The sequence below is a fragment of the Saccostrea cucullata genome, unplaced genomic scaffold (genome assembly GCF_032062105.1).
Source record: "Saccostrea cucullata isolate Sc308-1 unplaced genomic scaffold, CSIRO_AGI_Scuc_v1 ctg880, whole genome shotgun sequence".
Classification (NCBI taxonomy): domain Eukaryota; kingdom Metazoa; phylum Mollusca; class Bivalvia; order Ostreida; family Ostreidae; genus Saccostrea; species Saccostrea cuccullata.
In genome coordinates this window covers 153,058-225,146 of record NW_026927897.1, presented here as the reverse complement: position 1 = coordinate 225,146, position 72,089 = coordinate 153,058, and the positions used below count along the sequence as shown (strand labels likewise).

The window sequence follows — 72,089 nt, the reverse complement described above, 5'->3', positions numbered from 1 at the left end:
TTTCTTGTTTCACTTCTGCATTGTGGAAGCCAGAAGGATATACAGTATTCAAATTGCCCCTCAATCGTATAATTCGAGAACTTAATATGCATCCGATACTTACATGTATTCTGACAAAATATCAAGGTAATTTTTCATATTTGGTCGAACTTCTAACGTTTTATTCTAGAGAATTCATGATACATGTATATATGAAACTAAATCAGCAGCTAAAACAGATGAAGGTTCCCCTCTTAATAAGTGATTTAAGATCCGTGTTATTAATTTGATTTATGTCAACAGCGGGGCTATGCTTGTAGAGTAAGAAGAACATGAATACATATACATTGAAAATTGTGTTTAAGATGATTGATAGTATGTTTTTATTGATTTTGGGGTGTTGAGTGGGGGAGAAATTAATTCAAATACATGTATATAAGCATCTTTGAAGTATCGAAAACCTTATAACAATCAGCATAACTGTTTCATTTCATTATGAGTTCTTAACAGAAATGTTCTTTTTAATTATGAAATAGACCGCAACTTTTGGCTTCTTAACTTATTCACAGAGAAAGTGGGACGTGACCCTTCCGTAAAACAATTTGAAAAAGTTTTTTTTGTACTAAATAACGCCCTTTTTATAACAACTGTCTCCTTGAATTGGAGTCTTAGACTGTCCTTGAGATTTAATGGCCCTATTGACGTTTATGTCCCAGTTTTTAAGGTTATGATTACATAAATTTCATGTAAATGTAGATGAATTTTTTTATTGGGTGGAAATAATGACAGGAATTTAAATTTGATCTTTATCTAAGTTTGTATTAGTTATTTTTTAAGAAAAAAAACGCATTTTATTAAAACACTTTTGATCATCTTCGGTTAAATTAACCTTTGAAAAAAAAAATAACAAAAAGGTTTTAAAATTGGGATATTGACAATCAAGTGTTTAGATTTGTTCCACTGTTGTGAGAAGACATATCATAAACACTTAGCGAGCAAACACACACATACACACACAGAGAGAGAGAGAGAGAGAGAGAGAGAGAGAGAGCATTGCGTATAAACGAATTGCATCAGAAAGAGTTGTTACATTCAATTTTGAAAGGCGCTTTTGAAATTATTCTGATATTGCAAGGAGAAATGTTTTGGATTTATAGCTATTGTAATGCAAATAAATGGAAAAAAAATACAACAATTTATTTTATAATAAAGTTCAATTAACCTGTCAGAAAATAAGATTTGTGGGATACAAAAATGCGTTTTCTGAAAATGCCAAAGAAAAGAAAAAAATTAAAGAAGCGATATTTCAAGAGAACAACAGAACTTAAGGCAAAATTATTCAGAACACTTTTTCACTCATAACTATGTACGATAATGGTAAATAAGTTACAAAAACATATAAACATATGATATAAACAGTTATGGAAATTTTTATTATAATAAGACTAAATGTATTTTACACTGTACAAGGTTAATTAGTTATCATAAAGTTGATTGATATATTCTTAATCATTGTGGTGCAATGATATGCACAATTAAAAGGGATGACTCTCATAAAAACTACAATCAAAACAAATAGTGAACAGGCATTATCACGGACCCATGGAAATTCTATAAATATTTCAGTTCTTAGAGCTAGGAAATAGTCAATATGTATACTCATCATTAAATTAAATATTTATCTCTGAGATAAAATCTTGAATCAGGGCATCGTCAAACGAAGTCACTAGAACGTTCCATATTAGTACTTGTAAAAACATAGATGCAAATCAAAAACTTGAAAATTGTGTTAACGTGTTGAGTATACCTGTTTTTGTATTTATTAGAGGCAGAATATATTCAAAACTTGTACTATAAAAAAGCACTCGACATTCAGGTATATTGATGTCATATTTTCAATTAACAATTGTTTTGTCCAAGTATGTCGACATAATATATACCAGTGAACTTGATAAATAACACAAAGACTATAATATGTTTCTTATCATTTGATATTTTACTAAAAAAAAATGACGTTTATGGTAACCTAACAACAAACCTTTACGATAAACGGGATAACTTCATCTGACATCATTTTTTTCCTTTTGGCAGCCCCACCCCTTACTTTTTAAGCAATATACCCTTATAATATGCGTATTGGGTTTATGTCTTTCAGTTGGTCCGATAAACCATAGCATGATCAACAAGTTGACGAAACAAGGATATCTACAATTTCATTTAAAATAATTATTTCACAAGTTCTATGATAGATACAATAGCCTTGTGAGAAGGGGACGCATGGCGGTTGTGACCAGTCGAAGGGGTGCTTACTCCTCCATGGCTCCTGAACCCAACGCTGATGGTGTACAGCTCCATGTTTGTTCTGCTCCTGATTTTTTGTTTTTATGTGCCCGAATCGAAAGATCCGAGGCATATTGTTTTTTTTCTTGTCTGTCTGTTTGCCTGTTTATCTGTTTGTCTGCAAACTTTAACCTTCGCCATAACCTTTGAACCATGAATGGTTGAGACTTCATATTTGGTATGCATACTCCACTAGTTAAGCTCTTTCAAATGACACCAAGGTCAATGACCTTATGACCTTGACTTTGGCCTATTTGCTAAAAATAGTTTTTTCTGCAAACTTTAACCTTCGCCATATCTTTTGAACCATAAAAGATAGAAACTTCATATTTGGTATGCCTACACCACTGATTAAGCTCTTTTAAATGACACCATGATCAATGACCGTGTGACCTTGACTGTGACCTACACGCTAAATATAGCTTTTTTGTCGGCAAACTTTAACCTTCGAAATAACTTTTGAAGGAAGAAAGATAGAGACTTGATATTTGGCATGTATACTTTTTCACATGACACCAAGGTCAATGACCATGTGACCTTGACAGTGTCCTATATGCTAATAATAGCTTTTTTGAACCTTCACCATAACTTTTGAACCATGAGAGATAGAGACTTCATATTTGGTATCCATACTTCACTAATCAGGTTCTTCCAAATGACACCAAGATTATTGACCTTGTGACCTTGACTGTGACCTATATGCTAAAATGTTTTTTTTAACTTTGTTGCCGTCGGGCGCATAATATTTCACAAAAACATTTTGTTTCAATGAATTTTGAGCTTGTGTTCGTATTTTAATTGACTGATGTACAGAAAAAGGGAGCTGAAATAACATCATATTTAAATGTGCATCTTTTGGCAAGTCCGTTGGATTAACGGTTGTTACCAGTGTTGATGCGACATGTTCTCACAATGCATAAATTATAAATTACCAACTTGAAAAATGGTTGTATGCATTTACAACATAGAGAAAGGGGATCCTTGAATATTTTTGAGCTATCAGGAGTTGTTAATTTAATTTATCCTGAAATATGCATTGCTTTATCGTTTTCGTGTCCTGTTAAATATCGGTCCTTAGATGTCTGCTAAATCAAGTTTATTTAGGTAGCCATTAAATTGACTAGTTCCACATAATTATTTTGTTGTGTGGAAATGTTACAAAACAAAACGATTTTCTAAGTTAGAAGAAAAAGAGCACAGTACTTTAAATTTCAAAGTTTTTGGATTTTAGATTTTTTTTAAAAAGAATCTTTTATTTTGTATTTGAAAACAACCATCTAAATCAGCGTCATTTGTCTGATTTTACATTTTTACAATTAATTCAAAGTGCTTTTAAGTTAGCTTTCACGATTTACGTAAAATGCTTCTCTCACGCAATTAGAGTGATTGGATGTTAAAGGACAATACATCTTCAGACAGACTCAGCATGAAATAAAAAGGCAAAAGAAACAAGACGTTTTTGTGAAACACTATGCGCCCGGCGGCAACAAAGTTAAAAAACATTTTTAGCATATACGGTAAGCCACAGTCAAGGTCACAAGGTCAATAATATTGGTGTCATTTGAAAGAACCTGATTAGTGAAGTATGCATACCAAATATGAAGTCTTTATCTTTCATAGTTCAAAAGTTATGGTGAAGGTTCAAAAAAGCTATTATTAGCATATAGGACACAGTCATGGTCACAAGGTCATTGACCTTGGTGTCATGTGAAAGAGTATACATGCCAAATATCAAGTCTCTATCTTTCTTCCTTCAAAAGTTATGGCGAAGGTTAAAGTTTGCCGACAAAAAAGCTATATTTAGCGTATAGATCACAGTCAAGGTCACACGGTAATTGATCATGGTGTCATTTAAAAGAGCTTAATCAGTGGTGTATGTATACCAAATTCGAAGTCTCTATATTTTATGGTTCAAAAGATATGGCGAAGGTGAAAGCTTGCAGAAAAAAACTATTTTTAGCATATAGGTCACAGTCAAGGTCACAAGGTCATTGACCTTGGTGTCATTTGAAAGAGCTTAATTAGTGGAGTATGCATACCAAATATGAAGTCTCAACCATTCATGGTTCAAAGGTTATGGCGAAGGTTAAAGTTTGCAAACAAACAGACAAACAGATAAACAGACAAACAGACAGACAGACAGGACAAAAACAATATACGCCTCGGATCTTTCGATCCGGGAGCACAAAAAAGGAGACCAAGCAAACCTCTTTGGCATAACAGTTAACATTTAGCTGTTTTGAAATATCAGTTCACCACCATTTTGTATATACTGTTGATAAGCATTCCAAAGGTTTCTGTAGTATATTGGAATGCGTAGTTTATTTAGTAAATAAGCATTTTTATTTTTCTGTGTGTTTATGTAGGATACCGTTTATGTACGAGTCAATAACCGGTATTTTATTATGTGATGATTTCAAATGCTGCGATCGAGCAATTTTTCATCTACTTAAGCGTAGGTTTTTACCTGCAAACATAGCAAAAAATGACATAATTTGACACATAATTTATATTTTTATTTCATAGCTGTTATATTCCTGTCTCTGTATCAAATTAGATATATTTATGAATAATTTCATCGCCCTTCCCTATCTTCCCTCTAAATCGAACCAACAACCAAGAAACAAGAACCAAATAAGGAAACTAATATCAGTAATTCAGAGGTTACACTAGATTCCATGCTATTGTAGGGCATAGCCCTGATTTTAACTGAAAATGCTTTGGAGATCATTTATAAGTAATTATTTTGTTTTATGACATTTACTAATGAACGAAAAATACTTTTGTGAATGCACAATAATTAACTAAATTACCTCGTCAGGTTTATAGAAAAAAGAAAAACATAACTTAAAAAGTGCTGTTAAAAGAGAGTATTTCTTTTTCTTTTTTTTTTTTTACTTTTTTCAGTTGTTAAAATTACGTAAATAATCTCGTATTGGTGTTTATTATTTCAACGAAACCTCTTTCTTTACTCAATAAAATATTAACAGTAGTGGAGAAACTTCAGGAGTACTGTGCAACAATATTAATATAGTTGAAAAATGGTGTAAATCAGGTGTAGATACTTGAAAATTCCAAAGAACTTTGGAAAAAATTGAAAACCCAACAGCATAAAATAAATGACGACTTTTCAAATTTTCATACCATTTACCGCGATAAATTAAAGTCAATCTTTTTCATATCTGACATTGACAGCTGTTTTTTTTTCAATAGAAATGGAACGCCTCAATTTACTTACCTTGCCATTGGTCATTTGCAAAATTACTTTGTTAAAAAAACATATTGATTGTACGCACAAGTACTCTGAAGTTGATATTAAAAAGATGTCTAAGTTTCTGATTGACATTATCTATGTGATTTTTGCAAACCAGGGTCTTCCAATAATCTCTTTGAATTCCCATATGTGCAATTGCATCCGTTATAAGCAGGCCTATTTTTGGATTCATACGAAGTAGTATTTATCCAAAATCTTTTACGTGAAAAGAAGAAAACACTCGCTGTGGCCTTCAACTCGACATTCAGTAAATACAATTTTTCACTGAGTCAAATGCTGACTGACGTTTTTCATACTTATTGTCAGGCCAGTACATACACGCTGAATTGTCGACGGATTTTTCCGTTATTTTCCGGTCGTGACAAAATCGAGCTTACGGCGAATGTGACCAATCGGAAGGGGATGCTCACTCCTCCATGGCATCTGATCCCATCTCTGATGTTTCGAGGTCTGTGTTTGCTCTACTCCAATTTTCTATTGTTTTATGCACTTTTGAATCTGAATACTGTTCCATGTCTCCATATATCATGTACTAGTATTTCATTAAATTGGATCTGTACTCGTCTTTTTGTTAAACATAATATACTCTCTGAAAAAAGTAATTTTTCATGCTGAAGAATTACATATTTCAAATTTTGACTTTAATTAATGTCTTTATAAATGCGTCTAATCGACTTTGATACCGTATTGTCTTTTATAAAATGCATATATTATACTTTTGCAAGGTCTATCATAATGAACAAAATTGGTTTTGGCCAATTTTCTAGGATTATTTTTTGAATGTTTTATGACATCCTAGGATTCAGAAAAAAAACTATTAATTTGAAATTCGCATTGTTTAAACAATAATCTGAATTAATTGAACTCTTATTAGCTTGTGGGGTTCTTGGTAATGCTGACGATCCCCTCGGTATACATTTGCCACGTATGTACACCTTAGCAGTCACTTTCAAATGTCGAGTTTTACTATCGTGCTAGTGCCTATAACATGAAAACAAATAATTGTACATCAAATGTCAGTTGTTTATTTTTTCTTATAGTAAATGATAATTTCTAAACATGGTAATTTCATCGGTAAGGCATTGTTTATATATCACTCTTCGTGGGTTAAGTACGTATAACTTTTTAAAACAAAGTAAGCTTTTTTACACAGGTACTTGGGTCTTGGTTTATATATTATATGTAAAAAAAAAATACATATCAATAAGGTACATGAATATAGTTATAAACCAAGACCCAAGTACCTGTGCTTTTTTACTATGTGTCTCTCATTTGATTTCATGTACATGTATGAAAATACATGTAAGCGCACATCAATGCACAAGGTCATGTAAAACATCATTAAAAGATAAGAATACATTGATTTGCCTTTAAACATCATAAAGATTTGCTTGATGCACACTTCATTTTGACTTAATTAACGCATGTAAAATGTGCAGTTTTGAATTTAATAGGAAATCAATATGTATATCCATTTATTAAATTACTCACTGTGTTGAATAACTCTTGTCTTTCGTCCTAACTTGTAAATATGCTTCATGACAATAAGGGAATGGGATGCTACATGTAAGAAAATCCACCGCAATTAGGTCTTTGAAAAATTGTATAAATATGCTCTAAAAAACTATACCCCATCTATAATTTTTTTGTTCGTTACTGGCATATAATTCAAAATGCATTCTCAACATTTGGCCTAAATACTAGTATATTAATAGAACATTCTAATTGCATGTACTTTTCCCAAGATTTCTTTGTCTTTAAACATTAATCCTGGGGGTAAATACCCTACGCGTCGTAAAAACCTTCGATTTACGCCGCTAATTTTTTGTCGCTCACTTCAGGTATTTTTTCTTGTATTTTATGCTTTTCTCCGCTTTTAGAATGATGTCAAATAAATAATAATATATTTGACTCTTAATATTGATATTTATTTACCTTTAAACGGCCCGAAACAGTCCTTTATGGTGTTGGAATGTAGGTTTTAAAGATTCCCATTTCGACGTCCCTAATACCACGAACGACCTTTTTGGAACCGTTGAAAGGTAAATAATATAATTAATACAGTTTTGTATCATGAATAACAGTTAAATGTATGGTTAATTATTTGATACAATTTTTAAAGCTATAAGGAAAGCCTAAAATACAAGAAAAAATACCTGCAGCATATGAACTGAGCGACTAAAAATCGGCGGCGTAAATCGAATGTTTTTACAACGCTTGGATCTGTACCTCTCTGCTTTATCTGTCCGAATTTTCTCAAGCAGAGAACTACAGTTCTGCAGCTATCTGTGTTCATGTGGAAAAAAGAAGGCGCATATTTCTAGTTCTCTTGCACGATATACATTTCTCCAAGAAATTATATATTTAATGCGATTTTTAAGGAATCGCTGTCTAGTTAGTAGAGTATGTCAGGGCATCAACGGCGTTCAGATTTTAGAACGCAGTTCGCAGTTCGCTATTCGCAATTCAAAAGTGAACTGCGTTCTAGAACGCAGTTCGCAATTCAAAATTTAAACATACATTGTGTGGTCTGAAATTTTGTGGGTGGGGTACTAGGGGCCAGTTACCACTTCTGTAAAAAAAAAATGGTGATGGTACCATCTCTAGTTTCTGAGATATGACCCTCCAGTTTTTAGCCCTACTATATAATACTATACGAAAAAACATCGGGCTGGGGGACATCGAAGTCCCCTACCCCGGGGTCTGAAATTTTGTGGATCGGGTACTAGGGGTCAGTTACCACTTCTGTGAAAAAATGGTGATGGTACCATCTCTAGTTTCTGAGATATGGCCCTCCAGTTTTTAGCCCTACTATATAATGCTATACGAATAAACATCGGGCTGGGGGACATCGAAGTCCCCTACCCCAGAGTCTGAAATTTTGTGGATGGGGTACTAGGTGTCAGTTACCATATCTGTGAAAAAATGGTGATGGTACCATCTCTAGTTTCTGAGATATGGCCCTCCAGTTTTTAGGCCTACTATATAATACTATACGAATAAACATCGGGCTGGGGGACATCGAAGTCCCTTACCCCGGGGTCTGAAATTTTGTGGGTGGTGTACTAGGGGTCAGTTACCACTTCTGTAAAAAAAAAAATGGTGATGGTACCATCTCTAGTTTCTGAGATATGGCCCTCCAGTTTTTAGCCCTACTATATAATACTACAGTGTATACGAATAAACATCGGGCTAGGGTACATCAAAGTCCCCTACCCCGGGGTCTGAAATTTTGTGGGTGGGATACTAGGGGTCAGTTACCACTTCTGTGAAAAAATGGTGATGGTACCATCTCTAGTTTCTGAGATATTGCCCTCCAGTTTTTAGCCCTATTATATAATACTATACGAAAAAACATCGGGCTGGAGGAAATCGAAGTCCCCTACCCCAGGGTCTGAAATTTTGTGGGTGGGGTACTAGGGGTCAGTTACCACTTCTGTAAAAAAAAAATGGTGATGGTACCATCTCTAGTTTCTGAGATATGGCCCTCCAGTTTTTAGCCCTACTATATAATACTATACGAATAAACATCGGGCTGGGTGACATCGAAGTCCCCTACCCCGGGGTCTGATAGTTTGTTGATGGGATACTAGACGTCAGTTACCACTTCTGTGGAAAAAATGGTGATGGTACCATCTCTAGTTTCTGAGATATGGCCCTCCAGTTTTTAGGCCTACTATAAAATACTATACGAATAAACATCGGGCTGGAGGACATCGAAGTCCCCTACCCCGGGGTCTGAATTTTGTGAGTGGGGAACTAGGGGTCAGTTACCACTTCTGTAAAAAAAAATGGTGATGGTACCATCTCTAGTTTCTGAGATATGGCAATCCAGTTTTTAGCCCTACTATATAATACTATACGAATAAACATCGGGCTGGAGGAAATCGAAGTCCCCTACCCCAGAGTTTGATATTTTGTGGGTGGGGTATTAGGGGTCAGTTACCACTTCTGTGAAAAAATGGTGATGGTACCATCTCTAGTTTCTGAGATATGGCCCTCCAGTTTTTAGCCCTACTATATAATACTATACGAATAACAATCGGGCTGGGGGACATTGAAGTCCCCTACCCGGCTTCTGATATTTTGAGGGTTGGGTACAAGTTCCATATGACGCACCAGAGTTATTTTATCCATGCTGTTCCTTACCCCTTCTTAAGTTTGTTGTTACCAAACCCCTACCACCAAGGGAAATGATTTAGACAATCTACCATAAGATGCTTGCATTTAAGTTTTAGTTTATCTGTCCCTGACGTTCTTGAGAAGAATTTAATGGATTTTCACATATATTTCAATGCAAATTTTGATCCCCTATTCTGACCTTCGGTTTGAGTCTCCAGAACCCTTTTCTTGTCTTTTCATATTAACCCCCATATTCAAGGTGACCTGGCCCTTTAATTTAATAATTTAAAGTCCCTTTAAACAAGGAGGCTCTCTACCAAGTTTGGCTAAAATTGGTCCATTGGTTCTTCGGAAGAAGTTGAATATGTGAAAAGTTTGCAGACGGACAGACAGACGACGGACAACTCAGTTAAGTAAAAATGGAAACTCAATTAAAGTAAACAACGTATTATTATACCCCACTTGAAAATCGGGCGGGGGGGATAGTAATCGGGATGTCCGTCTTTCTGTACGTCCGTCTGTTACGCTTTGGGGTACCTATCTCTTATCCGCACCTCTTCTTTTACCACTAAATGATATTTAAGGTTCATAAACCCCCTGCTTACTTGTATGAAATTTTTCTTTAACTTTTATGATTTTCCAAAGGAAATATATATGCTTAATAAAATACAAACAATTATAGCATGGCTTGCGGGGTAAAATTTGGTAAACAAGGTACTTAAACTTGACAAATTTACGAAGGAATAATAGACTTTTGTGTCATTAAGAGTTATCTCTCTTATCAGAGCATCAATGTACCTTAATGAGACTTTCACAGAATGTTTGTTATATATTGCCATTGTGTCCTCCTATTTTACTTTTTGTTTGGACATATATTTTTTCGTTTTCCAAGGCAAAACATTGACAGTGCCATTTTTCTATAGTATTAAAGAATACCCATCTCTTAACCGCAACTCCTCCTATACCACGGAATAAAAGAACTATGCACGCTAACTCTTGATTCCTGCTTACATTTTAAAACCATTTAATTCAATATTGATGACATTTGGTCATAACATATTTGTTTAATACAAAAAACAGATAAATGATAATTGATCATTTATTCAACACCAATGCTAAAAGTAAATCATACTACATGTAGTTCCAGCTCTTGAAATTAAGGGGGTATGCGATATTTTTCACTAAAATTGGATTAAAGAGCATCACCATATTCTGAAATCGTCTTGGATATGAATAAATGTATCTGAAATCTTTTCATATGTTTTACGCATACAAAAGGAAGCATATATATTAGTAAAAATACAATGTTTCAGTTGTAAAGCACTTTGAAATTGCTGAAAAAATAAGCATTGTTATCGTTTTTTGTCTATAAACATATGTCCCTCCCCCCTCGTAAAACAAAAAAAGGCTTTGATGTGAATTTGTGAAATCGCGGCCCGTATTACCGGTCGTAGAAAGGAATTTATGTTTCACGGGGGGGGGGGGGGGGGGTAGATGCTTTAAATTTTCCCTCTTTTCCGTGTGCTATTTTGAAAAACACGAGTTTTACCCAAATGTTATAGTTTTCTCTCGTTGGTTTGCCAAATAAACAATGTTTTATGAAAATCGATATCAATACTAATATAAATATAAAAAATAATTCAAATATCCATACTTTTGAAAACTGACTTGGAGGTAGGCAGGAGAACAATACTAAAGTTCGCAGTTCTTTAATAATACTTACACAGATTCATTACATAATGCCATTGTGCACCTCACATTTTACTTTTTGATCTGACACTTATTTCGGCTTTAGCTCAATTCAAAGCTCAGTTTTAAAGTAACTATCCAAGATATTTTCATCAAACTTCGTATGCTGAAAGATATTGATGAGAGCTATGCAACTGCATCAACATTTTTTTTTACCTTTTCTTTGACATTGACCTCACTTTTCTTATATTAGTGTTTAGCTCAGTTTTAAAAAACATTCAAGATGGTGTTATCAAACTTCACATGTTGATACATACTGATGAGAGCTATGCAACTGCATCAACTTAATTGACCTTAACTTCTTCTTTGACCTTGACCACACTTTTCTTAAATTAGTGTTTAGCTCAGTTTTAAAAAAAACCATCCAAGATATTTTTTTTCAAACATATTCATTCATATTGATGGGAGCTTTTCAATTGCATCAACATGTTAGACCTTGACCTTTCCTTTGACCTTGACCTCACTTTTCTTAAATGAGTGTTTTGTTAGTTTTAAACATACCATTTAAGGTGGTTTTATCAAACTTCACATGTTGGTACATACTGATGAGAGCTATGCAACTGCATCAAACTTTTTGACCTTGACCCTTCCTTGACCTTTACCACACTTTTCTCAAATTGGTGTTTAGCAGTTTGAAAGAAACCATCCAAGAATTTTTATCAAACTTCATATACTGATACATACTAATGAAAGCTATTCAACTGCATCAACATTTTTGACCTTGACTTTTCCTTTAAACTTTCGCCACACTTTTCTTATATTAGTGTTAAACTCAGTTTTAAATAAACCATCCAGGATATTTTATCAAACTTCATATACTGATGAGAACTATTCAACTGCATCAACAATTTTGACCTTGACCTTTCCTTTGACCTCACTTTTCCAAAATTAGTGTCAAACTTAATATGCTGATACATACTGATGTAAGCATTTCAACTACATAAACATTTTGTCTTTGACATTTCATTTGACCTGGACCTCATTCTTATCAAATTGTGTTTATGTCAATTTTAAAGAAACCATTCATAATGGGTTTTTTTTCAACTTTATATGCTGATACATAAGGATGCGAGCTGTTCAACTGTATTACAAGTTTTTGACCCTGACCTTTCATTTGACCTTGACCTCACTTTTCTGAAACTTCATATGCTGATACATCAGGGGCGTAGTATCCGGGGGGGCCAGGGGGGGCCAGGCCCCCCCACTTTTTCTCCCGACATTACCTTTACTATAGGAAATGTTTACTGAAAGGAAGGTTGGCCCCCCCACATTTCAGCAAAGGGTAGTGTTATAAGAAAAATAACCCGAAAAAGTTTGAATTGAAAGATAGTTGGTCTTGAAAAAGTTAGCCACTACCCCCCCCCCCCCCCCCCCCCCCCCCCCCCCACCCCCCCCCCCCCCCACAAAACGGTTATAATTTTCCACTTTTTGGGTTTTAAATTTTTTTTTTTTTTTTTTTTTTTGCTTGTCAACTTTTTCAGGTAAGTAAAAAAAAATTTTCTCAGGTTGGCCCCCCCACTTCCAAAAACGATGCTACGCGCCTGTACATACTGATGTAAGTAATTCAACTCCATCACTTTTCAAGATATTCTGAACAAATTTCATACAAATTTTCATGTTGCATTACTAATACCTCGGTATACATTCGGCGCAGCATTTATGTCCTATGGACATATATCTATTTTCTTCTTGTGACATTGAACGTGCACAAAAAACCTTGAATAAAGATCAAGTCAAACCCTCAAGTCATTAGCAATCTTTGTATAAAAGAAAAACCCACCAAATTTATCCATAAGTAAGATATTGACTAGATCACAAATTAAGCACTTTTTCTTTTAGTCACATTGAACATGCACAAAATAATTTGAATCAAGGTCATGACTCACCGTCAAGTCATTAGCAATCTTTGTGTAAAGTAGTAGATTCAGGTTTTTTGCATAGAAAATATAATTATGAACATTTTCTTAAAGTTGAACTTGAATTTGCACAAAAAATATACTTAAGTCAAGTCATGGCACAACCTCAAGTCATAAGCAATCTTAGAGTAAAATGGGAACTCACTAAGTGTATACATAAAATATGGGCCGGACACGATTTATGAAAAAGTTTCTTCCAGTGACCTTGAACTTTGCCAAAATGACCTTAGGCTAAGGTCATGGCACACCCTAGGTCATGACCAATTTTTGTAGGAAGACGTAAATTCATAAGCTTCATCAAAAGATATATGTGGACCGGACCCGTTTGCAAATGTAACCAGGCAGCTATACCTGCGGAAAGATAGCTGGACGGACAAGTTAATTCGTATATACACCTCAAAACTTCGTTTGGTGGATAAAAAGATGAAAGAGAAAACTTTTGGCTGATACAAATTATTTTTTTTTCAGTTTTTTTTTTTTGGTTAACAAACGTACCTGGTAGTCCTTTCATAGGTCAATCCATTTATATATCGACTCCAAAAAAAGAGTATTTTGCATTTCTGTGAAGTCTATATACACAACTATATCTATGGATAAACATCATGAAAGGGCAATATCGGTATAATATCAAACAAAAGTTGATAATGGAATTTTTACAACTTAAAAAAATGAACTTAGATTTTAAATCTTGCTATTAAAAATTTTCATATTCATGGAGTAAGAAATCTAAAAATAAATTATAAGAACACTTTTATTAGGGCCTATAAATCATATTCAAAGATATCCTCTAAAAACTGGATATCCTCTTCAACTTTAATTATTTTTAAATTCTTCCTCTGTAACCCTCCCCCCTTTTTTCATTGCTGGATTCTTATTAAAATGGTAAACCCCCAATTCCCCAACTACTAAATTGTACACATATACATATAGATCTAATATGTTATATTTTAGCAGACATATTTTTGTTAAAAAATATAATTCCGAAATGACTATATAGTTGAATTGAAATTTCAGAAGTGAATGACATTACAATTATTGAAATAAACTAGAAACGATCTCGTTGCGAGCAACGAGAGGTCTTCCGTCCGATTCTGAAAAAAAAACCCAGTAAAATCGAGCTGAAAATTTAATTTGAAAAATTCGTACAGATGGGTGATTGAACCAGGGTTACCAGCTGATATTTCCAACGCGCTTACCTTTACTATATTGGGACCTCTCTTCTAAATTTATTTGTAAGTATTTCTGCAACAGTATATCTGTCTTGAAATTGTGAAAGGCTGGTCACTATTCATAATTTCGCGCCAAACAGCACGTATAAATCTTCACGCCTTTTCTTTGGAAAGTTCTATTAAAAAGGTGTGATAGCTTCAATCAAATTAAAATAAGAACGTTCTTATAGCTTAAATTGAGTTTTAAAAGTCATTTAATACGTTCAATGTACGAGACATAAAACATATCGTTTATACGCAAGTAATACGAAAGCAGTGGAATATGGCTATGATTCTTTAACATATTTCAATTTCCCAATCAGTTACACATTCATTAAAAAACTGAAACTGAAAAACGTGCCTCACCCAACGACGGTCAAGAATTAAGATACCATCTATGTTTATTAACTTGAATTAGATCTATTAGAAAATAAATGTTTACATAAACTTCTTTAAACGATCTTTTGAAAAAATGGTTCACTTATTTAGTTTGCATGGGAAAACAGTGGCCGCATTTTATACTCACTGAATATATCGTTTCTTGATAAACTTATGCTTACATGTATATTAATCGTGATTTAAAATCTGTTGTTCCATGATGCAAAACAAAAGGTTGTAGATAAAGTATTTCATTTGTAAATGCAGTCTCGTCTTTTTCTACCTTGAGAACCAGATAAAACCACTTTGAGAAGACTTCGCATTAAAACTTTAGTTAAAACAGAATTGCAACGTAACTACGACGTGACAATCAAAGTACTCTTTTACATTTCATTTATCCTTATGTTAGTTTCGTTCAACCAAACGCTCAGCTGACTTCATAACCCCCTACGCGCTAAATGTCGGAGTTGACAGAGACAGACGCCATTTTGGATACGCTTCGAATTTTCAAATGTTAATATCTAGAGTTTGGATTTATCAATTTATAAACAAATTATATATTGAGCCTAATTAGAAGGATTTCTATTAAACATATTAAAATAATTCAAAAATATTGAAAAACAAAAAAGTTAGAAAATTCAACTTTTTAAATTTTCATCTGGACACAACAGGAAGTATTGACGACGAACAAAAGGTCGCGTCCTGGATAGTGTCTATCACGATCTATAATCCCTGAAAGTTTCATCTTGATATCTTTTACCGTTCTTGAGATTAACGACGGACAAAATGTCAATTTAAATTCAGGAAAAGGTCCGTAACTTGGCACCGGAAGCGAATTTCCAAAAAATCTCTCGGATAAAATAACTTCAGATCACAACACATTGTTTCTGAGAATTTCGTGAAAATCCATCCAGTAGTCTTCGAGAAATCGCGTGCACAAAATTAGATGGTCAGAAAAATAATAATAACTAGAAACGATCTCGTTGCGAGCAACGAGAGGTCTTCCGTCCGATTCTGGAAAAAAACTTGTAAAGTCGAGCTGAGAAGTGATTAAAAATTTTGGTCACCAATCCGCTTTTCCCTTTTATCCCCAACGCGCTAACCATTACGCTATTGGGAGTACTGCTGTAAATGTACTTGTGTATACTTTCGCTAGAGTACACCTGTCTAAGAATTATAAAAGACGGGCCATTGTTCATAATTTCACGCCAAACGCCACATTAAATCTTAGCGCCTTTTCTTTGGACTGATCTATTAAATAGGTGTGATAGCTTCAATGAATTAAGAAAAAAGAACGTTCTCATAGCCTACATTTCAAGGTTTAGAAAATATATTTAACACATTGTACACATTCTATACAAAAGTAACACAAAAGCAGTGAAATGACAATAATTTAATTTTTTTTATTTCCGTCTTGCAAAACAAATGATAACAGGTATCTCTCATTTTCACATTTTTCTACTTTGAGAACCAACCAAAACCAGTAACAGAAGACGTTTGAGAAGAACCTGGAATGAATCTTTAGTTTGACACAGAATTGTAACGTAATTACTACGTGATCTATTAACGCACAAACCATTAAGCTATTGAGAGCACTGCTTTAAATATACTTGTGTATTCATTTGCAACGGTACACCTGTCTAAGAATTATAAAAGGCGGGCCACTATTGATAATTTCGCGCCAAACTCCACGAGTAAATATTCACGCCTTTTCTTTGGACTGATCTATTAAATAGGTGTGATAGCTTCAATGAAATTAAATAAATAAAACGTTCTTATCGCCTTTATTTTATTTCGACGTTAAGAAGGAATATTTAACACATTGTACACATTACATATCGTATCTAGCCCAGTTAAACTAAAGCAGTGAAACGAAAATTAAGTTTTAAGATTGACACGTAATTTCAACGTACTACTACGTGAAAGTCCAAGTAGTTTTTAAATTCCATGTATCCTTATGTCAGAATGGTTTAATCAAACGCTCAGCTGCCTCCATAAACCCCTACTCGCGAAATGGCGGAGTCGAGAGAGGCAGACGCCATCTTGGACCCGCTTCAGATTTTCAAATATTAATATCTAGAGTTCAGATAACCCAATATTCAAACAACTTATATAGTAAACATCAATAGAAGGGTCTCTATTAACAATCTTAAAATTAATTGAAAATATTGAAAAACAAAAAAGTTAGAAAATACACTTTTTTCATTTCGCATCTCCTAACGACAGGAAGTATTGACGGCGAACGAAAGGTCGCGTCCTGGTTAGCATCTATCATGATCTATAATCCCTGAAAGTTTCACATTGATATCTTTTACCGTTCTTGAGATTAACCGAAGACAAAATGTCATTTTAAAATCAGGAAATGTCCTCTAACTTGGCACCAGAAAGGAATTTTCAAAAAATCGCTCAGATAGATCAAGTTCATTTTACAACACATCTTTTCTGAAAATTTCATGTAATTCCATCCAGTAGTCTTCGAGAAATCGCGTGCACAAAATTTGGAAAAAAAATAATAAAAAGAATAATAATAATAATAATAATAATAAGAAACAGTAGAATCACTATAAGGTCTTCCGTGAAGACGGAAGACCTTAATAATAAGAAACTAGAAACTCTTGTTGCTACAGCAACAAAGAAGGTCTTCCGTTCTCCTCTATTTATCTGTATGCAGGATGTTTTTTTTCTATTTTAAAAAAGACAGATATATAATAAAGAAATAATAGACAAAATGCAAAAAAAATAATAATAAAAAAAAAAAACTAGTAAACTAATTGTTCAGTGAACAATTATCGGCCTTTCCACCTTTTTAAACATTTCAATATCATTTTGGCTGAAAAAAGTAGGAAAAAAGCAAGAAAATACAAAAAAAAAACCCAGCAAAATTCTCATTTCTCTACTAGGATTTTAGATCGGGCTCGCAGTTGGTATAAATCTACTCTAAACAGACTTCCTGGATTATACGAGTCGACTCGGGGACAACCATGATTTCATTGATCACGCAAAGAGAGCACGATCAAAACATTGTAACACGCTCCTAGGTGTATATATGAGGTTGAATGAGATTGTTTTCGAGTTAAGATGTAAGGGGTAGGGTCTGATTAAAATTACGATATACCTAATAATATGAATAACATGCATTTGATCTGCGCATCAAGACGGAAGCGTAAGTGAAAACGTTGTGAAATGTCCCATGTGTACCTGCATCATATGTGCATTATACATGTATTAAAGAGATGTTTGAAAAATATCCGATTTGAGTTGTTTTATGTTTGAAATGAATGGCGATAAATTATTTAAGAGCATGTGAGAAACATGAGCGAGAGATGCAAGGCAGTTTGTAATTATAGAAAAGGAAAACAGAGAATCGGGTTCGGATTTTAACATTCCTGACCGAAATAGGTATGGAATATGTGTGTGGATTAAATTCATTGTAAGTAGCATAAATAAAATTCCAAACATGTATTTCTAGATGGAGAACACAGGATAAAAACGTGTATTACTTTTTATTATGCTGAAAGTCGCTATTTCTTATAAGATTGTGTTATTCTAGAAAAAAAAATCAAATTCCAAATGAAATCAAGATTCATTCAATTAATATTAAATCTAAATAAAATTGAAATAAATTCCACATACCAAAGAAAGCTAGAATACTTGGTATTAAAATGTCGTATTAGAGCAGGAGAATCGAATGATATTAACAACAAATGAAGAAATAGCCAATACAAGCTTTAATTCATTTTATGCCCATCAGAATTTAAATTTCAGACAGAAAAAAAATGCAGTTAATGCCGATAATCCGTAGAATTTCATTATACTCAAGAGACTCACCGTAAAACTCTTAGGACACTTTCTTTAAGGTGTCTTCTATTCAAATCCTTAATCTTATGTCAATGTGTGGTGTCTTTTCAGAGGTAGAAGTTTTTTTTTTTTATGTTGCTATTGATTTTTTTTAAGGGACAGGAGCGGGGGGGGGGGTTGTATTTTATAAGCATTTGTTAAAATGAAAGTTGTTAATACCTCCACATACTTAAGCTTGATTGTGACCTTTGGGTCAATGGGGTCAAAGGTCAAGGTCATTTATCAAGGTCAAGGTCATCAGAGAGAGAGAGAGAGAGAGGTAAACTTGAGATTAACACTTGAAGATGAATCTAGATAAAGGTAATGAATATTTCTTTATTACTTTTTGAGTAAAGGTCAAAGGTCTCATTTTGAGGACAAGAAATCACGTGACCTGAAGAAAGTAAATTTTAAAAGAAGATATTTGAGGTTACTCTAGACATTTGCAGTCTGAATAAAATGTCCCCAAATCATTTCAAATACTTTTTTTTATAAAAGATATTAATGGGATAGTACGATACTCAATTTAGGCAGTTTTTCTCTCATAATTGAAAGTCATTGTTATTGTTTCCGGTGGGACTACATATCTCGAAACTACAAGTAAGATGCTATAAGGTAATACTAAGAAAAATTCCATAAAGAACAGTTTAAAATTTTGATTTATTTCATAACTTCCTGTGACAACCGGAAGGGACGGCGGACGATCTTAAACTCAAAGGATGTGTCTACTCATCAAAGTCTACCATCCCTATTAATTTGGTGTCTTAATCTCTTACCGTTAACGAGATCTAGCTATGATAACTTCTGATTTTGAGGACAGAAAGTCACGCGACCGGAAGTGAATTTTACTGAGATATTAGACTGTACTATAGACATTTGCAGTCTGAATAACATATCTAAAAATCATTACAAATACTTTATCTATCAAAAGTATTTATGGGAAAGAAAAATACTCAAATTATATAGTTTTTCTCTTATAACCGGAAGTTGTCGTTGTTGTTTCCGGTAAGACTGATATATTTTGAAACTACAAATAAAATGCTATAATGTGATGCAAAAAAGTTTCATTAAAGAAAAGTTGAAATTTTGGATTTCTTAAATCACTTCCTGTGACGACCGGAAGTGACGGCTGACGGTCTTATCCCAACTGAATTTGCCTACTTATCATGATCTACCACTTTTCTAAGTTTGGTGTCTTAATCTCTTTCCGTTTACGAGATCTAGCTATGATAACTTCCCATTTTGAGGACAGGAAATCACGCGACCGGAAGTGAATTTTACAAAGATATTTGACGTTACTGTAGTCATTTGCAGTCTGAATAACATATCCAAAAATCATTACAAATACTTTATCCGTAAAAAATATTTATGGGAACGAAAAATACTGATTATATGCAGTTTTTCTCTCATAACCGGAAGTTGTCGTTTTTGTTTCCGGTGGGACTGATATATTTCGAATCTACAAATTAGATGCTATAATCTGATGCAAAGAAAGTTTCATTAAAGAAAAGTTGAAATTTTGGATTTCTTAGATCACTTCCTGTGACGACCGGAAGTGACGGCTGACGGTCTTATCCCAACTGAATTTGCCTACTTATCATGATCTACCATTTTTCTAAGTTTGGTGTCTTAATCTCTTACCGTTTACGAGATCTAGCTATGATAACTTCCCATTTTGAGGACAGGAAATCACGCGACCGGAAGGGAATTTTACAAAGATATTTGACGTTAATGTAGTCATTTGCAGTCTGAATAACATATCCAAAAATCATTACAAGTACTTTATCCATAAAAAATATTTATGGGAACGAAAAATACTGATTATATGCAGTTTTTCTCTCATAACCGGAAGTTGTCGTTTTTGTTTCCGGTGGGACTGATATATTTCGAATCTACAAATAAGATGCTATAATCTGATGCAAAAAAAGTTTCATTAAAGAAAAGTTGAAATTTTCGATTTATTTTATCACTTCCTGTGACGACCGGAAGTGACGGCGGACAATCTTAACCCAAATGGGCTCGCCTACTTATCAAGATCTATTACTCATATAAGTTTGGTTTCTTAATCTCTTACCGTTTCTGAGATATGACTCGGATAAAATCTTTTTGAAAAAAGCGGAAATCGGACATAACTGACGACCGGAAGTGAATTTTGAAAAAATGAAAAAAACGCCTGATCGTATTTTCATTCTCTATCATCCCTGAAAATTTCAGGAAAATCCGTCCAGCCATCTCTGAGAAATCCGATTTACAAGAAAAGGGGAAAAAAATAATAATAATAATAAAAAGAAACAGTAGAATCACTATAAGGTCTTCCGTCTGAAACGGAAGACCTTAACAATAGAATCGCTATAAGGTCTTCCGTGAAGACGGAAGACCTTAAATATAAAAATCAAAATGATCGGAATATAAACTCGAGTTCTTTTTTTTTCCAATTTCTGATGTAAATACAGAGACAATGCGATAAATTATTTACAAGTATAACATGTGGAAGCTAAACATAGTTTCGTATAAAATAAAGGGGGGTTTTCCTAAGAAAAGAATGACAAGAAGGGTTTGCCTGCTATTTATAAATTATAGGATTGAAGAACACGTATTCAAAATATCGAGCCCGATGTTTATTTGTATAGTATAATATAGTAGGGCTAAAAACTAGAGGACCATATCTCGGAAACTAGAGGTGGTACCATCGCCATTTTTTTCATAGAAGTGGTATCTGGCCCGTAGTACCCCACCCCCAAAATTTCAGACCCCAGAGTAGGGGACTTCGATGTCCCCGAGCCCGATGTTTATTTGTATAGTATTATATAGTAGGGCTAAAAACTAGAGGACCATATCTCGGAAACTAGAGATGGTACCATCGCCATTTTTTCATAGAAGTGGTATCTGGCCCCTAGTGCCCCACCCCCAAAATTTCAGACCCCAGAGTAGGGGACTTCGATGTCTTCGAGCCCGATGTTTATTCGTATAGTATTATGTAGTAGGGCTAAAAACTAGAGGACCATATCTCGGAAACTAGAGATGGTACCACCACCATTTTTTCATAGAAGTGGTATCTGGTCCCTAGTACCCCACCCCCAAAATTTCAGACCCCAGAGTAGAGTAGGGGACTTCGATGTCCCCGAGCCCGATGTTTATTCGTATAGTATTATATAGTAGGGCTAAAAACTAGCTCGGAAACTAGAGATGGTACCATCACCATTTTTTCATAGAAGTTGTATCTGGCCCCTAGTATCCCAACCCAAAAATTTCAGATCCCAAACTTATGTTTAGAATTTGAATTGCGAACTGCGTTCTAGAATGCAGTTCACTTTTGAATTGCGAATTGCGTTCCAAAATCTGATTGCCCCTTCTAACTCCGTTGCAAGGGATACTTATGGTATCTAGAAAGACAAAACCACCTGTCGTGTGTTATTTTTGACTTTTTAATTGTATTCAGTTCAAATACATGTAAATAGTTATAATTCATGTAACAGATGTAATAAATATAATGTAACGGATGTAATAAATATAATGCAAGTCCAACAACTCTGGAAATATCAAGAATTACAGCATGCATGTTAAATGCATTATACAAACATTAAAAAATATCAAAATACGATGCATATACGATCAAATATTGAGCAGTTTTGTCATAAAATAACTTTTTCAAAGTATTAACTAAGAGAGATCATTACAAAGGAGCATATGTAAAAGAACGGATCATCCTAACAATGTAGTTGTCTACATAGATATTAACAAATGTGTTTCTCGAGTATAGATCTCAAGACAGTATCTACTTTAGGTAATTTGCTACTTCTTATGTTACGTAAAATTAAAACATTTCTAAGGGTTTTTTTCCCAACATGTTCAAAAGCATTGTTTTATCTTAGATTATATTATAAACACATGCACCAACATTATCCTCTGATGCACTTCGTTTTTGTCATAAGTGAGATCATTTCATTATAAATAAACAATTAATATAAGTACATGTACATGTATAAAAACATGGAGATATTTGCATTCAAAGTACTGGAAATTAATTTTTGTTCATGAACTTATTCCTCGCTCTTTCTTTCTCACACAACTCTGCTGGGACTGTAGCTCTGTAGCTTCACTGAAATACTTTAGGATTTAGTATCTTGGTGCCTTTTTAATGGGCTTAGTTGAAATTAAATGAAAGCTTAATAAGATTTTTTTTATGCATTTTCAAAATGACTATTTTAAGTAATTGTGGCAATACGATATTGTTAACATTCAAGAAATGTTAAGATTTGTGTATCTGGATGTAATCTAATTGTGTCCCGTGTCTTTTTTTCAATTGGACCCAAAATGAAAGAATATATTTGCAACGCCGTTTGTCTTATAATTTAATTTAAATGTGTTTACAGACAGACAAATAGAAAAACGTCAGGCACCTTATCAATGCATCCTAATCTAGAGAGCTAAAAACTGTCAGTTCCGGAAACTATAAGTAAAATTAATCTGACTTCAAACATACATTCCTAGAACGAATTTCTGCACTTTTCTCACCCCTTTCAAACGCCATACTCCCTGAATCATCACAATTAGTTTTTTTAACATTAATCACCGCCTGAGGTACTGTTCCCTTTGCGCCCGTGTCCTTCTTTGGTACATGTAAAACAATGCGCCACAAACCATTACAGGAAGAATTAGCACGAAAACAATTTCGCTATAGGTCCATGGCTGTTCTGGGAAATGATAAATAATTTCTACATCCTCTTTCGTTGTGAAGCGAGGGATTGATAATTTGTCTATATGAGATGAAAACTGGAAAACTCTATTTACGACAATACTGAAGGCAGATTGCACAAACCAATGACATCCAGTCATTTTTGGCCGTTCCCAGTGAAAACATTCTGAATTCTTAGCACCTCTGGGAGATAAACAATTTGCATTAAGGGCACATTTTAACCAAGGTTTCATAATACCAATCCATGTCATGTTAGTTCTGTATAGAACTATAGAACTGGTGTCCATCATTCCGTATTCCGCAAACGTGCATCTTTTTTCTCCCAAAAATTCAAACATTTGTGGATGTGTGTAAGCCACAATTGAATTAAAAATTTCCTCCTCCCACAGGAAAAAGTCGTGTGATCCGCGGAATCTGAGCATGCCCAGATCTCGGGCTTCTTTGAACTTCACTGAAGGGTCAATCCACATCACTGAGCCAAACTCTTCCAGGATAGTCTACCAAAATATGTAAATTTATGAAAAAAAATATATTTATGTCAAATATAATTTATTAGAATTATATCAGTCCTTTTTTCAACTTGTTCAAGTTCAACCATGCCATCAACTAAAATAACGTTGTCAAAAATATGCAAGATGACAGGCTAGACAAGGATTACCTGCATTATAATAGGTTGGTACGCCTTATTCGAGTAAACGGCCACGTGATTCGGGTAATGTCCAGCATCAAATGACCTCACGTCGCAGTTACAGTGTTTCTTCATCTGTGCATGTAAGAAAACCCCCCAAAATTTAGCATTTTAGATCGTAATACCATGTGCGTAGGAGTTATAAATAGTAGTGTAAATCTTCATACTCACGATTTCTTTTTCATTTCTGTACAATCCTAGATCGTAAATGATCAGTTTTATTAGAATTTTGCCGCTCTTATTTACATCTTCAATATCCCGGATGAGACCTTGTATTTGGAAGAACTCAGCAGACGATACAGCTGTAACTACGGGAGGAATGTTGGGTAATTCCTGTGGTGAAGGAGTTCCAGCAAATGTATCTCCATACATCTGAGAGCCTATCCTCTTAAGGTAAGGGCCAGCATCCCCTTTTGAGTAGTTTTCAGCGATTTTTAAATTCTCTTCCAAAGATTTTTTCAGATGAACATCACACGATCCTATCAAATCTGAATCTAGAGAACGGTATGTGCCAAAGTAAAGGAGACATTTATAGGCGGCTAGTCCAATAAATATCCAAAGAAGAAACGATCCCAGAACTGTGTATGGACTGAGGGGGAAACTGCGAGGACTGAGGGTCCCCGGGCTGAAGATTGATGGTGGTGCTTTCACATTTTTCTGTTTGTTGTGGAGCGGCAGAGCGGATTTTTTGGATTTTGGCATCTAAAAAGAAAAACATGGTGAAAATAACTCTTCTTTTTTTTTCTAGTGAAAAGGGAATTCAATATCAAAAAACACAATTAGATAATCATTCATTCATTCTCTAATTACAAATCGAAAAAAATATACATTCATAAAATTAAAAACAGACTTTTTGATGCACTTGACAATTCAACACAAAAATGTCTGCTTCAAGGCATTTCAGTTTGATAGTCATTTCAGTTTTAAACAATGTATTAATTGCTTTCTTTGCTTTGTTCAAGGGAATTTATGTTACTCTGTTGCAGACAGAATTAATTTTTCCCGTAAGCATGGTAAGTGGGTTGTGTAATTTTTTTCCGCAATAGCTGCAACATTGATTCCCAGTCTAACAAAGGAAGATATTTTATTGTTTATGTGTATGTCGATACTAAATAAAAATTAAGTATAATTACATGTATGTATAAGGTTAAATATTGTAGTATTTATATGTACATATCTATATACTTCATTGATCGAAGAGCCACTGCTAAAGCAATGCACACATTCAATAATACTTCAATTACTTGTTCTGTAAAGAACTATATGCGGTATTAACCAACATTTGCCCCCCAAAATCAAACTTTGATGGAGTAATATTTAATTAAGTCCTTAAACAGGGGAGTATATGCTGACTTCAAAGCACTGAATAATTTCATAAGTAATGACGTCATATGTACGTAATGACGTCACAAATATGACGTTAATTTCAGTTTTTTATGAATTTTGCAGAAAAATGTACATATTTCGTCGATATTTTAAATAAAAGTCACCGAGCGCATGTGTGTTCAGGATTAATATTTTGATATAATGTGTAGAATGATAATATCAATGAAATATGTCAATATTGTTCCTGAACACACATGCGCTCTATAAATTCTAAAGCTTAAATTGTTGAAATTTTGTCCATTTTGTCCTCTTTCTAAAAAAGGATATAAAATCGGACTAGTTTGTGACGTCATAAAAACAGAAATTGTGAATACACTGCTCTGGAACTATAATATTTTCTGTTAACTTATATTTCTCGTACAATTTATTGAATTCAGTACATTTCAGGAAGTTTTCAAAATTTGACTTTTGTGGGGGCAAACATATGCAATATACCGCATATAGTTCTTTGTCTCATAGTGAATGATATGGAGATAACGAACAGTATTCAATATCAAAGTCCATAAAACAATACAACATAGGAGCAAAGCAAACACGGACCTCCAAAACATCAGAGGTGGGATCAGGTGCCATGGTGGAGTGAGCATCTCCTGCCATGTGCTCCTTGTCATAATTGGGAAATAACGGGAAAATCCGTTGTCAATTCAGTGTATAAATAATGGACTAACAATCATTATGAAAAATGACAGTCAGCATTTGACACAATGATAAATTGAATTTGCTGACAAGGTCATTGTATCGACCAAAGAAATTACGAAATGATGACTTTAAACGAGACTGCTGATATTCTTGTCTCATCAACTTGCTTGTCAATAATTTACCTCGTTTTAGAAATTGTTCATAAGTAGAGCATGCTCTTGCGTATCGAATCAACCGAGATATATAAACGCCGTATGCAGGTGATGAAGGTATATTGCTTCATAAGTAAGGAAAGTTGACTATAGAAAAGTTAGATACATGTATAAAAGTCATCATGTTATCATAAAGATTGGTTGTTAGATTATAAAATTGCAATATTTGCTCACTCTGTTTAAAGCAACTGTTTCAAGTAATTCTCAAATAATGTTTTCTAAATGTGTTCAAAATAAAATAAAAAATTATTACGTTCAAAATGTCATTTTACTAGTTATTTCTCTAGCCACCTCCTTCTCTCTCCCCCCCCCCCCCCCTCTCTCCTTATTGGGCAATATATCTCGTAATGGAATGATTAATCCTTTAATGGATCTGTACTTAAAAAGATAAAATTGAAAACAAATAAAGAAAAACACCTTAAAAGATTGAAATATTGAATTATGTCCTGATTCAGGAAGGAAAAGGATAGTTACAGAGTTTGCATTCTAAGTTATCAACCATTCCTTACAACTGCTTATGGTTCTCTGACTAAATTCATTGGCAACTGAACAAACAATTATACTCTAGAACAATATAAAAAACACAAAATCACTGTACATAACAACAACAAAAAATAATTTATAACAGAAGTTCAAAACACGCGGAAATAATTGAATTAATGTAAAGCAAGTAAATTGGTCACAACAGGTAATATAAACTAGTGCTAGATTGGCCAGAGGCTGCAATCAGTCTCCATTTTGGAGTGAGCGATAGGCTAGACATTATAACCCACCGTTTCCGGGACTTACCCAAAACTTTTCTAAACTGAAGAATTTTTATGATGTATTAGCTTCCAGTGAGTCACCAAATTCTACATTTTGAGTCAGACAGGTTAATGGTAAGGCCTGTATAGCCAGCGCAAGGCCGACAAACATTCTTTACCAATCATGCATCGGACATGATTTTCAATTTGTTAGAATCAATCGTTCAATGATGTTCTATATATGATACAAATTAAGACCCCGTTTTTACCCTTTAATTATATATACGAAAAGCAGGATGTTGAAATACTAAATGCGCATGCATATTTTAGACCTAATTAACGTGCTTATTAATGACATTATTCGTTATAATGCAAAAAGCGCATATATTGCAATATGATCCTAATATGTGATATCACAAGGGCTCTTCGGGAACCATAGCATGCAACATCAATTTTCGAAAATTCCTTATAGCTTATAGGACATACACAATGAGTTTTAACTTTGAATTTCTTTAAATTTAAAGACATAATTCTTACCCTAGCACTTGTAATGATCTTGGTGAAGTGTTGAATTGGGGGTACAAGTAAAAACACGTGTATACGCGACCATAGTGGTTCCGGTCAGTGACTATGACAACAAAGAAACAAAAATACCCCGTGTCGCGGTTGAGTGAATTCTGTTCGCAGGTACAAAGAGCGGTAACTCTCGTAGTTTTAACTTTACTCAGACCTTTCACGCGTATTAATTATGCCCCCCCCCCCAAAAAAATGCTATATTGTTTACAAAGACGTTCAAGAATCACTCACATATAAAAAAAAATTGTTAACAAAATATTTCTTCTTAACTATATCTTCATTACTAATAATTTAATAAATATAAGTGATTAGTGATTTTAAAAAATGACTTCGACAAAACTCCATTTGACAAAAATCAAAATTTCATCTTATAAGACATTTTAGGGGTCCATAAAACAGCTCCAAATTTAGCATTAGAGTATATTTTAGTGTACTTCACATTATATCAAGAAAAAATAAGATATTATTAAGATATTGATATAGATTACAGAAAATTGTTTCAGATCCAAATGAACCCACACTTGTTTTTACGTATACAACATGCATATTTAGAGGATGAAAAACTTGCATGAAATGAATTAAACATGTTGGAAAATCCGTGTACAAAGAATAAAGTGTTTGGTTTAAATGCTAATTAATAAACTAATTATCTACAAATGTTTGAGAATAGTTTGAAAAAAAAAATTTAAGAATTTAGTTTTTAGGAATATAAGAAATATCAAAGAAAAGGGTATTGGAGAGTTGTCATTCTTCAGCCAGTTAATAAATCAAGGATATCAAAATTAACAAGCTTGAAATTCAACTTAAATTTTTCCATTAAATAAAAAAAAAAAACTAAAAAAAAATAAAAATTGCCCAAACTCGAAAATCCTACTTCGTGGGGGGGGGGGGGGGGGGGTTCCTATAATTCCTTCCTATGAATATACATTCCCTATACCCCCAAGTTGTCCTGGCTACTTGGGGTACAAGACTGACAGTCTGTATAGTCATACTTTTCAATAGGCACCGTCCCTTGGTGCCCCAAGTAGTCAGGCCAACAAATTAAGATTTCCTCCAACAAGCTGTCCTGGTTGCATAAGGTACAAGACCAAGCAACCTGGGTTATCATTTTTTCCAGACTGCTCAACAGGCATCGTCCCTTGGTACCTTGTGCTGCCAGGCCAACAAAATATATACCGGAATATATACTTTTTGTAATAATATGACTATTAATAATAATAATTCGATTACATAACTTGTTTGTTATTATCCGCCAGGTCATTGCAGTATAAGGGAGCTTGGTATTTAATTTAATACTTATTATTTTTTTTTCTTCATATTGTATTATTATCATTATATTATATATGTAATGCTTATATTTCATTGTGAACTACCCTGTATATCAGTATTTCAAATCTGAGAACTTTTACTTGTGAGGATCAAGTCAATTTTGCTTTGTTATAATCATGATTATATTGTTGTTTCTTAATTGTATATGCCCCCAGAGGGCCCTTGATTGGTGAAATAAAAATAAATAAAAAATAAAATATACAATGGTAAAAAGTGGGGGAGCCAACCTTCTTTTCAATGAACATTTTCTATGGTAAAGGTAATGTTGGGGAAAAAAGTGTGTGTTGGCCAGGCCCCCCTGCCCCCCCCCCCCCCCCCTTAAAACAACAATGCTATACGTGCCTGGACTTGTTTTGTCAAATAAAATGAATAAATAAAATAAATATATGTGTGGGTTTTTTTAAGTTAGTTGGCGGTATCGTCTCAAGCCAAGGTTCGGAGTCCGCTTATATTATAGCTATCTCCTACTCATATTGCATGTATGGGGAGAGGATCGTACATTTTGGCCGTGGTTTGTGACAATGAGTTAGTGGTGCATCTCGACACCCAGGAATACATGTTGCAGTTGGACCCACAGCAACGTGTTGATTCGCTGACTTGCGAGGATGATAGATATGATATTTCCTTGAAACAACAATGAAAAATCATACATGTAATTAATCACATATACATTGAAGTTTAATTGACATGTACATACAGATAACAATGGTATATTTATACTTAATATAATACTTATATTTGCAGTTTTTTTTTAAATAATAAAAATAATTTTCTGGTTGTATCAAACCTTTTTTTTCACCTATATAGTCAAAATATATTACATATATCCGCATTGTTTTGCTATTTGCATACATGTACATATTAAAGTCAAAGTGTAACAGTACATGAAGTTTTAAGTTTTAGATACATTTTACATTACAAGTCATAAAAGATAATAGAATAAATTAATAATTATATTCGGAAAAAATATTTTTTTTTTCTTTTCAATCTTAGAATTTTTATGGGACCCCTCCCTTTTCCCCAGAGCAGTGTTAACCTCGTTGTGCAGCTTTGCAAATGAAACATGTGATTACCTCTTTAAAATAATCAAAAAGAAATTAAAAAGTAAAAAATGAAGAAAAAATTATTTTAAAAAAGAATAAATAAACCAAAAATAAAATAACACCCCATCCCCCCAAAACACAAACACCCTCTCCCTCACTCACACACACACACACGTGCAACAATCAAATAAATCCCCAAATAAATAATAAAACTTAAAGAATTTTAAAAAAAAATCCAAAAGATCTACATGTGTATTGAATTGATAATTAGCTAGCAAGTTACATGGAGGGGAAACAGCGTATTGTTAACAATATTAATGGCATTTGACAGTTGCAACTTTTGAAGATAGCATAAATATTACAAATAGAAGCGTAAGCAGGACCAAAATATTTTAACATTCAACGTTTAAGAAAATCGAGGTACATCTAGCGGCGCGGATCAAGGGAAGGTAAGTCGGTGCAAGTATGTAGGTCAGATAAAAGATGGCGCTGCGCTCGAAAGAAAATTGTCAACAGAGGCCGCCATCTTGAACGACGCACTTAAGAACGGGACCACGGCGGGTAGCTTGAATATATGGCTTATTTAGAGAGGTTTTACCACGACAGGTGATATAAATCATTTAAAACATGAGTCAGTACATTCAGGTGGCCGAGGAAGAAGGGGAGGAGCCGATGGAAGTGCCGAGCGAGGAGGACGGCACTCTGCTGCTGTCAACACTGTCTGCTCAGTTCCCCGGAGCTTGTGGGTTAAAATATCGCAACCCAGACACGGGCTCTATGCGCGGAATACGACTGGCAGACGGTCGACTGTATCCGCCGGATGTTGACTGGTCAAATAGGATTTATGTTGCGGTGTTTCCCAAGAGTAAGTGGTCGAATATTGGACGTACAATTTCATGCAATACATGACGCGGAGCAGACGCTACGAATTTATTTCCTGATTTGTGACAGAAAGTTTACTTTACAATAGAATTTATCTTTGAATTTTGATAGATTAATCATTAATATTTAAGAATGCACACATTAGACATCTCTTTAAACACTTTCTAACACCGAAAAATGCAAACAAAATAAGGTTATACCAGAATTTGAATTTGACAGATAGGGGCAGATAACTCTAAGCATTTTTTTCCCAAAAGGACATGCATTTAATAAATTGATGCCCATGAGTTAAATATTGCAATATAAGTAATTAATCTGTTCTTTTTATTTATTTCGTTTTTAATTAGTTTAGGCCTTATAGTTATATTAGTATACAATTATGTATTCATTCATTCACATTTAAATTAGTTGAACTGAATTAAAGAATCTTGAAACAATTTCAGAAGTAATTAAAAATTTTTCTCAAATATTTGATGTATTCAGGATGATAAAAAAAAAAATTGTGTATGTTTTTATTCTGTTTGTAATTAATTTTAGCAGAAAACAAGAAGAAAGCAGGAAGTACAGCATCAGGAAGTAATGCGTCCACCAGTAGTCCTGACGAACAAGATGGTGGACATTACAAGTCTAAAAAGTATGAGAGACAGCGCTGCAGTGACTTAATTGTGCTCGGCCTCCCATGGAAAAGCACTGAAGAAGATTTGCGAAAATATTTTTCACAATTTGGGGAACTCTTAATGGTTCAGGTATGCTCATGTCTGCATGTCATTCTCCATTAATTAATTATCTAAATAATCATGATAAATATTTTGATTTGTTTTATAAAATTTTAAGATTTAGCAAAAAAGATTTACTTCACGGTCAATTGACCCTTCCCTTAAAAATCAATTTCATTATTTGATAAATATATAGAATTTATAAAAATTGTTAATTATTTTCATGGAAATTATCTATCAGATGAGATTAATTATTTGCTTGGAAATTATCTATCAGATGAGATTCTTCTATGAAAAACTATAATATCATGATAAGGATTTTGTCTGATAACTTCTTTTTATTTGATTAGAATCAGGAATTCTATGTGTATGTAGTTTAGGAGGGTAAAGATCGAGCAGTGTTATGCTAATTTTATCATATACTCAGATGTAAATACACACTGTGCTGTACACATGATGTGTAATATCATCATATCAATGACTCGTTTGAAAATGCATATCATGTTACTAATATTCATGTATCAGACTGGCATGCAAAACTGCATATCAAACTTGAAATAAAACATTTTTATGTTTTGTAAACTATTGATTTTATTGAAATATGAACAAGTAATACATTTGTTGAATTGTGATTTTTAACATAACCAGAAATTCCCTCTTTTACTGAGTTTTAGATTTCAAAGCGAAAAGTCATATACATTGTACATACACAAAAAATCTTTAATGACTTTAGAGTGTTTATTTTAAATCACATGAATATTTGACATACTGGTATATGATAAATAAATACTACAAGCTGTTTAATATGTTTATATTATTCTATTATCACCTTGGAGACTTTTCTGCATATACAGTATTCAGTATTAAATTTTTTTTTCTTACTTTTTTTTTCTCCAATAAATACATTGTAATTGACAGTTAAATGTGCAAATTGAAGGAAAAAATAATATGCTAAATTGAAATTTTCCAAATTTTCAATTTTTGAATTAACCCCTATCTAAATTCTAACAGTAATCACGAGTAATTGTATTGTAGATAAGATAAATTATACACTTCTTTTTTGTGACTTCCTTATTTATATTAATTATATGCAATCTAACTTAATATGGGTGTTTGTTGTGTGTTTATGTATTCATATTTAAAATTTTATTAAAATTTTTTGGCAGCAGGTAAAGAAAAGAATAAATGTATAGAAATACATGAATCTAGCATTTAAGTGCATGATCATGTACCTTATACTGTAGATTCCTAATTATAATCAAGGAATTAATTTCCGCGTAATTTCGCGAGAAGCATCATTCGCAAAAAAATCTTACTCGCTTTTATTTTTATGGTGCTGAAATCTTTGTAAAATCTGTTGGTCAGTCGTCCATTCGCAAATTATAATTCTCACGAATTGACGATTAAGAGCCAATTTGCGATAAAAAGTACTCGCGAAAAATAAGGAATCTATGTATTGTACATTGGTTCCATAGCAATGATACAAAGTTAGAGATGGAGTCATTTACACTCGTTACAGGTTAAAGTTGACCCGAAGACACGGCAGTCTAAAGGCTTTGGGTTCATACGATTTGCTGATTATGACTCCCAATTCAAATGTATGTCACAACGTCATATGATTGATGGTAGATGGTGTGATGTTCGTATTCCAAACTCAAAGGTAAGCTGACCTACAGGTACATGTATTTCAGTTAAACATGAAAAGCTGTATGACCAATTAAAATGATAAGTAATGGTGAATATTTACAATGTATAATTTCACAGTACCCACTTTATAATATTTTAAAATTGCTTTTAGTTAATTTTTAGAAATGCCTGTAATATGAACAAGAGAAGAAATGTTTGATTGCTATGCATTTTATGAAAAATTTGTCTGTAGGAAGGAGCCCAACAAATCATGAATAGAAAAGTGTTTGTGGGAAGATGTACAGAGGATATGACTGCAGAAGATTTGCGAAATTATTTTGGCAAGTATGGAGAAGTGGTTGATGTCTTTATTCCCAAGCCCTTCCGAGCTTTTGCATTTGTTACTTTTGCTGACCCAGAGGTTTCACAGAATTTGTGCGGAGAGGATCACATCATCAAGGGTGCAAGTGTTCACATCAGCAGTGCTGCACCAAAGAACTATGACCGTCACAATGACAAAAAATCAACCAGCCCCCACCAGCTGGGCTACACACAAGCCTACCCTCCCAACCCATGGAGCCAAGGACCCAGAGGAACCACTCAACCCATGCATAACCAAGGAACACCCATGGCTCAGGGAAGTCTGCCCAACAATCTAGGACTTGGTAATCTAAACCTTGGGGCCCTACAGTTTAACCCAGCGATGCTTGCTGCTGCTCAGGCCATGCTAAGTGGTCAGGGTGGGTGGGGCCCTGTTGGTCTTGTGAGTCAGGGCAATAACCCCCCTGTTGGAGGAAATGTCACTCCTGTGTCCACCACTATAACAGGAGGAGAAACCTCAAGTCAAGCCAGTGTCCAAAGTTTTGGTAGTATAGGCAGCGGTTCAGGGGGCACAATGGGGGCCGCACCACCTATTCCGAATAACAACAGTTTTCTAGGGTGGGGAAGTTCTCAAGTATCAGCATCAGAGGCAGGTGGCAGCCCAGGGGTGGGTGGCTGGGGAACACCCCAGAGTAAACCCAGTGGTGCATGGAATTAACAAGGTGTATGATTGATAGGAATGTGAATCATTCTGTTAATAAATCATTAATTAGGTGATTGTTAGGGAAAATAGATGTGTATGATAAAGTTAGGTTTGGAAGAAGGGTCATTTATCAAACTCCAGTACATGCATATGATCCGACAAAACACATGTTGAAAGATGTGGAAGAAATATTTCAATATCTGCAACATTGGTGATGTTGTAACAATACTTTAATTGCAAGTGATGTGATTCAATTTCATTCACAGCGACAATCTAGATGATTAATGATGTATATTAAGATTGATAAATGATCAGTAATGTAAGTAATTTAAACATCTTGTAAATACTGCATTTGAATGACAAGAGTGTACTTTTTTCGATGCCAGTGAACTCACCTAACCCATTCTATGAAATATTACATTTGAGTTATTTCCCTTATATTGTTTTGGAAATTTATTGAATGGAAAAGAACTATCTGGTTTGAATGATGTAGAAATACTTTGTATTATTCAGTGAAAGAAAATTGACATTATTCTTGGAAAAGTGGTATACATGTATATACATGAAAATAGGAAAAGGATTTTGTATATATATGAAAATAGGAAAAGGATTTTTTCATACAAAAGTTTCAAGGTAATATTTAGGATGTGACTTTGACATCTGCTTTAATTGTTATTTAAAAAGATTTTAGTAGTCATGAACATGGTATAAATTCTAGCAAGGTTTTTTACAGCACATTGGACCCTGTTATTTCTGTAATATGATACTGGTTTACATGCAAATTTTAACATCTCAAGGATTCACCTTACTTTGGAACGGTTCTGAGTGGAAAGTTAACAAATTTTTAAAAAAGTTTAAGAATGGAAGAAATAAGCAGACCACAACATTCTGAAAATGCCCAAGTGAAATATTTTTTTCCTGACAGGTTTTTACTGAAGTACAGTTATCAGATTCTGAAATGCAGTAGAAAGGTAGAAACCAGTCACAAAAATTAATTTACTAGAGAATACTTAATATAATGGTGACTGTAGGAATGTGAGATTTTATCTTTTTTTGATATATTTGGATTTCACTTGTGGAGTCTTTTTTATTGATGATGATACAGAAAAAAAGAATTGGTAACAAAAATAAAAATTCTGGAATTTATCAATCTGATGGAACCTACAACAAAAATACTTTACATTACCATCCAGCGGTATAAAAATGTGGACTTCAACATTCTTACATTCAGACATGCTTTAAATTATAACAATGTTACTTGAAACCCTCTCAATAAAGCATACATGTGATGTCAAGTGGTCACATATCTTAACTAATTAAAAATTGCATATGAAAATGTGTAACAAATATTATCGTGATATTTTGGGGGAAGAATTGATATATATCATGATACTTGAGTACAAAATTTTTGCAATACCCATTCCTAATGATCTGTTTATTTCTTCTTGTTCAGAACTTAAGATCATACTGCATGTCTGGAACCTACTTGTGATATAAACTACTGTAATTTTTTCGAACTCGGGGTGTTTGAATTCCAGATTTGAATTTTTTGTATTTTTAAAGGATGTTAATTTTTTGACATTATATAATGAAATGGCTACACTAACCAAGAATGAGATATTCAAAACATTTGATTGTTATTATAGTTTATAATATTCAAAATTGCATGTAAAGGCTTTTAAAAGTCATTTTAGTCCAAATAATGAATACATGTAGTGCAGATATCATGTACTAACACGTTTTTCTATAAATCATGTTTAAAAAAAAAACTTATTTTTAACCACCAGGGAAATGAATTTGATTATTTGTTTAAGTGAACAAACATAAGTGGGCTGATTACTTTTAATAACAACTCAAATTGTGCCATAGTTCGGCTGTTAATTGAGGAATGAGAACATGTTCTGTATTTTGGTAGACAGATGAATAGACACGATGCAATGATTGTGCACAATAATTTTCTATGTCTGTTGCAGTTGCATATTGTAGAAACAAATCAGTGATCATGAAAAAATGAGAAGCCTTGCATTGAGAAAGAGGCTCATATTCAAATCATGTTACAACTGAATCACAAAATTATTGAAGAATGGGGATGAATTGAAAAATAATGAATTGTTAGATTGTTTTATATATTAATTCATGACTCATCACTGTGCATTGTTGAAATAGGTGTGAAGATTGCTTGTGCTTCTTGTAGTGTGATTAGTAGATAGTGTTTGGTCTCCATCTTTTCCTGGTATTTTGAATTGTACACGGTTGATAACTTTTAAAAATGCATCTTGTTAATAAATTACATGTAAGTATAATAGATTAGCCTCATGAGTTTATATATATATATTTGGGCAACTATCATTTCTGAAATTTTTGGATTTTTCGGATCTTATAAATGTCTATGTTTTAGTTTATAGTTTTTTCTGTTTAATTTATGAGATAAATATTTTTTAAGATGTCTAAGGTGTACAGAATAGTAGCTATATGTGTCAATGTATGTGTCAGATGTACAGAGTGAGTTTGCTGATCTATTAGTGTTATGTATTAATACTGTCAAAGAGAGGTGTGGCATATTCTGTCATTTTATGCAAGATGTTAAGAGCATATTTAAGAATGTGTGGACTTAAATAAGACTGTTTGTCTGTAAGACATAGATTTATATATATATATCCTTATTTCTGGTTGATTACTCTTATTATATTTTCGCCTGGATTCTGTAAGAAAAAGAAAATTTGATATATATTTGCTCTTTTTCATGATTCGAGGAAAAGATGGTATATCTTGTTCTAAAAAAAAATAACAGCTTTTTCACTGTGAATTTAATTACTGATAAGAAATCTATTTAACTTGCATAATTTGCAAAATGGATAGAGTGAACTCCTTTTTAAAAAGACACACCAGCAAAAAATTACTTATATTTAAAGTAAGATTTTAAAAATGATAAAATGTAGATAACATTAATCATATCTCTTCCCTAGCTGTCATTTAAAAATGGGAAATCCAAGATTGCTAGAAAATTAAAGGAAAATTTCGAATTTTCATTACAATGATAGAATTTTAGGACTTCATGGTTTGTTTGGGTAGATATGAGAGTTTTGTATATTTAATAGCTGTTGATACAAAAAATGTGAACATCTAGAATTGTTTCATAGTATGAAAATGGCATTTTATCTATGTAAATTAACCACATTGAGCATATTTCTGTCACAACTTGCTGAAACACATTGTATATTGTGCACAAAGCATCCTTTTTGGTAGAGAAGATTTCTTTTGGTGTGTCTCTGTGTTTTCTTTAGATTGTAACTAATATTCTGCATAATGCTGTTAATTGTTGTTAATTCAGTACATAAAATGAAGGTTGAGAAAGGGTTGGAATGTGGAGGAATTGCTATATGTTAGAAAAGATTTGTGATGACTCTATATATTTATACGTTTCTGGAAACTTGTTTGTAAGGATAGACAAAAATGTTTTCAACTGAGAATTTGAATGATTCGGAAAATAAGAGGTATTTTATATAGAAGAACAGTATGAAATTTCGTGTTCATAATAAAACCAAACTGTTACTGATTCAAGGCAGCAAAACACAGCTTGAATGAGGTGGATATATAGAAATATGAAAGGTTTTATCATCCTTTGTTGTTCTTGTTAGGGTGGTCACAAACCAAGCTTATTTTGACTACAGCATTAAAAGAAAAAGCCAATCTTTACCCATTAATAATGGCTATGAACTTTTTAATATTCCAGAATATCAATTGACATTATAAGGATCCTGAAGAACTAACAATGGTCAATCTTCCAAATTTATTCATTTGCTATTTGATGACATAATGATTCATATTCTTAATTGTAAAAGCCCCCCCCCCCCTTAAAAAGAAAAATGTATTTTAGCTCTTTTATTTTAGAAGTTAGAGGCTGTAGTTTGAGAAAGCAATGGTTTGTCCATGCCTGGCAGTTGTTGAGTGATTTTTTTTATATCTATTTATTAGTCTGGATGCCATTGTCTTTGTTGAAGTGTTAAGAATATATGGAGGCTTGTCACTGTTTTGCCCCATGCAAAAATGTACACACAAAACTGATTTTCATTTTTTAAAGAATTTATCTTTGGAATTGATTCATTTGGAATAAAGAAAGGGTTTTTTCTTTGTACAGAAAAGTTTTATTTATAACTCTGAGCAGAAACATCTTGTACAGTAACTTCTGAAGTTCTTCAGACATTAAAATGTTGATTCTCTACATAATGCTTGTTACTTATAAGCAAGTTACACCCTTGATTTTTTTTCTTTGGCAATATTGAATACAAAAATAAATAAAATCATTCAATTATTTTTTTGGGGGAAAGTTTTAAACTATTTTTAGTAAATAAAGCTGTTAAGTTTTAAGATTCAAAGATAAATGCAATTCTCTATTAATCTTTCTCAAGTGTGTAACTTAGGTAATTTGGAGGTGTAATTCGCTTATATTCTTTGTGTGTGTATGTCATGAAGTGTATGAATTGAGTATAATAGATAAATCAGATATATTATCTCTTGAAGTTTTTCTTGTCTTTAATTAATTGAGAGCATGTACAGACACAATAAACAAGACCATAAAGCCACAGTAATTACCTATATGTACTACATGTATTTATAACCGCATTAAAACGTATTTGTTTCTTTAGCTCTAGTGGTTTAAGGTCAGTGGCTTCTGTGATGGTACATGTAGGTTGACCGTTGACTGTCTGTCTGTCATTTATAAACATTTCCCCCCTGCAAATCAAGTTTAAAGGGGATGGGGGTGTTTGTAGACAAGCAAGATTTTGCCTGTTCATTCTTGGAGACTGCAGAGACTTTTTTTTAAATTTGGCTGGCGGCCACCAAATATAATTTAATGGTAGGCGCTAGGTATTTATCTGGATTTATTTGGCAACCGCCAGATATTTAGGTGTGAGATGTTAATTAGCATGACTATTATTCAATCAGGGAAAAGTGCAGTTTTTGTTCTGTACTACAGGCGAAACTTGGGAAGCGTCCAGCTGCCGACTGTCTTGACTAGTATGGTGCGCCTCAAGGCAAGAGTGGGGTTAAAACCGCTTTGAAACAGCATAAGGTTAACAAGACTAAAATGCATTACGTTCGAAGTAACGGGTCCTACATTATTCATCACAAAAATAATGTTTATCGAACCACTTTATCTAAATACAATAAAACTCAATTATCTGAAAGTGCAAACAAGACTTCTATGTAATAAGTCAAATTCATGGTAGCTTGAATTTATTATAAAGAAATAAGGCAAAAAATCCTTGTACGAACTTGTTTTTGGTAAGTTTCCCCTTAGTTGTATTTGTATGTGTGTTATTTTTTACTTGTGCGAAACGGAAGTGAAGGATATTGCATCGGGATCGATGTTGTATGCTGTCTTGATTAATTTTTATTTTTAGCTCTGCGCAAGGAGATGCTCCGTTTGTCACGCCAAATTCACAAAAATGAGATAAACATAGTTTCACAATTGATAAACTAGTTCTGTTTGTGTGTGTGTGTTATTTTTTCCTTGTGCGAAACGGAAGTAAAGGAAATTGCATCGGGATCGATGTCGTATGCTGTCTTGATTAATTTTTATTTTAGCTCTTTTCGAGGAGATGCTCCGTTTGCGGTGATCTTGTTATAACTTGTCACCAACTACAGTGTAAGGGTAGATTTATATTGAACAGAGCAATGATTTTGGTGGGGGAATGTTTAATCGAAACATAGATCATTTTGTAATAAATAATGGTCTAACAGTTCGTATGAAAAATGTCAGCCAAATTACTACCCAATGATAGGTTATGTTTTGTTACAACGATAATTATACCAAACATAGTATTAATTCAAAATGTTGACTTTAAACGAAGATATTGAAATCCATGTAACTTCAACTTATCTGTCAGTAGCTTTCATTAGGTTAAAAATTGATCCTTAGTATCAAAACAGACAGGCGACGTAAACTCATGTGCAGGTTCTGTCAGTGTATTATTATTGTACATGTGTAAGTTGAAGATGGAAAACCCTGTGTCATGTCATTTTTTATACAATGAAACATATGGAGGTAACGAACAGTATTCAAGATCAAAAGTCCATAAAACAATACAAAATTAATAGGAGCAGAGCAAACATAGACCTCCATAACTTCAGAGGTGGGATCAGGTCCATGGAGGAGTGAGCATCGCCTGCCGACCTGTCACACCCGCCCTATGCTCCTTGTCGTGATCGGAAAATAACGGGAAATCAGTGTATAAATAATGGACTAATAATTAGTATGGAAAACATCAGTCAGCATTTGACTCAATGATAAATTGTATTTGCTGACATGGTCAATGTATCGACCAAAGAACTTACGAGAAGATGACTTTAAACGAGACTGCTGACTTTATTTGTTAATTGGGTCTTATTGTCTAAGGCAATAATAATAACACATCCAAATATGAAAAAAGATATAGTAAACTCTTTGGTGTCTTTTATTTTAAAAGAATCTTTACAAACAAAGATACATTTAGCGGGTTCCAGTTAATGTTCAATCAAGCCTCTTTCTTTACTCCTCACTATGATTTTAACAGTAGTGAAGGAGAAACTTCAAGAGTACTGACTGTGCAACAATATATTCAAGAAGTGGTGTAAGTCATGTCGATACTTAAATTCCAAGGAACTTTTGGACAATTTGAAATCACAAGATTTCACCAAAATCAACAGCTTAAAAACGTACGACTTTTCAACTTAATACACAACCATTCCCCACAATAAATTTATGTCCAGGCTTTTTGATATCATTAACAGCTGCTTTTTCAATAAAAATGGAACTCGTAAATTTACTTACCTTGTCATTGGTCATTTGCAAAATTATTTTGTTAAAACAAATTCTGATTGCACACACAAGTACTCTGAAGTTGACATCAAAAAGATGCTTGAGTTTCTGATTGACAATATCTATGTGGTTTTTGGAGACCAGGTATTCCAACAATCTATTGGAATTCCAGTGGTTACCAATTGCGCCCCGTTATTAGCAGACTTATTTTTATATTATATGAAGCAGAATTTGTGCAAAATCTAATGTATGAAAAGAGGAAAACACTTGCTGTCGCCTTCAACTCGACATTTAGATATATCGACGACATATTTGCAATTAACAATGGTCAATTCCATTCCTACGTCAATACGATATATCCTGACGAGCTTGAGATAAAAGATACCATAGAGTCTGACAAATCTGTTTCATACTTAATTGTAATCTAACAACCAAGCTCTACGATAAACGTGATGACTTTAACTTTTCTATCGTCAACTTCCCTTACTTATGCAGCAAAATAATATCATCATCTGCATACGGAGTCTATATATCTCAGTTGATTCGATACGCAAGAGCATGTTCTACCTATGAACAATTTCTAAAACGAGTTAAATTATTAACAAGCAATTTGATGAAACAAGAATATCAACTGTCCCGTTTAAAGTCATCATTTCGTAAATTTTATGGTCGCTACAATGGCCTTGTCAGCAAATACAATTTATCATTGAGTTAAAATGCTGAATGACGTTTTTCATACTTATTGTTAGTCCATTATTTATACACTGAATTGACGACGGATTTTTCCGTTACCTCCCGACCATGACATGGAGCACACGGCGGGTGTGACCGGTCAGCAGCGGATGCTCACTCCTCCATGGCACCTGATCCTACCTCTGATGTTTGCTCTGCTCCTATTTTGTATTGTTTTATGGTTGGACTTTGATATTTTTAATGTAAACTTCAGATATACATGTACGTTATCTTTCATATTTTTCTATGATATCAAGAAGTCTAGACCAAATAATCCTTGCACAAAGTGTTGAAAAGTTTAAACAGTGCAACATTTTACTCTGGACACGACATTTTCCAGACATTTTACGATCATTTTTAATTGTGTTGTCCAAAAAATAATTATAGCCCTTGATGGAACTTCTTAGCAGTATCACATGGTTTCCCGATCATGACAAGGAGCACATGGCGGGAGTGACCACACAGAAGGGGATTTTCACTTCATTATGATCCCACCTCTGATGTTTTGAAAACATGTAACACTTACATACTGTAAAGGCATGTAAGTCATTTTTGTTGTTTAACATGTTTAATGCAGCAATTATCTGCATTTGATACTTTTTTTTATTATGTACAGTTATTTACTAAGGTTTGCCAATGTTTATTTATGTAGCAATTTTGATTAAAACGAAACTTGAAATACAAGACATCACAGGTTATATCAAATTTGCTCTATACTTGGATATTTAACTGACTCAATGCGTCAATAGCCACCTAAAAACTACACGACAACCAAGATTATTTCAACAGTTCATGCACACAATATATATGGTGTTTATATATATATATGTATATAAATCAAAATTAAATCCAAGATAAACAAACAAGTTTACGTTTAATTTTTTACACTAAGCGCTTTCGCCGTTACGGCTCTTCAGAGTGTAACAATGATAATAAAAACAATACAACTTCGTTGTTATGACGTCGTTATTATGACGTCACAAAGGCAGCGTTATACATTGGCACAGGTAAATGTCAAAAAAGCGCCAAATGTATAGAGTTAAACATATGTACATTGTAATAAAATGGAACATTTCTTTAGAGCTAAAATGTTCAATTTACATTTAATTTAGGCTGAAATAATTTAACAAAATAATCTTCCTTGGCCCTCCGTAATTGTTCATTATCTTCTGTGATTTTATAAAATGGAAATATCAAAAAGTTTCCATTCGCACATGAATCAAAATGTTCACTGCAAGGTGTATTCCTGACGGAGGGGTCTCGTATTTGTTGTTTATGGACTCTTACACGGTCAGCTAGTTTGTTACCGGTCTGTCCAATATAGAGACTATAGAGAAAACAGAAGTGAAATATGAAATGGATAAATCTGCAATGATTCTTGAAAGAAAGCAGGAGTGGCTCAATAATTATGAGAAAAATTACGGGAAAGAAGTGATGAAAAATTCCCCAAACAAACAAAAAAATCATAGGAGCAAAACTAATGGAAATAAAAATTCCGGATATAGGAAGGGAAACCAATCTTCTTACGCTGATGCTGTACGCAATAATAAACCACAAGGATTCGATCTTCGTGCTCAAAAGAACAACTTTTCATATCAGAACAGACCAGTTAATCTTCACAATAAGAATAACCAAATGAGCAAGAAAAACTCAGCAAATATGGCGAGAAATAAGAATAACCAAAGAATGACACAACAAAACAATGCCGGAATAAGGGATCAAAATTGGAATAAACCCCCTAAAAGAAACCAAGGATGGCTGACAGAACAAAACAGTTTACACAATTCTAACAGTAAACAAGAAAACCAAACAAGGAATTATTCGGAGAATAATTTTTTGTGGAAAGGACGCTTCCACAAGGGCCGCCAAAAACCATTCCGATTTCTGCAAATTTAGACAACTCAGAAGTAAGTCAAAATCAGAAAATCGATGTAAAAATTGTTAATTTATCTCGGAGAGATATTACAGAAGATGAAATGAAAATTCTAGACAGGGGTTTGAAATTTACACCCACACCAAAACAGGATAATGTGGATCTCATAAAAGATACCGAGGAGTTTTGTCGGAAACTTAGACTTAGAGAATATTTTCAAAATGAAGAAAATACGGACGAATCACTTGTGAGAAATAAAAGTAATTTCAAACCACCACCTAATAGGGATAAACATTTAGATGAATTTATCAGATGCTTACAAAGTTCCGCCAAAAGTAATGACATCTCCATGAATACCCATATTAAGGATAATATCACTAGACGGGAAAGAGAAGCTATCAAAAGCCTCGCAAGTGATAATTCTATTATTATAAAGGAAGCAGATAAAGGGGGAGCAATTGTCATTATGGATACGGATCATTACAAAGAAATGGTTTTGGACCAACTTAATGACAACAATTTTTACAAAGAATTAGTCTCTAATGAAGACAGTAAAACCATGCGCAGGGTTAAGAAATTTACAACTAATTTTGCGGATAATTTAACCAAAAAGGAAGTGGATTATTTAACCAATTTTGAAATTAAATCTAGTAACTTTTATGGTTTACCAAAGATCCACAAATCCAAAGAAATACAGAACGGACTTGAAGGTAAAAACTCATTATATATAAAATTACCTCGACCAACGGATTTAAAACTTAGACCAATTGTAGCAGGCCCTGCATGCCCCACGCACAGACTCAGCAACTTGTTGGATATACTTCTAAAGCCTCTATGCCAACTTGTACCAAGTTATGTAAGGGATGATTTGGATTTTCTCGGCCACATTCCAGATACAGTTGAACTAAATACTGAGATGGTTAGTTTTGATGTAACGAGCCTCTATACCAACATACCGCATACACTTGGACTAGAAGCACTCGCTTTTTGGATTGACAAATACCACAATCAAATTAATGAAAGATTTTCTAAAGACTTTATTCTAGAAGGAATGAAAATAGTATTAGAGAATAATCATTTTGTTTTTGACGGGAGAAATTTTCTACAAATTAAGGGAACAGCGATGGGCACGAAAGTTGCCCCAACCTATGCAACCCTAGTTCTCGGTTTTTTAGAAGAAAAACTGTTCAACGAAACAGAGAGACGATTTGGAAATCCTTTTGCGCAATACATACGATTTAATTGGAAACGATACTTAGATGATTGTTTCATTTTTTGGACAAGATCTACTGAGGATTTACAAGAATACCATACCATTCTTAACAATCTACATCCTTCTATTAAATTTACCTTGGAAAAGAGCAGGTTAGAACTACCCTTTTTGGATATTCTTATAATTAAGGAGGGTCGCAAAATCATAACAGATTTATACTACAAGAAAACGGATTCCCACCAATATCTCGTATTTAATTCTTGCCACCCGTCACACGTTAAACGTAACATACCTTTTAATATGGCAAGACGTGTTTGTACCATTGTCATAGATGAAACCAGAAGAAATGGCCGTCTACAGGAATTAAAAACATTTTTGCTCAGACAAAAATATCCTAACGACTTAATAGATATAGCAATTGAAAAGGCCAAGTCAATACCGACTGCAGATCTCCGTTCTACTAGACGAGGACGCCAGGAAAACAATAAGGAAATCCCGCTGGTCGTTACTCATAACCCACGGAACCTTAATATATATAACTCCGTAAAACAGTGTTTTCCTATTTTACAGCAATCCCAAAATTTAAAAGAATTAATTGACCCGAAGAGCATCATCTATAGCCGACGCCAACCTCCAAACCTAAAGAAACTCCTAACAAGAGCCAGATTCTCATCGGATGAGGAAAAACGCACTGTAGCCAAATGTATGGATCCTCTGTGTGGAACCTGCCCTTATTTAAAAACCGGAGAAAAATTTACATTTAAATGTGGTAAAACGTTTACCGTCAATGCGAAAATGTCATGCAAAACTAGAAATTTAATATACTGTATGACTTGTACTTCATGCGGGGAAAACTATATTGGACAGACCGGTAACAAACTAGCTGACCGTGTAAGAGTCCATAAACAACAAATACGAGACCCCTCCGTCAGGAATACACCTTGCAGTGAACATTTTGATTCATGTGCGAATGGAAACTTTTTGATATTTCCATTTTATAAAATCACAGAAGATAATGAACAATTACGGAGGGCCAAGGAAGATTATTTTGTTAAATTATTTCAGCCTAAATTAAATGTAAATTGAACATTTTAGCTCTAAAGAAATGTTCCATTTTATTACAATGTACATATGTTTAACTCTATACATTTGGCGCTTTTTTGACATTTACCTGTGCCAATGTATAACGCTGCCTTTGTGACGTCATAATAACGACGTCATAACAACGAAGTTGTATTGTTTTTATTATCATTGTTACACTCTGAAGAGCCGTAACGGCGAAAGCGCTTAGTGTAAAAAATTAAACGTAAACTTGTTTGTTTATCTTGGATTTAATTTTGATTTATAACTTAACCTATACCATGGACTTCTACAACATTTTCCTTATATATGTATATATATATATATATATATATATATATATATATATATATATATATATATATATATATATATATATATATATATATATATATATATATATATATATATATATATATTAAGGGTGAAACGTTTACTGAATTTTGTAAACGTTTAAACGGATAGCAGTAAACGAAACGTTACCGTTTAAACGGGAGATTTTCTATGTTTGATTTTTATGGCTACTTACTGATGAAACTCGAATTTAATAACCAATTTTTTCACGTTAATATAAGTATGAGTTGTTATTACAAATTTATTGTTGGTCATTGTGATTTAACCGTAAGAATTTGAGGCGCATTAAACTCATTCACTTTCGACCTCGTCACCCAACTGCTTGGTTTGTTTGGCTCCCGGACGTAGAAATAATTGTTAAGATGGATCTTTTAATCTCGAAAAAATTAAAATAAGACCTGTTGACTGTATTGAAACTTTTCAAAGACTTGTGAAAAATGTATTATATTTATTTAATCAAAATATATCAAGTTTTATATTTCAAGTGTCGTAAAACATCGCTAGTATAAGCAACTCGGAAATCGGAATTAATTATGTTAGCCCCTATCGGGTTTTAGATATTTTCATTCAATATGTTTCCGGTTTAGATTGTTGCTTAAGACGGTGTTTCTTTTGTAAATTATGAAATAAAACAATTTGTTTGTGTTAAACTTTATTTCTGATAGACATCAATTGATAATGACCTTCGTGTAAACGTTTACTCAAACTGTAAACGTTTAGAGCATATAATCGAAACGTCGCCGTTTACACGTGTAATCGTTTCACCCTTAATATATATATATATATATATATATATATATATATATATATATATATATATATATATATATATATATATATAGCATTATGTGGGACATCTTTTGTCATATTTGCATATTTTGCCAGAACACATATATATATAAATTATATCAACTGATTTGATATTCAAGCGAATAAATTAAGTCTCATTTTTCAAATCAAAGCCAACCTACAGACAAATAAGTATTGTAGATTTTCATTTTTTTTTTTTACCTTGAAATGAAATTAATAAGATACTACGAACATAATTACAGCTCATGATAAAATGAGCTTATATGCTTTTGCGTGTGAACAAATTCAATGCTTATTTCCGAATGGAATATAATACTTTGAAACAAAGATTTAAATAAGCTCAATACTGTTCGTTATCTTAAATTTTTATACGAAGTACGTATAGATACTGAAATATCTTACAACCATTTAGTATTGGCTTGGTAGATTCCAGAAGATGATTTGTATTTAATTAACTTGAAATAAAAAAAATAGCATTATGTGGGACATCTTTTGTCATATTTGCATATTTTGCCAGAATGCTTTAATGGTAATTTAAGAACACAACGCTATGACGAACGTGATGACTTCAGCTTTTCTACCTTCAGCTTCCACCTTCAGAGTGCCGAGTATAGGACAAAAATTTCCAGCTATCCACCGGCAAGTGTATGTTTTTGTGATATGGTTAATGGTCTATGTCTCCATATGAATGAAAAAGTCTCGAGAGGGACGTTAGACAATATACAATCAATCAATTAGCTTTCATTTCTTATGTAGCAATATACTATTATCACCTGCATATGGGGTTTATGTCTATCAGTTGATTCGATATTCAAGAGCATGCTCTACGTATGAACAATGTTTAAAACAAAGCAATTATAAGCTATTGATAAACAAATTGATGAAACAGGAATATCGACAGTCTCGTCTTAAATCATCATTTTGTAAGTTCTATGTTCGATACAATGACGATGTCGACAAATACAATCTATCGTTAAGTTCAATTGCTGGCTGATGTTTATCAAACTAATTGTCGTATTTGACATAAAATTTTGTACGGGTTTGCCGTTTGCGATATCAAAACAAGGCGTACACGGCGGTTGTCACTGATCGACAGGGAATGCTTATTCCTTCATGCCACCTGATCCCATCTCTGATGCTTATGATGTTTACTCTACTTCCGATTTGAATTGTTTCTATGGGCATTTGCGCTTTATTACAGTTCATGATCTCCATAAGTACTTCATTTAACAGAACCTAATTGGTGTATGCCATAAATCAAAAACCATACGAGAGTTTTTCGAACACAAAGCATTCTCAGGAAGCAGTCCGGGTATGAGTCCATGTGAAAAATTTGAAACGAGTAAAGACCCATATACTTGAGTAGTAATGATTTTCACCCCCCTCCCCTTCCCCCTTAAGATACTGTCGCTTAATTCGTATCAAAGGGTGAAAAACGAAATACTACGGGTAAAACTTTTTTGATTTAGAATGTTTTTGTATTTGGTAAGAAGTGGTACATTATTTAAAAAATAGTGGTTTTTTTAAGTTTAAAGCTTAGACGTTAAAAAGTGTTTTAAGCTATATATCATGTCTCAAGAAGAATGTTTGTCTCGTCTTTATTACAATTGTTTTTCATTTTTTATTTACTAGGGTAGAGAGAAATAACTTAAGTGCCAACGTGAAAAAAAAATGAGAAAACTTTACAGTGATTGATCTGAAAAATTAACAATACAAATCTGTTATTGTGGCAAATTAAGACCCCTGCAAACTTTATGATGTTGAGTTCCGATGACTAGGAGGAAATAAGCATCCCCTGTAGATTTATAAGCTAAACCGCCATAAGCCTTTTGTATTGACCAGTTATGTGATTTGATATTGAATTGAGTAGTAAAAACAAGAAGTAACAATTGATATACGACTTAAGGTTATGTTTGCATTGTTATCAAAATGACCATACATGCATACTAGTATATAATATTCAAAATGCTGATTTTAAACAAGGTTAATAAAATCCATGTAATATCTACTTGTCTCTCAGTAGCCTGCCTGGTTGAAAATTAATATTCCTCAAAGCATCGAAAACATAGGATACAAAACAATATATACAGACATTGGCGTTTTAATTCTGCTCCATAAATAATGGAAGTTGACGAAAAAAAAGCTGAAAACATCTTGTTAGTAATGGATTACCCTTACTATCTATTGTCAGTGAAACACTTAAATATGAATATCCTATTCTTTTGGCACTTTACCAAAAGAAAGTACTTTTTGACATGAAGGGAAAAAAATCATCAAGGCGTAAAACTTAACATATAATCAATCAGTCTTTGAAGTTATTAATAATGGGGAATAGGAGTTCCAGTTTTTGTTTAAGTAAAATGCATTTGCAAAAAGAAAACTGACGCAATTCTTGTATCAGAAAAATCAATGAAATATACATCTTTTTGCACTTTATTTTATGTGCTGCACGACATTGAAAAAGACATATATCTAAATCAAAAATAAACAATCAACTCTTAAAACAAGGATCTGTCCAATTAATAAGCCTTACAAACATCGTGGTTTGATTAAGTAAAACAATTATTTTGATTCAATATTCGGAAATCAAGATAAAGGTCACAATGAACACATTTTTCCTAATTTATTTTTATTCCATTTTCCTTAAAACAGATCTCAAAAGTTAAGGAATGCTCTTTATTTTCCGGCATATCAATGCTGTCTAGGTCTTAATTTCCTAGGTTAAGTTAAGTGATTATATGATGAAATCGATGCTTAGAAAAGGGCTTCATTGAAAAATGAAGAATCATAAAACATTTTGACGATACAGATATTCATGGAGACGTTTTTAACTACAAGACCTAGTAAGAGGCACAATTCAAGGTCTTTTATCAAAGGACATATTCTTTTAAGTACATGTAACATACCCGTGATTTTTGAATCTGCTCCTGTAAATATGGGTATTTTCGCATAAGATTCATTTTTGCATGTTCTCCAGTAAGTAAAATATCGCAAAAATATCACCACAGGAACAGTTTCAGATAAGACACCATACTAATGAACAGTATTTAAGCTCAAAAGTCCATTTAACATTACAAAATAGGAGCAGAGCAAACTCGGACCTCCAAAACATTAGAGGTGGGATCAGGTGCCATGAATTAGTAAGCATATTCCCTGCAGACCGGTTACACCCACCGTGTGTTTCCTCATGAAAGGAAAATAATGAATGGAAACATCCGTCAACAATACAGTTTTTAAGTAATGGTCTAAAAACTAGTATGGAAAACGTCGATCAAACAAAACAACAAAACCAAACATTTTTTTTATTTTCTTAATTCCGAAAAAATAAATTAACACGATTTTTTTGTTTTATGGAAACCTCAAAATATTGCCCAATCAAAAAACCTACATTTACAGTATACTTTAACGTAACCTTTTAATAAATAGACATTTGTCCTATAGCTCTCCATTTAACATAAATTTTATGCCACACGCAAGTACATATCTCTCTTGTTCCTTTACAGCCACCCATAACTGCTTTTTGACTAACTTATGGTTAACAAATCACATTTTTGTAGAATAAAATTGAGATCGGATCCAAGGCTACCTTTACATTCTATTTGTGATTTGTAAGAAATAGATATTCTGAGACAAAACACAATGCGTTATTGCTAGTTAAACGACTATTCAGTTTCATAGCAAAATGAGACAAGAAAACACAAAATATATCTTTGATATTTTGTAAGTGTGATATACGTACTGTGAAATCACTAATTTTCGTTGGGATTTAATTTTCGTGGTTTTCGAGGTATGGAGAGACCATGGATTTATGTCCAACATGAAATGTAACTTTTCACAGATATTACTTCTTAACAATCCTCCATCTCCGGGATTAAATCCCAAAAACCCATATTTTTTCGTCAAACCACGAAAATTTCACCCCCACGAAAATATGTGATTCTACAGTATATTTTCTTCCGTATTTTCCTATTCAATTTAGTTTTATATCTTTATGCTAATTTTTTCTTTACCATTGGGAAGTTTTACCGAAATTTTACGCAGTAAGTGAATATAGGGATTTAGGATTCTATCACAGAAATAATCATAGACTTGATGATCATCTTAATTAGCAACTAGATACATTTAAGCCCAGTCAATATGCATTGCTGAAGACAAACAATTGTTATATAATCAAATATACAAATTTATTTAACTGTAAAATTATAACATAAAATGGTACATTATTAAATTATCAAGAGAATTTGGCTCTCCATTAACTCTTGGTCTCTAATGGTTGCTCAGCCTACAATGATGAAAAGAAAATGGTGCATTCATAGAGAGAAAAAGAGGGAGACTGCATTTTTTGAAATTCTCTTTATAGTATGGTTATGAAGTTATAAATATCACCTTTTGAAAAAAAATATTTACAATTAAACCACCCATTCTCAATATAAGAATAAACTTTTGAATACATAACATTAAAAAGTATGCTTTGAAAATAAAGATTTGTTTTATCAATGAGTATCGAGTCAAGAACTTTTTATGTATTTAAAGATTGTAAAACTACCCTGGTCTTATAATTATTGTGATGATCCATAAACATACTACATCTATATGTCTCATAGAAATAGCTTTCTTCAATTTTTCAACAGATTGGCTCTAGAGAGACTTTCTAACAGAATTGTTCTTTTACAACCTTAAATATGAGGAATTTAGGTGTCTGTTTTTTAAAGATAATATAACTAACCAAACAACATACATATACGAAGAATGTTTAACTTAATAATAAGACTATTTTCAAAAGTTTTCTCTTCAATTCACTACAGTATATGAGGCTTACAAGTATTTTTGAGACTAATATCAAGCTGCTTGCACGAATATGCATCTTTTTCATTTGTAATTTAATAGAATTATTTTCTCATTTTTGTTTTTGAAATTTCTGTTTATTGGCATCACTATTTTCAATTATTTTTTTTTTAACATCGAATTTCATTTAAATAAAATGTAGAAGGATAGTATTGTTTAAAAGTATTCAATACTAATTGTTGCTTTGTAAACTTTGGAGTAAACATGATTGAAAAAAAAAATCTTTTTAAAAGTTAAATTTCTTTTTGCAAAGGTTGTAAAATATATATTTTCTTAAAAGTAAAGAAATTGATAAATCAAACACTCTGAAGACATTTGTTATGAGACAAAATATGATCACTTATGTTTTTCTTACCGTATCAGAAACACATAGTTCATATACAGTGAGATCGGAGGCGATATAAACCTTTGACGTCAGTCCAATACAACATTTTTTCGCTGAGCATAAATGACGAGGCTTGAGATCTTTGAGGCCCCACACACGGGATACACCAGCGGAACAACAGATACCCCCGGGCATGCTGTCATCCCCCTGACTTGGCAGTATCTGACTCTTACTAACAGGCAGGTTCTGTTTGTATGGAGCGGGCTGACCGAAGGAATGCTCGTTAGTTTCTGGCATGTCAATGCTCTCTAGGTCCTGATTTCCTAATTGTTCATTTGAACTCAATAGAGGATAATGTTTGTATGGATTTGGTTGTGGGCCATTGTTCCTGCCCATCCGTGGGAAATAAAACGCCTAAAAACGATACGATTAAAGATTGTTTAATATCATTTTTTATAATTTATTGCCATAAAATTCGGAAAAAGTAGAACGGACAAAGGTAATTTCAATTTGTGTTTATCTCTGTAGTTCTTGGTTAATCTGTGTTCTTACCTGGTTATTAAATCACTGATATAATTGTTTCAAAATGTATTTTAATTTATTGATCAAATAAACGGACCGGTTCAGCTATCTTATTTCAATAATAAAGTGCATAGCAAGACAAATATTTCAGTCATAGAAACATATTTTGTCCTACTGAATCTGAAATTGCAAACTCAGATCGAAACCTTTTAGCTTCGGCCATGAATGTCAACTTTAATGTAACAATTATTGCTTCAATTTGAATAAAACTACTAAACATATAAAAACTCTTAGCTTTTCTGCTATCTGCATTAAAATCTGAAATAGGAAACCTTAGTTTGATTAAATAAAAATCCAGATAACGGTTTTTTTTATCAACAAACTTGATTAGTGTATTAATTTATCATTCAGCTTAGCATATGAGCAACGTACAGCAATAAAATAAAAAGCCTTATGAATTTACAGAGCAAATTAAACCACATGGATGAAGCGTTTGAACAACTCAGGAAATAGTTTTTTCAATATTATTTGATGATAAAAATAAACTAAACAAAAACACAGTTTAGAAAATTGCCCAGAAACAATGTCACACTTATCAACTTTAATCAACTTTAATCTGCAACTTTCATCTTTATTCTAAACACACGCTTTAGATCAATACATAATAAGGAGGCTTGGGGGTCAACAAATTAATCATTATATATAACTTACAACATTTTTTAGATATGATATCTTAAGCTGTCGGCTATCATTTGGAAAAGAAAAAAATTCATACATTTTAGTTTTAAAATTTGATTATTTTTGGATATCTTTATGTGGAGTTCTTCTTCTAAAGGAGATCAATATAGTCTGAAATGGCTACAACCACCCAGCCCTCTTAACATATTAAGTCTTAACCTTGGCACTAAATCTCAAACACCATATACATGTATCGTAATTTACTACAGCCACAAAAAACGCCCCAAAGGTAAAACAAGTCAGAGAGAATAGAATGTGCATAAAAATATACCAACAACATGATCAATTTTCTTAGGACTTTGATGCAAACAAAACTGAAATTAAATACGTATATATAAATATTAGGAGAGCTGATAGTGATCATTTGTTGTTTCATCCCTACCCGTGGGAACTTGCTACAAATCATGCATAAACCTCAATAAGCCGCTCTCATTAATCTGCTCTGGTCGGTCTCTTGATATTGCACGTCTGGGAAATCGGGAATGACATTGTCACTAGAATGTTGAGTCGTATTCATATCAACTATTCATTAAGTTCCGATGCTAGTTTCTCTGACTTGCTCAATATTTAGCATCACAGATTTTTTCCCATAATTCTAAATGCATGTGAGTTTCGAAATGGTAAAAAAAAATTGCCACATTTAACCACCAGATTTAACTTAATTTTTTCTTTTGATATATTAAGCTATGAACGATCATTAAGCAAGGAAAATTTCATATATTTTACTTTTAAAATTTGATCATTTTTGTATATCTTTTTATGAAGCTCTTCTTCTAAATGAGGTCAAAATAGCCTGAAAATGGCCAAAACTCCCCAGTCCCTTTAAGTTTCCACAAGTATTTAGGATTTAACTTTCCACATCATTTTTAAGTGTAACATAATTCTGAAAATCTATCGTGCGAGATATGTAAAAATGTACTTTAAAACATTCATCACGGACTAACAAAAACCAAAAGTGTATAAATATTTAATGTTTTACAACCTAGAAGTATATGAGCATAGAACAAAAATTGTTACAGTTTACTCGATCTCTACACACCTCTGGAAAATAAAGAATGAATGTATACATTGAAACTAAATCTGCAACAGAAGCTTTTAATGAATATCAAGAAGCGGTCTACAGAAAACAATCATTTATTATAATTATGAACTACTCACCGACCGGCCCATACGTGGAAAATAAAAATATTTCTGGAAAAACAAGATATTTCATAAGTAACTTGTAAATATTGTTAGGTAACAGGTAAATGCTGAATGTTGCGAGTAGTTCCTGGTAATTGATCATATCACAAAAAATAAAAAAAAACCACACAAACAAACCGTATTCTTAGTTTTAAATATTTTATTTAAAAATAAATAGTTACAATTTTGTACATTCAAAAACCTAGTCCTCTTAAAAATTTTCTCCGAATACAAACAGTGAAACTTGATTAATCTGGATTTTGTGTTATCCAAAATCTTGTCTTAAATACGGTGTTCACTTTAAATCCCTTGCAGTAAATTCAATTATTTTAACTGTTGCGTAATCCAGAATGTTCCACATTCTGGCCAGTTGGTGTCCGGATTAGACAAGTTTTACTGTAGTATTTTGAGAGAGAATAATCTCAGCGGACTGGTCTAAGTATTCTTTAGTTTCCAATGGTATATGGAGCAAATTAGTTCCACAACTTTAAATAATGATAACTCCATCTGTTTGGTTGTCACTGTCTTCGTTCATTAATTCTTTAAGTTTCATAAGAACGTCTGGATCGACTTGAGAAGCCGCCGACTGTATCATTTTCTCTGCATATTCTCTCTGAAAGTTTTAAATACACTTTCGATTAAAGTTTTAATTTTGAAAACAAATTCTCTGAAATTCAAACAAACATTATCATAAACCTCCATAAAATTCAATACTTCTTACAATTCTGTTTTTGCTGTCTGTTAAACTTCGCTTTCGACCCAACCTTGGGAACTGGATTTTCCTTTTATTCACATAAACATCCTTTAAAAATAGTTTTCATAAGATGAAAAATAAAACTAAAATAAAAAAGATTTATACTTTTACTTTAAACTTCTATCTTTTACTTCTAGTTTGAGACAAAGAAAAGTATTTTATATAATATTTTCAAACTTATTTGTACCTTATACAAAACAATCTTTTTTGCATAGTTTACCTTTTTTATTTCAACCTGCATGCATTCATGTTCAACATCTGAAGGGTGAAAAAAGGGGCGGAAGTTCATTGAAAGGAATGGCGATCAAGATGGCGTCAGACAGGAGAGATAGAAAGCTTGAATGTACATTTCAGTGAAGAAGTTTTACAAAAACATTTTGCTTACTTCACAACAGTCAAGGAAGAGAGCATATCCATGCAATTTTTTGGACAGGTGTGCGCCTGTGCAATGTTACCTGGTCTACCTGACGGGATGTTAGGTCATTTTGGCTCATTTGTAAAATATCTAATAATTCATCGCTTAAAACTGGAAGAATTTCTGCAACATTAGTATCTGTGTAAGTCTCGAAATTCTGAAAGTTGTACAAAAAATACATGTACATTGCTATACATTAAGAAACAAACCATCTATTTTTGTCTAGAAATGACGTATCTTCAGAGTATGCCTCACGTACCGTTGGCATAATGGATCTCTTTCCACCCAAGCGTGGAAATTGTAAAGGTCTCTTGTTTACTTTCTGTGTAACACGGAGTAAATAAAATTCTTTGTTAACAATGATATAGTTTTTGAAATAAAATTTACATATTTTGATTTTTCAATTCAATTTTAATATTTGTATAAGAAACGTTAATAAAATAAAAAGCATTGAATCTTCTTGTTAATAGAATGTTTTGTAAATACAAAAGAAAATGATTTTAAAAAAGCTAAAATGTAAGCAATACAAAGACAATCATAAGAAAATTTCATTGAGCATGCGCTGTGCATAAGTTACCCTGTGATAAACCTACATATTCTTGCGACCTTCCCAAGCGCGGGAACTGATATCTCTGTGAAAGGACGTCATACACAGGTTATTTATAATGAAAAACCCGATTTTCAAATAAGACTAATATGTTTGCATTTGTAGATGCTAGTCAGACCTAAGCGTCTTCTGGCTAAAACATCTAAATGATTTCCTAACAGAAGAATAACAAATAGAGCTGTCATAAGCAAATGCGATTCTTTAATAAACAGATAAATTACAATGACTTGAGGCCTCCAAACACTAATTCATGACATGCTTTACAATGCACAAAACGAGTTTAAAATCAATATATGTTTTTTTATCTGTATAAACATACATAAAACGACAATTCTAAATACATAAACATAAAATATATAACAGATATTTATTTTTTTAATTAAATATACATATATTCAAAGTAAAGTGTGTATCATTAACCTTCTTTCTTTCAGATTTTTTTCATTGGTGTTGTTTTTGCTTTGTTTTGTTTTTGTTTGTTAGGGGATTTTTTTGGTTTGTTTATTTTTCAACCTTTTAACATTTAAAATATCAATTATAATGTTTTAATAATCTTTCAGAGAAATAATTCTTTTGAATATGATGAAAGTCGATTCCACAACCCATGAACATTTATTCATGAAGAATTTTAAAATGAAATGAGTAAAAAGATTACTTACAGGTGCGCGCTTTTGTCGAAGAGTTGATGTCGGCTGAAAGTAAAGGATAAAAAAAGTAGATCAGAATACCATCTAAATACAAATAAAAAGATGAATTGTGTCAACAATAACTGAACATCATCTATTATCTAGACATAAAGCAAATACTTAATGGATATCGTATAAAATATATTGACCATATTGAAATGCCATAGTGTTTTGGTAAACAAAAAATATATTGTATGCTCAGCGAACAAGATATTCCAACCGAATACTTTCTCTAACAAAGATGATATTGTTCATATTACAATAAACATATCTGTTTCCTGAAATAGCTGTAATCAAGACTTGCTTGGTTTTTTTTGAGAATGCATATAAAACATTTATCGATATCCGTTTTTAATGGAATCATCTTGAACGAGATCTTTCAGCTTTTACAAGAACTTTCAATTTAGAACAATCATTTGTCAGTGAGACATTAGTTAAAACATGAATTTAATGTGATTTGGTGAAGTGCCACACTTCAGAGAATCCCGCGTCTTTTTATCACCGAAAAGTGTAAAAAGCTTTGGTAAGTCCACGTCAACATTAGCCAGGATTCTTAAGAGAATTGTCTCTGCCTTCTCCTAATGACAAAATGTTCATGCCAATTACCGCTTCTAGTACACTGATGGAGCGGAAAGGATGATCACCTTGCCTGGTTTTTAAGGAAGTGATAGGTCTGAAAAGTTGGTGGTTCTAAACATCATATTTCATTGTCACGTCGAGGGAACAATTGAAGTTTATTCTACGGGTCTCAAAAGAAATGTCATCACAGAGAAAACATCTATGATAAGTAGATAACAAACGCATATACAAAATTTCCATTTTAAACACCTCATAACTGTGAGCGGCGTCCGTACAGAACGAAAAGTAATGAATACAAAATTAGTTTCAGGCATTTCTTCTTAATCACAACTCACTGGCTTCAACCGTATTTTATTCTTTATCAACTTTAAAAATCTAAACGAAGGTGGAACTTTCTGATTCTATATATTTAGTTTGATTTTTTTTTTCATTTTTGATGTTCTATTAAAAGAAGTGGATACCACTGGAATTGTAATATCTTGTCAGTAATGTACATTTCACTAATCAGCATGAACATAATAATAAAGCAATTATTTAAAAAATACAACTATTTCTGGTTGATTTCAAATATTTTAGCGAAAATTCAATTTTTTTAAAAAAATCAAGTTTGATGGGCTAATTTACACAAGCAATTTAGAAATACACAAAGAAAACAAATATTGAGAACATTTCAAAATTATTTGTTCTTGAAGCATATATAACAGATTTTAAGCTAACTTTTTTGTTTCTTTTTATACTTTTTTTACCCATGACTATCATTTGTGTTTGTATATATTTGTATAATGTATGTTCCTCTGTACGAGTGATCTGGTCTGGAGAGAATAAAGGTTTAAAATACCAAAGGTTTTTACATTTATTTATATATATTTATTATTTATAACTATTTGAGAACAAATACTTTGAACTTTTCCGACAATCAAAACTTGGACACAATTTATACAAAATGTAGGTGTGAGAATAAAACACCCGTTTACCAAAGCTTTATCCCGGCACCAAATACCATGTTTCAATAAACTAACACAATTATCGATTTTCCCTAAAGTATTAGAAACTTTATCTATTTGCCCATATTCTGCACTGGGAGAGAATTTTAATCACATCTTTACCTTTATCGAATACCCTATTTGTTGATACCCCATGTTCGATCCATTGCTCAGTTAAGTTTAAAGAAATTATTAACTGTCACGGAAAGTTGATACACCATTGTTAACATAACAATCATTTGATTGAAATGATCAATAGCTATTATTTTTAAAGCGCATAGTAATTTTTATTTGTTTATTTTTCCGCCATCAAAAATGTTAAGCCAACGATTTTGTATTTATAGTCTACTAAAGTACGGCCTATAACTTCTCAAGTATTAAGAATTAAGAGACTTTTGCAGTTGTTATTTTTGACCCACTCCATCCTACATGAACTATAAATTCTTGTAACAGGACTATTCGACGAACCCTTTCCTTAAAGTAAATAACGTAGTTTTGAAAATCCAAACTTCGATTCCACGATTTCAAGAATTTACATGAGACTGAGGAAATATTTTGATTACATTTAAGTGATGATTAAACAATTACAATGATCCAAATTATAACCGTCTCTTATCTCAAGTGGTTATAAAAGGATTTCTTAATATTGTTATTCTTTACTTGATGAACAACTTCAAAATTTCATCTTAAATGGAATACTTCAACTACACCATTAATCGCAAAGTATTTTTTCCAAGGCTGAAGAAACCAATTTCAAGTTTGAAGGGGTAGCACAACCTGGCAGCCACAAAATTTCCTTTCAAATGTATATATATACATGTAGCATATCTGCTGAAACAATGATCGAGGAGCAACCTTTATATTATATTAGTTTTCTCTATAGTTTTCTGGCAAAATTATTAAGGGTCCACCATTCCGTAATCTGTTCACACAAGTTTGTAGCTAATCAAGCTCTCATATTTAATGAACAAGGGGTGGCAGTGGTACACACCACATTTGTACAAAGAGTAGAACGGAATGATATAACAGTACAGATTAGATTTGTAGATACCAGTTATAGCAGCAAACTTCCTGAGGGCTTATCATAACATCAGGCTTGGGAATTAATATGCTGTTGTAAGGAAAATTAATAATCTGCAATTTCATCTAAGTATCCCACGAGTCTTGTCAAATTCGATTTTAATAGAGAGGTTGATTTAATGTGCTTTAAATTTTGAATAGCATTTTGTAGAGGTTAGAGAATGCATGGCAATTAAACCTTTTACAAAGATATTTGCTCTGAGACTTGATGTATTGTTAAGACTTTCATTTTCCATGTCTTCTAATGAAGAAAAAAGCAGTTGATTATTGAAAATCCATTGATTTGCTTTACTGTTACCGGGGAAAGGAATAATTCATTTTAATCAAGAGATTATGACGATGTGAATCAAACAATGATATCTGTTGACTTTATTAAAGGTCTATTTGAAGCTGGCTTTTAGCTGCGGATCATTCCAACATCTTAATAAATGAAATTTAATACCATTGATGAATTACTCGAATTTCTACCTAAGGTACTGCACAATCTAAACTTTCTATCCTGAAGTATTTGGATTTGATATTTCATATAAAGTCAAGCTACCGGAGCTTAATTAGGTTCAAATAGCGACTATACATATATAATAGTTATAGAGTAGGTCCAGAAAGCACTATAACTTTCGTGGAGTAAGGGTTAATTTTTGTTGTTTTCATGGAAATTTTCATTATTTATATAAATTAACAAATCAGCATTTATTTGACTACAAAAGCAGTCCGCCTTGTACCAATGATTTTTCCTAAAACCCTGAAAACTGGACACCACAAAGATAGATATTTCATTTCACTAATTTTGTGCTATTTTTTTTATCAACAGCAAATGTTACCGTTATTTGAACTAACTTCTTTAATATCACAGCATAAGATATGTTATAATGTGCTCTTGTTTATAAACCGTTTAAAAAGAAAAATACAAGAAGATAAACATAAAATAAACCACGATATATATATATGACGTATTTCATAATGCACGATCATAGCCAAAAGAATCAAGGAGAAAAATGTTATTTTTAGCAGGTCATATATAAATGGTTATTACCAGATTAAAAAAACTGATTTGATTAACTTTTGTCACCTATATACTTACTTATATTCACGTCTTATCCCCTCTGAATTAAACACGACATATATGTGATTTATTTAAACATTTTTAGGTCATTGCAGTTCGTATCTTAGAAGAAAAAAAAGAGGAGACAATGTCTTTTAGCAGACAGACCATACATCTCTGGCCATTAGTCTACATCTGTAGCAGAGATTCGTTATTATCCAGAACTGTCATCAGTGTCGGGATCTCAATTTGCAATGACAAGTTACCAGAAATATTTAACTGCTCCCAAACGTTCACATGATTTAATTGATGTTCCAGATAAATGTAAGATTACCTGGATCTCTTGAAAAGCATCGGAACATATTTCTCCCCCCATGAAGAACATCAAATCAAAATTGTAACGAATATAATTCGTGTTGAAAAGTTGTCATACCATTTTGCATATCATGCAGGTACTGATATCAACACCTTATCAAGTAATTATGACTAAATTAATAATAAGTATTGCGCCCTTATAGTTGAAGATATTTTTGTCAATATCTTAAAAAAGAAAAAAAGGTATACCATCAAATAAATGTAAATTTGTTATGAAACTTGGTTTATGACGATTGTATAATTCTAGGTTCTGTACACAGGATAATATTTGTAAACGCGAACTAGCTTCATAATCAATCGATAGGTCTTAAACTATATAAGTATTAAGTCACAGATTAATTATAACTGTTAGAAATAAAGATTCAGCCTATGTTTGCAAATTGGTTATAATTGTTTGATTAGCTTGCTTATCGGAGACTATTGGGATCGGAGGCAATCATCGTTAGTGATCGTAGATTCTAATTATATCTGAGATACATCTTCGTCTGAGGGACAGTGTTTATCCGTTGACAATCACCTTTCTCTCAGGACGACATTCAAGTCATTAGTCTATAATCACGTTCATGTAATACTTGCTTAATACCAAGATATATTGAAACTGTCATAGTCCCAATGGCGTTAAGTCAGGGACTAAGTGAGGGGTTTGAAACAAATGGTTTCAATACATGAAACCCAATCACATGGTTGATAGGCGCATTTCAGTTCGAAGCCATGCTTTTAAGATCATGGCATGATCTTTTACATCTGTTTCTCTCTAACGGTAACTTAGATGCACATCTTTGCCAACATACCCTTAGGAATCTTCATTTTAATTTCTTTCCCCAAAACGAGAAGTAAATAAAGTCAACAAATTCCCATTGCCTTGGAAGTACTTTCAACAATACCATAGTGTGGTATATATTTTTTTTCCCCTAAAACGGGTACTTAGGAATTAAAAGATCGAATACGGTTTTCATTAACTAAAAGAAATGCAGTCATATTGCAGAGAATATTTCTAATTCAAGTTATAAGGTGAGGTAAAATAACAACTTTCTGTCTCTAGCTATATTAAGTATTCATAACTGATTAAAGTTAACACAATAAAATCAAATAGCATATACATGTATTAAACCATGATCTATTGACCATTTCAACATGTCACAATTTTTTAAAGACATAATATCCACTTAGTTGATAAGCTTTGCCTAATGTTATTTGCATGCATTGTCTTCAAGAATGTTTTTTGTTAAATTTTCTGTTAAACACATATAAATCTTAATTTTCACACCAAAAAAATTCCTTTCTATATGACCTGCTAAGTTTTCGGCCAAAAGTAAACAAGTTATGATAGCTTAATATCACTAGAAAAAACGACTTTCTCTCAGGCTTAAAGATAGAAAACAACCAAAATAATATGGCAAGATAGTCCAGAGAAAGATATCTGTTTTGCAATTAGTTAGAAATACTAGATAATAAACAAATAAGATAGGATGATCCTACCTTTGCCTCTGTGTTTGAAAGCAGGACAAAAAGAAGCATGAAAGATGTAATCCTGGTCACAAGCATGGTTGTTTGTATTGCAGTCTGTCACTCTTGGCCTGTTGTAACCCTCTGAAAGCTCAAAGCAATTTCTAGCAGACAAATACTTCTTGACCACCCACCTCAGAATTCAAAATGACGTCATGAATTATTTAACCACGTGACAAATTTGACAATGTTGAAAATCTATATGGAAATGTCATATTAATATTTAATCGCAGACGACCAATCAGGAACTCGATACAGATCTTATGGCTGGAACACGATAATGATTTCCAATGTCTGTTTAAGCATTTAATAACAATCTCTTCTGCTTCTACGTTTTCACAAAATGGGATATTTGACAACTAAACAAAATAAGTGATTGGATTTTTTTGGTCTCCTGCAATAGTTATTTGAGCGCGAGGTGTAAACACGGGCATTAAAATAACGTTTAGTCCAGTCTCTTCATTACACATTAGTAAGAGCAATCAGCGGAATTCTGCGAAGAGAGCCTATTGAACAGTGTTTGGCATGAGCATTAAAAAGGTACATTTCAAGCTCTACTTCCAATGAAAAAGGTTATCTTTAAGACAGCAGCTGCTTCCAGTGATACATGAATAGAAAATATATCTAAGTAGTAGTGACCATACATGTAACTATTGAGCTATCGTTAAAACCATATTACCTCATCATTGTTGGATGTTTAAGAGTAATACTGACTTCATATGAAGAAATATGAGCAGCACGACTCTTAGGAATTGGCTTCAAATCGTTACATCTCCGTACAATTTGATTAAAATACAGTGTTCATTGACCCCAAATCCTAGAATGCAATGCAGATAAATTATATTGAATTCGCTGTTTAGAGTAGAGCGCACATTCACCTGCCTTCATAAATATGTTAACATATACCAAGACATCAAGAAAATAATTGTAGATTTAATTGCTTAGCTGAAAAAGTGAAATTTTTATATGGATGATCAAGCATGTCAGCAGCCAGAATTAATTCTGCCATTAGGGAAGTATTTAAAGATCTAACCCCTTTAAGCACATTGTTCAATGAAATATCATAAGCTTTTTAATCTATTTCCTTGCATGAAATAAGAGGAAAAGATCCGGCAATCATGCTTTTTAAACAATATAGATCAGGAGCAAAGCAATCAATTAGCATTGGACTTAATGACCGATTGAAATTGCTGACAAGGTCATTGTATTGACCATTTTCGAATTGATGACTTTAAACGACACTGTTGATACTCTTGTTTCATCAACTTGTGTGTCAGTAACTTACCTTGGTTTAAACACAGTTCTTTCTTCTTTTTTGCACATCAAAAGTGTTTTAAACAAAGATTAGAATATATACTTAATATATATTTTAAAAATTACAGGGGGTATATACTACTATCTTTATTTATGACATATGCGGATATGAGAAAACTTTATTCAGAACACGAAAACTGTTATCCTTTGAATGAATGATTTGTAAAGTAACCAGCTCATAAGTATTTTGAGTTTGGATAGAGTTAGGTATTTGGTGACCCTTTATGTTTAAGAGTGATTCTTGTCTGGTTTCTGACTAGATGGATTATTCAAAGTACATTAATTTTGCTTATATGTACTATATATAAAAATATATGGTATTTCAAAGATCATATTTTTCATTCCTTCTCATTATTGTACAATATGAAACAGAATTGGTAAATTCGGTTTGAAATCAAGCAGGGACTTTTTTTTGCAGAATGGCGGTGTAAGAAAATATTTCCCTTTCTGCTTCTCAGTATAACTACTGAACAATAAATTTGGTTTCCAAATTCAAAAGAATTCAGGACTTTTATATGAAATAGGTATGATATTCCAAACAAAAAAAAAACCGCTAGCTTTTAAAAGCATCCAATCTAAATCAGATTTTAATTTGAGCACACACACATTAAAAGGCATTTTTCTCTATAATTAAACGATCGAAACGTTTTATTTTCATATCATTGTGTATCTTTATTTGAATACTTTACCATAAGTAAAAATAAGAAAAAATAAAAATAAGAAGCATATTAAAAGATTACTATATATACCCAAAATTTAAGAAAATAAAATCATTTCAATGTTTTCTGTTTTCATGCAAAAGTTTTTAAAATAAAATTAGGCATCATATGAATTGTAAAAGTATTTTTTTATGCTTGATGTAAATGAAAAGATTAGATCATGACCTGACCTTACTTCTACAAAAAGGGTGGAATGGAACTCCATTCATATTATTACTTAGTAATAGTGTCTTCTTGAATCTGTTAAAATTTAGTCAATTTTCAAATACGAAAAATACGAGAAGAAGCCCTCCTTAAGCAATAAATTTTAAGATAAAAAGACTCATTTTGGTTATGCGAGACCAATCCAAAGATACTTTCATTTTATTTTGTTCTTTTACGGCGAATATCTCTAATACAGGAAACGAAACTTACTTAAATCGTCTACTTTTTATCACACTAGAATTACAGTCTAGTGTTTTATTTGATTTCCATAAACGTCTTGGAAACATCGTCAAATGCATACACGATTTGACATGGCTGCTTCCTCCATACTTTGTACGAATCCTCAATATTGCAGATCACGCACAACAAGCATAACTACAAATTGATGTTTTAAACTCTCAAGGAATGGGTCCCCTGTCTCCAAAAGGGCGTTTATACTAAGGGTCTTTGAAAAATGAAAAGAAAGTAAGTGTAAAGTCATTCCTTAAATAATGCAATTCCTGAGTAAAACGGTTCCATTTGAATGCATGATGATCTTATCATTTTCCACCAGCTTTGTTCTTTCATTTTAATGCGTATATTTTTATTATTATTGAAGATTCAATACAGAAACGTTATTCTACAATGTCAAAATAAATTACATGTGTACATGTGCATGTGAGCTACCAAACTGGTTCTCTCCAATTACCAAACTTTCAAACTTAAATTATAAAAAATGACATCTTTTAGTAGCATAATATCTTTATGTTTGGTCGTTATGTCATTGTTTCTATCAAATGAAATATTTCTCACTATCTGGGTTCCGTGGTGGAAGCCAAACCATTAAATTCTTGTAAGGTGTTAATAGAGCTATTGTGCAGGAAACTGTCAAGGATAAAATATTAACAAACTCGTATAAATGTGTTTAAATGGATGTGTAAATAATGCATAAATAGTTGAGTTTGTGAATTAAACAAACATACTCTACAAATATTTCCTAAATTTGATTAATTTTAAATCAAGTTCATAAGAGGGAGATTTTTTACAAATTGCATTTGCTTGATAGCAGTGAAAAAATATCGAAACTAAAGCCCATCTCCACAATTATTGAATCACGTGGTCTTTAAAACTGATTCGTTGTCTGGGAGTGAGGTGTGAAGAAATGTGTTTCACTCTAAAAGCTTCCGAAACAAACAGTGAATGATAAATGATCAGCCGACATTATCATAATTCTTTTCTTAATCAAAATTATTTATAGACATTGAACATTAAATTATTTTGATAAAATCAATTATTGTGTTTTTGATAATGACTTGTAAAGTACCTAACACGATGCTGCTCTCCAAGTTACGAACACTGATGCTAACATGGAAAAAGTTTTGTGGGGGAATATCAAGTAAAAGATAGACCTCAGAACTCCTAAGACACTTAGAAAGTCAGCATTGTGAATGTTGTTAAGTACATCAATCATTCACAATATCAGAAGAAATATCTCATAAAAACAAATCAATTTATTTATGTCACACTACTACAGATGAGAGAGAAATATTAAGCCACAACCGGGGGTTCCAACAATTTTCATCAACCTGTTTGTCAATATACTGCCTTATTTTATTTTTACGAAGAACAGGTTCCTGCGAATCGAATCAACTGAGAGACATAAACCCTATATGCAGGTGATAAAGTTATAATGCTACTTCATAAGTGAAGCTGACGATGAAAAATTAAAATTTATCCTTTTTATCCTAAGGCTTTGTTGTAAGGTTACCATGAACGTCTTTCTCTAGTAAAGTATCCAAATTCCAACAGATGTGTCAGACCCTGTCAAAGAGGTATACTTTTTTCAAGCTCACTGGGATTTATCGAGTCGACATTAAATGAAAGTAATGTTTGTTAATTGAATATACGTCGTCGAAAAATGTAAAATCTAGAAATAAGAAAAATTGGAAAAAACTGTTTCATATGAATACAAAAAATAGGTTTGCTTGCAACGGAGCACAATTCTCATCCACGACACTCATTTATTTTATAACATTTTAACCCTTTAGCGCCCAGAGACACCTTTTGACGCCTTTTCAGAAAATATATAGGTTGCTTTATGTAATAATGACTAGAAAATGTCTAAATTTCTATATCAAAAATTTTAGTCAATTTTTTAGTAAAAACGCAAAATCTCTGGTAATTACATGTAAAGGGTTAACCAATTAAATGATTTGAAACATGATATAATATTTTTAGGTTTTAGAGGTCTGTATTTGCTCTGCTCCCGACTTCTATTGTTTCCGTGCACTTTTGGACTTGATTACTGTACCTTTTCATCTTATGACACTATTTTCAAAAGATAGTTTGCAGAATCAATGATACGATCTGTATAAAATATTTGGAAAAAAGTTCTGGAAATGTTAAAAGGAAATGCTCTGAGTATTATAAAACTTACACAAAACCCTATCTTTGGAATTATTTTACTTCAAAATATATATACATGATTTTATTTTTGTTAAATTCTTACTTTGTTTCAGAATAAAAATTTTGACATACTTAAAGGTAATTAGAGAGATTTTAGATAAACCCCACTGTTGTTAAATGGACACTGTATATTAGACAAAAATCTTAATACATACAAGTGTAATACTAAGAGGAAATAAACTTGACAAAAAAGCAAGAATTGTTTTATTTATTACAAACATTGCATCAATGGTGCAGTTGTGTGAAACCAGTTAACAGAATTACAAGTATTAATTTTCTTGTTTTTTAACTTCTTTGAGTCAATTAAAATGAATAGAAAGGATGACATTTTTCTCTAAAGACATATCAAATACAAATCTTTGCTGTTATAAATAAAAAAAATGCTCAAGGGTGGTCACTTGAAGATCGAAAGTACATGTATTTGTGATTATACGAGGGTTGTTCGAAAAGTTCTTGGACAACTGTCATATATTTCTTCATTTGACGTCATATGTTATCCAAATTTGGTATTAGAAATATTTTAACAACAAATCCAAATGATTTGTATTAATTTTTGTCAAAATATTACGATTTATTCAAAAGTTATCCAGATTTAAAAAAAATGCAAAAATCGGATCGCGGAGCAGGTCAAAATTTAGTCAGTTACAGACAATACACTAAATAATGTTTGAAGTCATATTCTCTGTAAAATGGAGCAAAATAGAAAAACAACCTAGAAATTCAAATTAAGAATTGTTACACCGATTCGTATACCAAATTATGGTTTTATATCTTGCTTTGTTGAAAAGAAATCAACTTGAGAAGATAGGTAGTCCTTATTGAAAACGACAAAAAACGATGACGTTTCAGAACGTCACGGAGATGCAGATAACGATGCAATTTTGTGTTTTACCCAGGAAAAATCCTGAATAAACTCTAAAAATGTTGAAGGAATCAAGAAAATATGTCCCGAACGAGTTATGCATATGTGTACAAATAGTACAGGCAGTATTTGAGTGACAGAGACTCTGTACCGGATGAGGATGATCTGTGAAGAAACTGTAAAAATCTGAAAAAAAAATTTAAAAAGTTGGAACGTCAAGGAAAGACTTAGGCGCTTCTGAGTTGCTTATCCTGTGAAAGCAGAGTTAAGTAATAAAAGAAATTAAAACCTTAACAAAAGACATTATACAACGAGATCAATCTTAAAAAAACAAATGTCAAGTATTAGAAAAGGGATTTAATGAATGGGCATTGAATTAAACTATATGAAATGTATAGGGATAGTATTTTTGAGAAATTCTTGACGCTATGTTTTGACGTTACCTTGCCATTAAGGGTGCTCCGCGGGTACAAAACATGTTGAGATTAAAATAAAATAAATTGATTTCTGTTAAATCGAATGGAATGAAACTTCACACATCAACAAAACAAATATTTTTACATATTATAATGTGCTTATTTTAAATTTCCAGTGAGTAATATAACGAAGATTGACATCGTCCACGAACTTTTCGAACAACCCTCGTACAGCAAAATATAATGAAAGCAAAGACACCTAATAGTGTGTGGAGGGGAGTTATTTGCGAGTATGTGATTTCCCTAGCTCACATTAATGTGACATTAATTCTCACTGCTATGATGATATAAATACTTTCAAATCGTGATTAATACATGTCTAATTGATATTAATCGTTAATACTGAAGAATACCATTTGTAAACAGTGAGCCTAACTTTTCTCAGCATGACTTACTTCAATGGGGAAAATGTTTTACTATTGATGGGGAAGGAGATTTGAATAATGATAAGGGTCGATTAAGGTTGATTAATATAAATAATTAATTGAGTTTGTAGGGGATTGCGTGGAATGATCATACCTTTTCGTGAAATAATCTGATAGGACGGAATGACCCTTGAGGCCTTCGAAAGCAGGTAAAATTGACGATCGACTTCATTCCTGGACATACCCCGGATAATAATCATCAGTATCAGTATATTTATTGCGTTCTAGTCTGGTAACATTGCGCTAGAGATAGGGCAAGATTTCGCTTGTTTAACATCCTCTTCATTTGTATATAAATATTTAATATTATGTTCCTCCCCGAGGTAAAGCAATTTTAAGAGGCGCAGGAGAATGTATACCAATGAAACTTTTACTGCACGGTGGTGTTTTAATAGACAAATCGTGAATATCAGTTGTATTGAAGCAACCAGTGCAATATTTATTGTATTTTAAAATATGCATTTTTCATATTATTATTTGTTTTTATATTCCTTTGAAGCAGAAATCATTTGCAATTACTATGACCTTCAAACGGCCATTAAAATAGTATATCGACGATTCTTCAATAATTAGCTATGGTTTCTTCAATTCATGTGTCAACTCAAAATACAATACACGACAGAGTCTGACAATTTGTTTAAGGACATACACAACGTAGTTTTATTTTTTTCTTTTTCTATGGAGTAGAAGAGTTCTAATTCATAAAGGAGTTTGTGTGCTATATTTTAATGTCTATTTATGGTATTGAACACTTCTTCTAAAACAATTTTGGATAAAAGAAACATCTTGAATATATGTTTTGTATTTCTTATATATTTTTCTTTAAATCACCCAAGAATTTCCATCAATTGATATCTTTCAAAATCCCCTGGTAATGCATGCTGATTTTTTTGTCTTTGAACATCTGATGACACTATAATCTTAAATTTAGAATATCTGGAGAAATTATCAGTAGATAAGGTGCTTTGCGCATGTCCTTTATGTTTGGATGTTATAGACAACCTTACAAATAAACTAAGTGACATAGGAGGGCACTTCAGCTTTCCCTTCGTCAAATTTCCATATCTAAGTAGCAATATTTCACAATCAACAACACAGTGTATTGTCTTCCAGCTTATTCAGAACTCAAAAGCATGTTCCATAATATCTCCGAGCTGTATTTTACTGACATATATTTCATTACAATAGTAATGATTTTATTTAATATTTAGCATTCTAATGAAGAACTGACCACTCAAATTTTCAATTAATTTGAATGTTTAATTTTTATTGAGCATTTGAAATAATATTTTATGGACTAAAAATAATAAAGCTGGCGCTCAATGGTAACCAACATAATCATTCGATTTTTAAAAAAATGAAAGCTTAAGGTTCATAAACCCTCTGCTCACTCATATAAAATGTTGCTCGAACCTTAATGCAGTATTTCTTTAAAGTTAAAGATTAAAGTTAGTCATATTATATAGGGAAAATTGTCAAATCTCCAATATTTTTTTTTTCCAGAAAAAGCGAATTGGAATATCAGCAATGCATTTTCTAATTGCAAATTAATCATCAAATATATTTTAGGTTAATAAATGATAGGTATCCAGACATTCAGAGAAATTGTCATGTTTTTTTTTTTTTTACTCCATTGGTATTTTTTGTCTTCTATATCCGTCATGTATTCTATAATACATCGTGTAAAAGGCTTCTGTTATCATTGCAAGACATCACAAATCACTTCTTATTTCATATCATGTTAATAACTTTGGTATCTAAGGCTGGATTCAAGAAAATCTTATTTCTTTAATACTGTATTATTTTTTTTCCTTTTATAGGGTACAAATGTCAACTTTTATAAGACCTTTTCTAAGACTTCCAAAAATCTTGAATCTTATAAAGATGAATAAAATGAAAATTGTAGTGTATATATCTCAATTAATTCGATACGCAAGAGCATGCTCTACGTATGAACAATTTCTAAAACGAGGTAAATTATTGACAAGCAAGTTGATGAAACAAGAATTTCAACAGTCTCGTTTAAAGTCACCATTTCGTAAGTTCTATGGTCGATACAATGACCTTGCCAGCAAATACAATTTATCATTGAGTCAAATGCTGACTGACGTTTTTCATACCAATTGTTAGTCAATTATTTATACACTGAATTAACGACGGATCATGACAAGGAGCACACGGCGGGTGTGACTGGTCAGCAGGGGATGAACATTCCTCCATGGCACATGATCCCACCTCTGATGTTTCGGAGGTCTGTGTTTGCTCTGCTCTTATTTTGTATTGTTTTATGGACTTCGAGATTGAATAGTGTTCGTTATTTCCATATCCTTCTTGCAAGAAAAAAAATTAGGCCTAATTTTCAAGCCTCATTTTGATGCATTTCAAATTAAATATTAATGTTTGGAGTTATCCTTCCTGGCTGAGGATCGGATATCCTTTAAAAAATCCATCACTAAGCATTTCTTTTCTAAGACTTAAAACTGTCTTTATCTACTCAAGAAGCTATCTTAGTTTTTGTTAAGACATTTACAAATTATCTGCTATTTGAAAGTTTTAAGAATTAAAGAGTATGTGTACACTTAACACATGATATACAAGTAGAAGGTATATATCATATCAATACAGAACAAAGACAAGCTCAAATGGTTCAAATCGTGCATCTAACGTGCGTGCTTTTGACTGTTGAAGAATTTGATGCCCCCCCCCCCCTAAAAAAAAACGATCACAACCAGAGACATTAAAATATTTGTATTCAGGAAAAAAATATCAAGATTAACA

The 72,089-nt window shown here is 32.6% G+C and overlaps 3 protein-coding genes and 1 long non-coding RNA gene across 4 annotated transcripts; 1 reads left to right on the top strand and 3 right to left on the bottom strand.

Annotated features, from left to right (window-relative positions):
- Positions 1 to 22,902: 22,902 nt before the first annotated feature.
- LOC134275805 (uncharacterized) lies at positions 22,903 to 27,829 on the bottom strand. Its single transcript, XM_062758100.1, has 4 exons — positions 27,705 to 27,829; positions 24,359 to 24,889; positions 24,158 to 24,262; positions 22,903 to 23,996 (listed from the first exon to the last, which is right to left on the bottom strand). Exons 2-4 carry the CDS (start codon positions 24,887 to 24,889, stop codon positions 23,373 to 23,375), a joined length of 1,260 nt encoding a protein of 419 aa, XP_062614084.1. The 5' UTR covers positions 27,705 to 27,829; the 3' UTR covers positions 22,903 to 23,372.
- Positions 27,830 to 30,600: 2,771 nt separating this feature from the next.
- On the top strand, positions 30,601 to 34,875 carry LOC134275809 (TAR DNA-binding protein 43-like). Its single transcript, XM_062758102.1, has 4 exons — positions 30,601 to 30,980; positions 31,535 to 31,743; positions 33,233 to 33,373; positions 33,593 to 34,875. The coding sequence occupies exons 1-4, from the start codon at positions 30,743 to 30,745 to the stop codon at positions 34,376 to 34,378; spliced, it is 1,374 nt and encodes a 457-aa protein (XP_062614086.1). The 5' UTR covers positions 30,601 to 30,742; the 3' UTR covers positions 34,379 to 34,875.
- Positions 34,876 to 51,386: 16,511 nt separating this feature from the next.
- On the bottom strand, positions 51,387 to 62,990 carry LOC134275803 (uncharacterized). The gene is made up of 5 exons (XM_062758099.1): positions 62,840 to 62,990; positions 57,275 to 57,307; positions 54,816 to 54,848; positions 52,428 to 52,811; positions 51,387 to 51,509 (listed from the first exon to the last, which is right to left on the bottom strand). The coding sequence occupies exons 1-5, from the start codon at positions 62,903 to 62,905 to the stop codon at positions 51,480 to 51,482; spliced, it is 546 nt and encodes a 181-aa protein (XP_062614083.1). The 5' UTR covers positions 62,906 to 62,990; the 3' UTR covers positions 51,387 to 51,479.
- On the bottom strand, positions 54,870 to 56,645 carry LOC134275804 (uncharacterized). Its single transcript, XR_009993915.1, has 5 exons — positions 56,602 to 56,645; positions 56,268 to 56,330; positions 55,814 to 56,165; positions 55,561 to 55,641; positions 54,870 to 55,452 (listed from the first exon to the last, which is right to left on the bottom strand). It is a non-coding gene; the product is annotated as an uncharacterized LOC134275804 (long non-coding RNA).
- Positions 62,991 to 72,089: the final 9,099 nt, after the last annotated feature.

Coding starts and splice junctions, on each gene's coding strand:
- LOC134275803 (XM_062758099.1), bottom strand. CDS start 62,905: ATGCTTGTGACCAGGATTACATCTTTCATGCTTCTTTTTGTCCTGCTT. Junction 54,849..57,274: donor TTCGACAAAAGCGCGCACCT/GTAAGTAATCTT, acceptor TTGTTTTTCCAG/AAATATTTTTATTTTCCACG. Junction 51,510..52,427: donor AACTATGTGTTTCTGATACG/GTAAGAAAAACA, acceptor TCATCATTGTAG/GCTGAGCAACCATTAGAGAC.
- LOC134275809 (XM_062758102.1), top strand. CDS start 30,743: ATGAGTCAGTACATTCAGGTGGCCGAGGAAGAAGGGGAGGAGCCGATG. Junction 31,744..33,232: donor GGGAACTCTTAATGGTTCAG/GTATGCTCATGT, acceptor CACTCGTTACAG/GTTAAAGTTGACCCGAAGAC. Junction 33,374..33,592: donor TTCGTATTCCAAACTCAAAG/GTAAGCTGACCT, acceptor ATTTGTCTGTAG/GAAGGAGCCCAACAAATCAT.
- LOC134275805 (XM_062758100.1), bottom strand. CDS start 24,889: ATGCCAAAATCCAAAAAATCCGCTCTGCCGCTCCACAACAAACAGAAA. Junction 24,263..24,358: donor ACAGAAATGAAAAAGAAATC/GTGAGTATGAAG, acceptor TTACATGCACAG/ATGAAGAAACACTGTAACTG. Junction 23,997..24,157: donor ACCAACCTATTATAATGCAG/GTAATCCTTGTC, acceptor ATATTTTGGTAG/ACTATCCTGGAAGAGTTTGG.